The 66450-nt window shown below is 36.5% G+C and overlaps 1 protein-coding gene across 3 annotated transcripts; it reads left to right on the top strand.

Moving 5' to 3' along the window:
• The first annotated feature begins 2462 nt into the window (after positions 1-2462).
• ZFYVE16 (zinc finger FYVE-type containing 16) lies at positions 2463-56624 on the top strand. Of its 3 annotated transcripts, XM_019836033.3 has the most exons (19): positions 3168-3313; positions 7015-7143; positions 15895-16002; positions 17270-19515; positions 21196-21292; positions 24142-24303; positions 27155-27297; positions 29603-29978; positions 31202-31324; positions 32030-32185; positions 32756-32980; positions 36017-36099; positions 36863-36967; positions 37772-37919; positions 40928-41008; positions 48241-48403; positions 49244-49349; positions 50244-50411; positions 53859-56624. In XM_019836033.3, exons 3-19 carry the CDS (start codon positions 15933-15935, stop codon positions 54018-54020), a joined length of 4614 nt encoding a protein of 1537 aa, XP_019691592.2. In that variant the 5' UTR covers positions 3168-3313; positions 7015-7143; positions 15895-15932; the 3' UTR covers positions 54021-56624. The 3 variants fall into 3 exon arrangements, with proteins under 3 accessions (XP_006927878.2, XP_003981158.2, XP_019691592.2); XM_006927816.5 differs by lacking the exons at positions 3168-3313; positions 7015-7143 and adding an exon at positions 2463-2925; XM_003981109.6 differs by lacking the exon at positions 7015-7143 and having other exon boundaries at positions 3159-3313.
• Positions 56625-66450: the final 9826 nt, after the last annotated feature.

The following is a 66450-nucleotide window of genomic DNA, read 5'->3' on the forward strand; positions in this document are numbered from 1 at the left end:
GACTTCCTTGCTAAGAGCTCCTGGTCACTGTGTTGAAGCTGTATCATATGAGCCCTGCAAATAACTGTACCTTGTTGCCACCCCTAAGACAGTCTCCAGACAGAAGTGCTTATCCATCCTTTTGGGTTATTTCACTGTTAATGACCATAGTCATGGAATATATTGTATGCAGTATGCAATGTATTGATTGCATAAGGACTATAAAGTAACTGGTTGACTCAATTATGAATTTAGCAATACTTCTTAAAAGTGTTCTATTTTCCTTTTGGATTATTAAAGCAATACATTCTCATTGTAAAACACTTAGAAAACATAAAAAACTAGAAAGAGGGAAATCACCCATAATTTCACCTTCCAAAGATAATCACAGTTAATATTTTAGTGGATTTCCTTCCAAACTTTTTCTGTGCATTTTAAAAATTAGTTCTCATGGTCACCAAAACTATAGCCATTTCTTCATTAGTGGCATTGCTTCAGGTAGCTGATCTAAGTGGCCCTAAAGTAGATAATTTAAAACAAAATTAGCTCTTTTCCTTGTAACATGGGTGTCCTAACATGGTTAGATAGCATTAAATACTAATGATTAACAGTTCCATGTCACTTTCTGTGTTTGGGAGCAATGAAATCCTAGTTCTAAAATTGCTTGTTAGTATAACACCAGCCATGAAACAAATGAATAATTGTAATTGTTATCTTCATTTGCTTCTGGTATCTTCTCCACCCAGACTACTAATGAAAAGGGAACAGCTTTGCAAGTTCATGTTACTGTGGAATTTAAGCCTCTTAAGATAATCAAGATTCTGACAACCTTCAAAATAATGAAAACTGTTTATGGTCCAAGTAAGAACTAGTTCAAGTCTAAAGAATAAGTTGGCCACATATGTTACAATTGGGACGATTTTCTCAAGTCATAACTATTTAGTAATAAATTGGGATCTTTAGAGGTTAAATAATACATGGGAGTTTTTCAATAATTATTACTCAAACTTTGCAAGGTCTCTTTTTCATTAATATTTTACTTGACATTGCATTCAATGTGCAGATTTCTTCTTCATTTCTATCAGCAAAGGAAATCATAGGAAATTTAATTGACAGGCTCCACAAACATCTTGTTGTTTTATGATATTGCAGCAACCTCTCAACTATTAATGTTTGTAAGTAAAAGAATGACACAGTGGATTGTGAACTTCTTAGGGCAAATTTCATGAATTCCCCATCTTTGTAATCCTTACAACTCCAAACCAAGTATAACGAACCACACAGAGGAAATGCCCATAAACAAATAAATGTGATACAAAGTACAATTGCATTTGTATGAGAAAGGTATTCCAGTTTGGGGAGCTTTTTCCTTTCCTTATTGTTATTTCATATAAATGTTTGTATTCTGGAATATCTCCTTATAATTTCCAGAAAGGAGATTATTAATTTAGGTCATGCGAAAATTTCTTGTTATGATTTGACAAATAACTTTCCAAAATCTTTGTCCTAATTTAGATCCCCAACAGGATGAGTGTTCATTTCACTCTACCCTCACCAATGGAGTTAATTCGCATTTTAAACAAATTGGCTAATTAGATCCACTGGAAATAATATCTCATTTGTCTTCATTTCATTATTGAGTTTGAACATTAGTAAAACATGTACTAGGCACTTATGAATTTATTTTGTGAATTGACCATTCATGTATACAGTTTTCCTATTTATCTGTAAGGTCTTAGTGTTTCTATTTGTATTCTTTGTCCTCACGCTATATATAAAGATAGAGATAGAGATAGAGATAGAGATATATAGATATGTTATACTATATGAATATTTCTATATAAATATTTCTATCTCAAATACTTGTATCCACGAGTCTCTGCTATTAGATGGTGGTTCCATAAGGGTAATGACCCTTTTATCTGTAAACAACATTTAACGCATAGTAGAGAAATATGCATACAGTACTTTGTAGAACTACTTAGGATTAAGTGAGATAATGTAAGCAAAGCATTTAATGCAACGTTTGTCACATGGTAGATGCTCAATAAATTATCAAAATTATCAAGTATCAAAAAAAGTTTTACTGTTGGACTAAAACAACACAATTTCATTTCAGGTTTAGTAAAATCAGAGAAAGAAAATAGAGATTCAGTACTTTTGAAAGAGCACAACCTATTGTTTGTTGCAAACTGCAGATTTAGAATTTGAACCGATTCTCAAATCTTTCACCATAAATCACATCTGATTGAAATACCCCTAACGTACTACATACAACTCTTGAAATTTTTGAAAGACCAGTATGAATTACCGGTAAAACTTTTTGGCAACAGATGGGATTCTTCTCCCCATACCCATGATCTCCTTTTCCCTCACTTAAATTTATAGGAAACTTGTGGTAAAAATAGTAAAGCTCAACAAGCACAAACATACATCACATGAGGAGCATTTATTTCTCCAGTTGGTTAGCTTTTGTTCTTAGACGCGGGGAGGCAGCTGTTCTCGTGGTCACTGTTAGAAAAGCAGAACTAAAGCAATGAGAGGGAAGGCCAGCAGCCTTGGGAGCAGGCAGTCAGCTGGAGGGCTTGAAGCTGGGGGATAGGTGGGAGCTTTTCTGTTGCCGCCGAGAGAAAAACGGGGGTGGACAACACCAGCGTTAAGTCACAAGGCTTTCCGGGAGGACAGCGGAGCGGGGAGCAGGACTGGTTAGCTGCCTGGCAGGCGGGCGTGTCCAGTACAGGCCGGTGCACCGCGCCGGCTCCGCTGAGGCTGTAGGGTGGGGGCGGGGGAAGCTGCGTATAGGTCAACCAAGGGCAAAGGAAGCCTGACACTGACGCAGGTGGCCTCCCGATTCCGGCTCCCAGGCGTCTAGGGGGAAACTCAGTCCCCGTTTAATGCGGGTCTTCAAGCTGCCTCATCACCGCACAACCTTCTCAGGCACTTCCGGTAAGAATCCCGGCACCCTCGGCTCAGACCCCGCAGAGCCTCGCGCAGGCGCCTCGGGACCTGGCGGAGGCCGCGGACTCGGAGGGAGGGAGTGTGTGTATGTGTGTGAGTGTGTGTGTGTGTGCGCGCGCGTGTGTGTACGCGGACTCGGAGGAAGGGAGTGTGTGTGCGTGCGTGTGTGCGTGCGTGTGTCGACGGAAAACCTCTTCTGCGCCTGCGCTGTCTGCTCCTCCCCGCCCACCCCCTCCCCCCCCCCCAACAGGTCCGGGGGAAAACAAACCCTGAGCCGACGTAGCTCACCCCCGGGACTCCCGGCCGGGGTCGCTCTTCACTCCTCTGCGCCTCGTCGCATCGAGTCCTCAGAGAGCTCCTCAGGGTTGTGGGGGAGGTAAGAGCCCCCCAGTAACTGGCCTCTTGGCCCTCCCCTCACCCCTGCTGCACTCGCGGAGGGGGCGGGGTGCCCGCTGGATCGGCCGACCTGAGTGCCGGGTCTGGCCCTCCTTTTCCTCCAAGGGTCGAGTCTAGGCCCCCGGCTTGTTCTCTTTCCGAGCTCCTTGAGTTGGCCAGGGAATCACGACCCTCAAACCTCGTGTCCCTTCGGTAGAGCCTGGCCGGCTGGACCAGGCAGGGAGGGCAATCTCGGCGGCTTTTTGCCGGGTCCCACCCACCCGGGCCGTCCGGAGTACTCGGGGCTGCGGTGGGAGCGGCCCGGGGGGCCGCGGCTGGGGCTGGGAGAAGTGCCCCCCGGGCTGCCTGGCCCACCATGGGAGGGGCTGTGCCTGCTAGAGGGGACTGTGGTTCCCGCGGAGAAGTAGCCTGTGCGCTAGGAGGACTCCAGCAGAAGAATCTGTCATCGCCGCCTGTGCTCTTTCGCAAACCCCATTCTCGCACCGATGCATTTTCTCATCGTTTTAGATCTGAAGGATGCGATAGTGTTCCTTTCCTCTACCTTTTCTTTGGTACCTCTGAAAAATCCTAAAAGATGGCCTAACTTTGAAACTATTAACTTACTTGTTCTACCGTGATTACAAATTATTCTAGACTGAGTGTTCTTACTAGCTTGACTCGTGTGGAAACCATCCCATATATTTGATAAGTTCATCTTTTTCATTTAACAAAATAAGGCAATTTGTTGGTTGAATTAGGTTCCTTAATTTATTAGAACTTGTTCCTTCTGCATTGGCAAGAGTGCAATGGTTTGATCCAGTAAAACTGTAATTTTTCACCCACTTTCTCCCCTTTTTTTCTCCCATGGATGTTAAACTGCACACTTAGTGTCACAAAAAATCTTAACTAAAATAAAGATAAGAAAAAATAAGCCATAATTCAGCCATTTAAAGTGAATCAACCGCAGTTAATATTTTGACTTTTAATCTCCCAGGGTTTTTTCTCATGGCAGTTTCTTAATTAAGATGATGAGATGTTATATACAGTTGGATTGCCTGCTTTTTTTTTTTGCTTAAAATTTTTAAAGTATTTCCTCCAGTTTTTAAAAAGCTTCATGAGTATCTTTATGATGTTTGATTACACAAGTAATACATGAGTGAACTATCTTTTGAAATATTGCAGTTAAAGCTCAGTTCCCATTTAATTATCACCCAAATTGTAATATTGTTAGGTAATATGATGGTATCACAGTTTTTTTAACCCAGTGGGTTTCAGGATCCCTTTACAAACTTAAAGGTGACTGAGGACTAAAAGATTTTTTGTTCTTTAATGCAGTATTTTGCTATTTTAGAAATTAAAATTCAGAAAATATTTAAAAATTGTGCATTAAAAACCCTTTATATATTGAATTAAAGAGTATTTTTGAAAAATATATTTTTCTTAAAAAAATGTAGTGGGAAGGGTGGCATTGTTTTATATTTTTGTGGATCACTAATGTCTGGCTTTATAGAAGACAGCTGGATTCTCAGATTTGCTTGTCTCTTCACTCTTACGTGCTATCTTGTACACTAAAGCATATTAAGAAAGTCCAGACTTGCATAGATAGGTGTTTGGAAAAGGAAGGACCTCACAGATCCCCTGAAAAGTTCTAGAGTTTTCCAGGGGTCCTTAGACCAGTTTGAGAAAGGTGATTTGACTATTCTTATGTTGATGAGCTGTTAGGTTCTTTGAAATTTTGCACTATTACAAACATTGCAGCATTCAAATTTCTTTGTGATGTGTTCCTGCACACAAGTGCTAATGTTTTTCTAGAAGTAGAATTACTTTTGATGCCTGCATAATTTTCTAATGTTGGTGTTTAGATGGTTTCAATTAATGATTTGGTAGAATATCTTTGCATATTTTCAGTTGCTTTGGATTATTTTAAATTTTTAAAAAGAATTGTTACATCAATTCTTAGGAAATTTTATTTGTTAATTGTTAGGAAACTTTTTGAGGCTATTGATACATATTATCACATTGTTTTTCTGAGAGGGTATTCTGGTTTACTTCTTGTCATCAGTATTGGAGATGCTTGTTTTGTCACACCATTACCAACACTTTTATCATTATTATTATTTTAATAAGTTTTTTAAGTTTATTTTTTTTAGAGAGAGAGAGAGGGTGTGAGCAAGCATGGTGGAAGGGCAGAGAGAGAGAGAGAGAGAAAGGGAGAGGAAGAATCCCAAGCAAGCTCTGCACCATTAGCACAGAGCCTGACACAGAGCTGAGACTCACGAACTGCAAGAGCATGACCTAAGCTGAAATCAAGAGTGGGATGCTTAACCAACTGAACCACCCAGGCACCCCCGATCCCTTATATTATTAAAAGAAATTATGAGGCTCTGGATCTTGGGGTCGTGAGTTGGAGCCTCATGTTGGGTGTAGAGATCACTAAGAAAAAATTGTGTTCTGATTTAGTAGGCAACAAATGATATATGTTATAATTCAGATTATTTTGATAGTACAGATTGTGCTTTGAATATTTTTTCATAATCTTAGTAGGTCATATTATTTGCCCATTTATAATCCAGTGTCAATGTGTTGTTTTCTAAAGGTTTTTTAAAAAGTTTATTTATTTATTTTGAGAGAGAGAGCTGGGGAGGAGCAGAAAGAGAGGGAGAGAGAATCCCAAGCAGGCTCTGCACTGTCAGTGTGAGCCTGACCAGGGACTTGAACCCATGAACCTTGATATCATGATCTGAGCCAAAATCAAGAGTTGATGCTCAACTGATAGAGCCACCACATGCCCCCTAAAAGATTTTTAGAAATATATTTATTTATTTTTTCAGAGAGCGCAAGTGGGGGAGGGGCAGAGAGCAAGGGACAGAGGATCTGAAGCAGGCTCTGCTCTGACAGGCTGATAGCAGCAACAAGCCCCATGTGGGGCTCCCAACTCACAAACTGTGTGTGAGATAATGACCTGAGCTGAAGTTGGACCCTCAACTGACTGAACCACCCAGGTGCCCCGCCCCCTACCAGATTTTTATTATCTTTTTCTTTTTTAATTTTTAAAAATGTTTATTTAGTTTTGAGAGAGAGAGCACGAACAGGGAAGGGGCAGAGAGAGAGGAAGACACAGAAACCGAAGCAGCCTCCAGGGCACAGAGCCGGATGCAGGGCTTGACCTCATGAACTGCAAAATCATGACCTGAGCTGAAGTTGGATACTTAACTAACTGAACTACCCAGGCACCCCTTTATTATCTATTTTATATTGTAAGGATATGCACTATAAGTTTCTAGGAAAGGAAGAAAATTATCTTTTTTGTTATTTACAAAAGTAGTACATTTTTGTAAACAAAAAGTAAAATACAGATATGTATTATGCATTATCTATAGAATTACATAATGTAGATGTGAAAGGCATGCATTATCACAGATACCATTATTACCAGTTTGGTATTTGCCTCTCTATATTTTTTTCCTGTGCCTTTGCTAATACTTTTTTTTTTTAACAACTTACTTGTAAAAATGGGTTTGTACTGTACATGACATTTTGCTATTTGATTTTTAGTCATTTAGTACTCTATACCGGATATTTTCCTATCAAAGTGCATGTAACTCTGGGCAAAGTTTTATCCAGAGTGGCTTTAGAAACACTAATTGTGATCTGTAGTTATCTGATGTCAGGCTCCTGTCCTCTTCTATATTCTCTTCCTAGGTGATCTCATCCATTAACAGTTATGTGCTGCCAGTTCCCAAATCTTTTATCTATCTCAGACTTCTCTCCTGCATTCCAGATCCTTATATTCAACTGCCTATTGGACATCTCCCCCAGGATGTTCTCAAGGTACTTCAAACAACAGTCCAAACGTGAACTTATTTTTTCCCTTAGTCCTGCTCTTCTTTGTATTGCCTGTCATAGTCAGTGGTACCACTGTCTGCTCAGTCACCCGTGATGGAAACCTGGCAGTAATCCTAGCTTTCTCCCTTGTTTCACTCTCCAGAATTTCCCATTCTTTAGTCACTTTTCTATTGATCCCTTTTCCATCTGCTCCGCATTATGTCAGTTCAGGCCCTCATCTTGTCTCATCTTAACCATTTAGGAGTCTCCTTACTATTGGTTTTGTTGGTTTTCTGATTAATTTTCCATGTTGTTGCCAATTTTTTTTAAATCATGAAGAGATTTTTAAAAACCATTTTTGTAAAGGAAATATTGTAAATATTTTCTTGTAAATCTGGGAGTATATAAATGGTCAGGTAAGTAAAGATATTACCTAAAATAGGGGCGCCTGGGTGGCTCAGTCGGTTAAGCATCCGACTTCAGCTCAGGTCATGATCTCACGGTCCGTGAGTTCGAGCCCCACGTCAGGCTCTATGCTGACAGCTCAGAACCTGGAGCCTGCTTCTGATTCTGTGTTTGCCTCTCTCTCTGACCCTCCCCCATTCATGCTCTGTCTCTATCTGTCTCAAAAATAAATAAACATTAAAAAAATTTTTTTTAAAAAAGATACTACCTAAAACAGGTTGCTATATGTACACACAAATAAACTTCTTTAGAATAGTGAGTATATTTATATTCCATTTGTGTCTTTTACTGTACATCATAGATTTTTGGCACAGTAAGTACATCTTAGTTGATTGAAATGGGAATTATGTGCAGCTTCAAATGTCATGTTAAAAGGTTTCATTTACATGGGGCGCCTGGGTGGCTCAGTCGGTTAAGCGGACGACTTCGGCTCAGGTCATGATCTCGCGGTCTGTGAGCTCGAGCCCTGCGTCGGGCTCTGTGCTGACAGCTCAGAGCCTGGAGCCTGTTTCGGATTCTGTGTCTCCCTCTCTCTGACCCTCCCCCGTTCATGCTCTGTCTCTCTCTGTCTCAAAAATAAATAAACGTTAAAAAAAAAAAAGGTTTCATGTACAGTATTTGCATTATATCTTTTATAAATTATTGGATTCTATTATTTAATTATCTTTCCTTTTTTGCACCTTTGTAGGCACCTCAAATGACATAATACTTAGTAGTACACTGGTATACATAGAGATACTCTGTAAACATTTAATGAATTCCATAATTTTTTAGAAAAATGCTGGTTTTTTTCCTAATGAGAGACTATTTCTAGGCCTTCTAGTTCCTGTGCTTTAGTTTTTTAATATTTCTATATTCAGAATTCCTTCACTACTTAAACAAATTTTTTTAATGTTTATTTACTTTTGAGAGAGAGAGAGAGGGAGAGAGAGAGAGAGAGAGAGAGAGAGAGAGAGACTGAGGTGTGAGTGGGGGAGGGGCAGAGAGAGGGAGACCCAGAATGTGAAGCAGACTTCAGGCCCTGAACTGTCAGCACAGAGCCCAGTGAGGGGTTTGAACTCATGGACTGAGATCATGACCTGAGCTGAAGTCGGATGCTCAACTGACTGAGCCAACCAGGCACCGTCCCCCCCCCCCCCCGCCAAATTTTTTTTTTAATGTTTATTTTTGAGGGGGAGAGAGAGAGTGGGAGGCAGGGGCAGAGAGAGAGAGACAGAGAATCTGAAACAGACTCCAGGCTATGATCTCTCAGCACAGAGCCTGATGTGGGGCTCGAACTCACAAACGGTGAGATCATGACCTGAGCTGAAGTCCGATGCTTAACCAACTGAGCCACCCAAGTGCTCCTTAAATTTTTTTTTTTAATGTTTGTTTACTTTTGAGAGAGAGAGAGAGACAGAGCATGAGTGGGGAGGGGCAGAGAGAGGGAGACACAGAATCTGAAGCAGGCTGCAGGCTCTGAGCTGTCAGCACAGAGCCCGACATGGGGCTCGAACCCACGCACCATGAGATCATGACCTGAGCTGAAGTTAGACACTTAACTGACTGAGCCACCAAGGCACCCGATCACCTGACCTTCTAAATAATTTTTAAAAATTTGGAAATACTGAGGTTTATTCTTTGTGTCATAAAGTTCTGTAGATACTGACAAATGCTTAATGTCTTATATTCACCACTATAGTATCCTATAAAATAGTTTCACCACCCTAAAAAATCCACAGTGCTTTACTTTCAAGTTCAACTGCCCCCCCACCCAAACTACTAGCAATCACTGATGTGTTTATTCTCTTTGTAGTTTTACCTTTTCCAAAATGTCAATTAGAATCATACAGTATGTAGACTTTTTAAGACTGTTTTCTTTCACATACAGTACATATTTAAGGTACGTCCCATGTCTTTTTGTGGCTTGTTAGGTTATTTCTTTGTATCATTGAATACTATTCCATTGCATGGATGTATCACAGTTTATTTATCTGTTCATTTACTGAAGGTCATTTTGGATGTTTCCAAATTTTGTCAGTTGTAAAAGAAGCTGTTATAAATTTCACATCTAAATTCTTGTGTGGACATAAATCTTTAAGTCAATTGGGTAAAATACCTAATAGTATGATTGCTGGATCATATGGTAAGACTATGTTTAGTTTTATAAGAGGCAAACTATTTTTCAGAGTGGCTGTACCATTTTGTATTCCCATCAGGAATAAATAGAGTTCCTGCTGAATAGCATCCTTGCAGCATTTGGTATTGTCAGTTTTTTGGATTTTAGCCATTGTAATTGATGTAAAATGGTATCTCATTGTTTTAATCTGTAGTCCCTAAAAACAAATGACGTTGAGCATTTTATCATATATTTATTTGCTAACTGTGTGTCTTCTTTGGTGAGGTGTCTCTTTGTGGAACTTTTGCCCATTTAATTGGATTGTTTGTTTTCTAATTATTTAATTTTAGGAGTTTTTTGGAGATTTAGATGCAAGTCCTTTATCAGATACGTGTTTTGCAAATGTTATCTCCCAGGATATGGCTTGTCCTCTTATTCTCTTAAGTGTCTTTTTCAGGGCGTATGTTTTTTTTAATTTTAAAGTCTAACTTCATCAATTTTTTTAATGGATCATTCTATTGTTATGATCATAATCAAACTCATAACCAAACCCAAGGTTATGTAGATTTTTCTGTAATGTTTTCTTCAAGAAATATTATAATATATTTTACATTTAGTTCTTTATCCTTTTTAAGTACGTTCCTGTGTAAGGTGTAAGGTCCATATCTAGGTTCGTATTTTTGGCATGGGATGTCCCATTTTTGGGATGTCCAGTTTTCTCAGCACCACTTGTTGAAAAGACTAGCCTTTCTCCTTTGAATTGCCTTTGCGCCTTTGTCAAAGATAATTTGACTGTATTTATTTGTGTGGGTCTATTTCTAGGATCTCTATTCTTTTTATTTTTTATTTTTTTATTATTGTTTTTAATGTTTATTTTTTTTTTGAGACAGATGGAAACAAAGCGTGAGCAGGGGAGGGGCAGAGAGAGAGGGAGACACAGAATCTGAAACAGGCTCCAGGCTCTGGGCTGTCAGCACAGAACCCGATGTGGGGCTCAAGCCCATGAACCATGAGATCATGACCTGAGCTGAAGTCAGATGCTCAACCGACTGAGCCACCCAGGAGCCCCGCAGGCTCTCTATTCTTTTGCACTGGTTTATGTGTCTTTTTTTTTTTTTTTTTTTTTTTTGCCAGTACTACATTGCTTTAATTATTATAGCTTTATGAGTCTTAAAATTAGAGTGAGTTGTCCAAATTTGTTCTTCTTTTTCAGCGTTATGTTGGCTATTCTAGGTCCTCTTCCTTTCTGTATACACTTTAGAATTCTGAGTTTCCTGAGTCCTACAAAAAAGCTTGCTGGGATCTTGATTGGGATTGCATTGAATCCAGAGATCAAGTTGAGAGGAACTGACATCTTAACAATATGGAGTGTACCTATCCTTGAACGTGGAATATATCTTCATTTAATTAGGTCTTTGATTTTTTTCATTTGTATTTTGTAGTTTTCCACATATGGGTCCAGTATGTATTTTGTTAAATTTATACCTAAGTATTTACTCTTTTGATGTGCTATCGTAAATGGTATTTTTTAAAATTCCAAATTCCAGTTGTTCCTTGCTCATGTATAGGAATGCATTTGATTTTTGTATATTAACCCTGTATCCAACATCCTTGCTATATTCACTACTCTATTTTGGGGGGGCCAGTTTTTGGGGATGTTCTACATTGAAAATCATGTCATTACAAATAAAGACAGTTGTAGTTCTTCCTTTCCAAATGGTGTATCTTTTATTTCCTTTCTTACTGCAGTTTCAGTACTGTGTTGAATAGGAATTGTGAAAGAAGATATCCTTTCCTTGATCCCAATCTTTGATTGGAAAGCATCCAGTTTCTCATCATAATGTATATAATATTAGCTGTAGGCATTTTGTAGCTATTCTTCATCAAATTGAAGAAGTTTCTCTCTGCTCATAACTTGCTGAGGGTTTTTATCATAAGTAAGTGTTGAGTTTTGTCAAATGCTTTTTTTTTTTTGCATCCATTGATATGATTATATGATAATTCTTTAATCTGTTAATGTGATATTTTCAGAGGTTGAACCAGCCTTGCATACCTGGATAAATTTCACTTGGTTGTTGTGTTAATTTTTTTTATACATTGTTGGATTCTACTTGCTAATATTTTGCTGAGGATTTTTATGTCTGTGTTCATGAGCAATATTGGTGTGTAGTTTTCTTCTTGTAATGTCTGTATTTGGTTTTGGTATTAGATTAATACTGGTCTAATCAGATGAATTAGGAAGGATTCCCTCTGCTTCCTTTTTTCTGAAAGAGATTGTGGAGAATTGGTATTATTTCTTCCTTAAATATTTGGTAAAATTCACCAATGAAGCCATCTGGATCTGGTGATTTGTGGAAGGTTACTAATTATTGATTCAGTTTCATTAATAGATACAGGGCTGTTTGGGTTATCTGTTTCTCTTTGTGTGAGGTTTGGTAGCTTGTGTCTTCCAAGGAAATGGTTTATTTCATCTAAATTATCAAGTTTGGAGGCATAGAGTTGTTCATATTTCCTCATTTTCCTTTAAGTTCATATTATCATTAATTTTGTTCCCTCTTTCATTTCTGATATGGTAATTTGTTTCTCTCTCTTTTTTTTTCTTTTTTCTTTTTTTAATTTGAGACACAGAGAGCATGTGTGAGCAGGGGAGAGGGGCAGAGGGAGAGAGAAAGAATCTTAAGCTGGCACCATGCTCAGCATGAAGCCTGATGTAGGGCTCGATCCCATGACCCTGGGACCATGACCTGAGCCAAATCAAGAGTCGGATGCTCAAGCTACTGAGGCACCCAGGTGCTTCGCTCTTTTCTTGATTAGCCTAATTTATCAGTTTTACTGATTTTTTTTTCAAAGAAAGGAGTTGTTGGTTTCAGTGATTTTTTTTTTCCTATTTCTCTGTTGCTTTCCTGCTTTTAATCTCATTGTTTTCTGTTCTAATCTTTGTTATCTTTGTTTCTACTTGTTTTGCTCTTCTTACTCTCCTTTTTCTAGTTTCCCAAGGTGGAAGCTTAGATGATTGATTTTTAGATCTTTTTTTAAACATATGCACTTAAGTTATAAATGCCTCTCTATGCACTGCTTTAATTGCATCCAACAAGCTTCACTTGAATTTTTAAGATTTTTGCCATCAATTTTCATGATCGCTCCCTGCCCCCCCCCAACATATGTTCCTTATTTATGGCTTCCTGTTCCTGTGTCATATATGCATTGCTGTTTTTCTGAGAATATTCGTTTCTTTGAAGTTTTCTTCTGTTTCCTGCATTTTTCTCTTATTCCAAGTTCCTTTTGTTTGTTTTGGTGTGTATGTTTTTGTGTACTATTGTATATGTATGATATAACCACAATTTAAAAATGGAAAATGGGTTGACTGGGTGGCCCAGTTGGTTAAGCATCCGACTTTGGCCCAGGTGATGATTTCGTGGCTCATGCATTTGAGCCCTGTGTCAGGCTCTCTGCTGACAACTCGGAGCCTGGAGTGTGTTTTGGATTCTGTCTGCTCATCCCTTGCTCCCTCCCTCTCTCTCTCTTTCTCTGAAAAATAAAATAAAATATTAAAAAAATTTTTAAATGGAAATAAAAGAAGTAATGTGCTGTGTTAAATTAGGATGACATGCCATTTTTATTGAAAATTGTTCTGAAGTTTACCTGAATAATTATTGTTCTTTTAAAAAAATTTTTTTTTAATGTTTTTATTTATTTTTGAGACAGAGAGAGACAGAGCATGAGCAGGGGAGGGGCAGAGAGAGAGGAAGACACAGAATCCGAAGCAGGCTCCATGCTCTGAGCTGTCAGCACAGAGCCTGACGCAGGGCTCAAACCCATGGACTATGAGATCATGACCTGAGCTGAAGTCGGATGCTTAACTGACTGAGCCACCCAGGCGCCCCTAATTATTGTTCTTTTTTTTTTTTTAACGTTTATTTATTTTTGAGACAGAGAGAGACAGAGCATGAACAGGGGAGGGGCAGAGAGAGAGGGAGACACAGAATCTGAAACAGGCTCCAGGCTCTGAGCTGTCAGCACAGAGCCCGACGCGGGGCTCGAACTCACGGACCGTGAGATCATGACCTGAGCCGAAGTCGGACGCTTAACCGACCAAGCCACCCAGGCGCCCCTAATTATTGTTCTTTTAAGGTGACCTTTTCTGAAGGGTCCTCTACCTTTCTTGTTTAACCATCCTTGTTTCATGCTGTCTATCTTCCTTAGAGGTCTCCATTCTTATGATAGATGACTTCTGCCATCCATGTCTCTTACCCTTTCATATGTCCCTCTTGTCTTTCTGGGCTGCCTTTTAGGTGGTTTTTTCAGGTAGGTTTTCTAGTTCATTCATTTTTCTCTTAAGCTGTGTCTAAGCTTTTTAACTCATTTTTAAAGTGTCCTTATTTTTTTCTGGACCTCAAGTGTTCATTTCATGGCACTATCATAAATGGTTCTTGTAAAAAACTGTCTCATTTTTGTCTTTTATCCCTCATTTCCCACTCTTATTCTTCACCCCAGGGAACTGTTCAGATGTGCTTAATAATGTATATCTTTTTGTTATGTATTACTGCAAAATTTATATTGTTGATTATGTTTTACAAAAGTAGCAGTATGGAACAGATTGGAAATTTTTTTTAGAAAAGGTCATTTACCAAAGACAGTGTGAGGAACGTTGCTGTAGAGTGTTCCACCTTCTGGATTTAGTTGATTGCTTTGTTTTGATATCATCTAACTTGTCTCTCTATGCTTGGATTTCCTGTAAATACGTGGTTAGTTCTAAAAGCTTGATTAGATTGAGGTTCAGTTTTTTTGGGTAAGAATACATTATGTGGGATACTGTATCTTCCACATGAGGCACATAATATTTGGTTCTTCCACATTTATTTATTTTTTTAATGTTTATTTATTTTTGAGAAACAGAGACAGAGTGCGAGCAGGGGAGGGGCAGAGAGAGGGAGACACAGAATCTGAAACAGTCTCCAGGCTCTGAGCTGTCAGCTTAGAGTCCAACGCAGGGCTCAAACTCACGAACTGCGAGATCATGACCTGAGCTGAAGTCAGACGCTTAACCGACTGAGCCACCCAGGCACTCCCTTCCATATTTATTGATAGTGAAATTGATCACTGGAAGTCAGATGTGTTTGCCTGTTACCACCATTATAAAGTTCTCCTCCAATCTTTCGTCTAACACTTTAATTAACATCCATTGATAGCCATTGCCTAGTCTATTATTTGCATTAAGGATTGCCAAGAGATGATTTAAAAAATTTTAATATACATCTGCATTTATTACCTGAGATTCTTACCTAAAGAACTTTCCCTCAGCAACTACTTAAAGTACATTTTGTTAATAGAGGGAAGGATAAGTTATTGGCTCTTTTCCCTTAATGTATCACCTTTCAGAGCAATGGGTTTATGCCCTGGCAACCCTCTAATGAATGGTGGTATTTGTTTTTGTTTTTAGTATCATTAAGATCTCTGTTTTTTATCTATTTGATTTGTGTTCAGTCCTTTGCAGGCTTAGTTAATTTGATGTTTGGTTGTCCTATTTAAGACAGTAGGAACCCCTTCAACTAGGCTCCTGTGTCGTTTTGATTTTATCCCATTAGCCACTGATAGATTTCTTTAAGGTGTCTCCAGACTTACAGGGAGAAGTTCTTGACATAGATCAGAGGTTTATCTGCTTTATTCATAGAGCTAACTTTTAGTTTTTTTATATTTCTCTTAATATGTTCATTTTCTATTTCTTTAACTCCTGTTCTTAGCTTACTAATCTTCAGTCTTTCGCCTATTCTAACATAAGGATCTAAAGCTGTATTTGAAGTACTGCTTTTGCTGAATCCCATAAGTTTTTATATGCAGTATTTTTATTCGTAAGTGGTATATTTTATATTACCATATCATATATATTATTTGATATAAAGTTCTTATAACTGTTTTTAGCATTTACTTATGAATTCTTCTTTGATTATGTACCTTAAGTAACTCATGTCACTTAGATAAGTGTTCTAAAATTTACAATAGTATATGTATGTTATGTTGTTAGAGTTTTCTTGTCATTTTGTATATAGAGAGGCAATTGCTTCAACTAAATTGTAGATTCCTCAAAGGAATTTATTTGTGTCTATTTGTCGACTATGTTTCTTGGTATGCGGTAGATGGCATAATATTTATATGTTAGAGAATTAAATGAACTCTCATGACTTTTTATTTTCTAGGCATAGAGAATTAAATTCTGAATAAGTCTTTAAGTAGGATGGACAGTTATTTTAAAGCAGCAGTCAGTGACTTGGACAGACTCCTAGATGATTTTGAACAGAATCCAGGTGTGTTGGTTTTTAATTTTTGTTACTAATGGAATTTCTAAATGTCTGTGCATCAGTTATCTAAGATATAGAGTACTGTTAGCAAATTTGGTTTTAGTTCTGGTCACAAGGTTATATTCTGTAAGGAGTTCGTGTTTTATTATAACATGTTAGTTTATTCTTATACAGAATAGAACCAATAGCCAGAAATAGAAGTAAGGAAGTTAGTTTTCTCTACAGATACAAATTTAACTAAAAGACCTTTAAAATCAACATATGAGCCAGCTGAAAGCAACTTGAAAACTTTACATGAATTGGTATTTCATTACTATGAGAGATAGTGTTTTACTCACTTTATTATTTTTTTATAATGATATTTTATAAAGACCAACCCCATTTTTTTGAGTTTATTTGTTTGAGAGAGAGCACAAGTAGGGAAGGGACAGAGAGAGAGAGAGAGAAGGAACCCAGAGCAGGCTTTACACTGTCAGTGTGGAGGCTGATGCATGGCTTGAACACAAGAACCTTGAGATCATGACCTGAGCTGAGGTCAGACACTTAACTCACTGGGCCACTCAGGCACCCCTGTTTTACTCATTTTAGAATGAAGACTAGGAAACTGGAGCGAGAACCAAGAAGTTAAATTGTTTTTCAGCTCTTCCTCAGTCTGGTTTTTATAGTGCAGCTGAGTTATTTTGCGGTGTGTGTGTGTGTGTGTGTGTGTGTGTGTGTTTCTTTAAAGTTTACTTATTTCTTTTGAGAGAGAGCGTGCAAGTGTAGAGGGATGAGTGGGGGAGGGGCAGAGAGAAAGGAAGACACAGAATCCGAAGCAGGCTCCAGGTTCCGAGCCGTCAGCACAGAGCCTGATGTAGGGCTTGAACTCATGAACTGTAAGATCATGACCTAAGCTGAAGTCCAATGCTTAACTGACAGAGCCACTCAGTCTCCCCTATTTCAAATGCAACTTTTATCACATTGTGACATTTGCATTGAATAGTAAAAACTCCCAAGTAGTTTAAATAAAAATAATGGGGGGTGGAACGCCTGGCTGGCTCAGTCAGAGCGTGTGACTCTTAATCTCAGGGTTTGAGCCCCACATTGGGTATAGAGACTACTCAAAAATAAAAAAATTTTAAAAAAAATTTTTGGAGGTTGTTACCGTTTATAAGAAAGTAGTTTACCTCTGGTCTAAATAGAAGTTCAGTTTAGAAGTCTTAGAAAATGTAACATCTTTGTGATAATTTTAATTTGGCTCTCCTAAATAACATTGTATCTCTCTTTTAATTAGATGAACAAGATTATCTCCGAGATGTGCAAAATGTATATGATTCTAACCACTGTTCAGTTTCTTCAGAGTTGGCTTCCTCGCTACTACCAAAGGATCAACAATGCATTAATTGTTGTGCCTCATCAGAAACATGCTATGAAACAAATCAGATTTCTCTGAACAAAACACTTGAGGGACTAACTTCTATACAAAATGAAAAAAATGTAACAGGACTTGATCTGCTTTCTTCTGTGGATGGTGGCACTTCAGATGAAATCCAGCCTCTGTATATGGGACGATGTAGTAAACCTGTCTGTGACCTGATAAGTGACATGGGTAACTTAGTTCATGTAACAAATAGTGAAGAAGATATTAAACGATTATTGCCACATGATTTTAAGTCTAGTGCAGATTCTTTGATTGGATTGGATTTATCTTCAGTGTCAGAAACTCTTCATGCCTCTTCAACAGACCGTGATAATAATACTGTCAGAGAGGAACAGAATGATGTCCACTCTGAATTACAAAATAGAGAAATTAGTGGAGCTGAAGAATTGGGTATGAAAGTAGATACAACACCTTCAGATTCATGTAATTACAGCGGAAAAGAGAATTTAAAGGACAAAAAGATCTCTAATCAGTTAGAACCAGTTGTTGATGGTTTTAACATGCCATCTGCTTTGACTCAACAAAGTTCTAAAATGTTTGATACCAAAGACAACCTACAACACAAGAACCAGCCATGTGAATTACTAAAAGCTGATAGCTGTTTGGTGGAAGATGAAGTAGATGTGGCAGTCATAGCTGCCACAGAATGTTTAAAAGAAGGAGACTGCACAAGTGCTGTGCCCTGCAGTGTTCCAAAAAATGAAGATTTATACTTACATGACTCAAATTCAAAAGATGAAAATTTCAAATTACCTGACTTTTCCTTTCAGGAAGATAGGACTGCTGTATTTGTAAAACAATCTGCAAAAGAAGAGTCAAGAAATATAGGTCTTAAAGATAGTCAAGATACAATCCAAGATTCCTCTCCAGCTTTACAGGTTTCAGATGAAGACATCTATTCCTCATTGACCTGTCTTCCAGTACCTGGGTCTTTGTGTGGATCATTAATTGAAAGTAAAGCACATGGTGATTGTTTATCACAGAATGAACATAAAGATAACATACAAGACACAGTGACAGTCCATGAAGAAATACAGAAGAGTGTTATTCTGGGTGGGGAACCGTTGAAGGAGACTGATCATTTGAAACAGGAAAAATGTGAAAACATAATTGAAAAGGTGGGAGATAGAAAGGAAGAGTCCAACCAGATGGTAATCAGAGTTGAATCTTTGGATTACCCTGGTAACACAAATTCTTCTACAGCTACAGAATCTCAATTGGAGCTTTCTGGTGCTGATGCCCCAGAGTTTCCTGATGGTTGTGAAGGTCTCCCTTTTTTAAGCACTGATATCAATGGGCAAGACTTAGATTACTTTAATATTGATGAAGGTATGAAAAGTGGAACACTAATTAGTGATGCTGAACTTGATGCCTTTCTAACTGAACAGTATCTTCAGACTAGTAACATAAAAGCCTTTGAAGAAAATGTGAATGACTCAAAATCTGAAATGAATCAGATAGATGTGAAAGGCCTAGATGATGGAAATGTCAGTAATACATATTTCAATGCTGAAACAGGAGCTACTGGGGAAAGTCTTGGTATTAATATGATTTGTGAAACAGTTGATAAACAAAATACAACAGAAAATGGTGGCCTTTCTTTAGGGGAAAAAAGTACAATTGCAAATGAACAAGGGTTACCTAACAATAAATCTGAGATTATGAATGAATTATCAGTCTCTGATATTAATAGTCAGTCTGTTCATGTTGGAGGGGCTAGACCCAAGCAATTGTTTAGCATTCCATCAAGACCAGGGAGTTCAAAGGAACCAGGTAAACCAGATGTTCCAAATATCCCTGAAAGCGAACCCAGCACAACAAATACCATTGTTCCAACCACTTGTACTACTGATTCTACAGCTGATCCTCAGGTTAGCTTCAACTCTAATTACATTGATATAGAAAGTAATTTTGAAGGTGGATCCACTTTTATAACTGTGAGTCAAGAATCTCTACCTGTAAACACTTGCAAAGAAGGCCTGGTTTTGGGCCTAAAACAACCTACTTGGGTTCCTGATTCAGAAGCTCCAAACTGTATGAACTGCCAGGTCAAATTTACTTTTACGAAAAGGCGACACCACTGCCGAGCATGTGGGAAAGTAAGTTATAAAAATCTTTGTTTTTTATTCTTTTGAAACATTTATTTTTTTTAACATTTATTTATCTTGAGAGAGAGTGTGTGCACATGTATGAGTGAGTGGGTGGAGGGCAGAGAGAGAAGAGAGAGAGAAAATCCCAACCAGGCTCTGTGCTGACAGCACAGAGCCCGACTTGGGGCTGAATCCCACAAACTGGGAGATCATGACCTGAGCTAAAACCAAGAATCTGACACATAACGGACTGAGGTGCTCCTATTCTTTTGAGACATTTAAAATGAAATTTAATGTTATAAAACGGATTGATAGATGATTTAAAGTTTTAGTTTAAAATCACTATTTTTCACCTACATGGAAATAAATAAAACACTTTCATTTTATAGATTGCTTGAGAATGAATAAATGTCACATTGTCATTAGTATTACATACTGGGAAATAAGGAATACTAATTACTAGTTTTTATGAAATCTAAAGAATATGTGTCTTTATCTCTCTAACATTTACACTTGAGATGTCCCAAATTCATTATATCCCCCTGGGTCCTTGAAGTCTTAATTTCAAGACCATTTTGCAGTTAGTGTTAGAGAGTCTATCTAGGGAAACACTGGGAGAAAGAAAAACAAATTGGTTGCCACAAGGTTCAGAATGCTGAAGCTGGCGTTGTTTGCATTCTGACTGCATTGACTATAAACTCTAAGGGTTTCCTATAGAAATAACATTTAATTCTTTCAATTTTTTAATTTATATTCATTTATTTTCATTTTATTTATTTTAAAGAGAAAGAGAGTGAGTAGGGGAGGGGGCAGAGGGAGAGAGAGAGAGAGAGAGAGAGAGAACCCCAAATAGCTCCATGCTCAGCACAGACCCCAATGTGACCTGAGCTGAAATCAAAAGTTGGATGCTCAACCGACTAAGCCACCCAGGCACCCCAACATTGCATTTTTTATTCAGCACTGATTTTCGGTATTGGGTTGGTCTCAGATCACCCCTCTTTTCTTTTAGAAAAAAATGACATTCTACCTTTAAAAGTTGTAAATAAAGGACCACAGAAAACTTTAAATTGTAAAGTTACTCATTAAAGAAAAATTTTGTTCCTTTCCAATGAACAGAATTGACTTAAAGGAATTCCCCTTGTGAGAGATACAATTTTATTTTTATTTTTTTATTATTAAAAAATTTTTTTTAAAGTTTTATTTATTTTTGAGAGAGAGTGAGAGAGCAAGAGCCGGGGAGGAGCAGAGAGAGAGAGAGAGAGAGAGAGAGAGAGAGAATCCAAAGCAAATTCTAGGCTCTGAGCTGTCAGCCCAGAGAGAGAGAGAGAGAGAGAGAGAGAGAGAGAGAATCCAAAGCAAATTCTAGGCTCTGAGCTGTCAGCCCAGAGCCTGATGTGGGGCTCAAACTCATGAACCACAAGATCATGACATGAGCTGAATTCGATGCTTAACCAACTGAGCCACCTAGCCACTCCAGAGATATGATTTTAAGTTGCAGAAACCTCATTGAATTAAAACAAATAAAAAATAATTATTTTAATAACTATGATTATGGTGATTAGAAAAATTATTTATATCATCAAAAAAATGGTGTTTGGTTAATTAGATTTTGGGCCTCCTCTCTCCCTGCCTCCTGTAGGTATAAACATGCTTGACACAAAACCAAATTCGATATTTTATTCTTTATAGGTCTTTTGTGGTGTCTGTTGTAATAGGAAGTGTAAACTGCAATATCTAGAAAAGGAAGCAAGAGTATGTGTAGTCTGCTTTGAGTCTATAAGTAAAGGTGAGTATTAACTTGACATATTTTCTTCCAGTAATTGAATATATCTTAAAAACAATTGGATTGTGACAAAGAAAAACTTCTTTATTTTCTTAAGGCGAGGACCTAGTGTTGACTTATCTGGCTTAGGTGGGCCATCCCACGGCTTGGTTTCTCTTCTTTTTGTTCTACTCTCACAATTAATACTACCAATCCGGAAAGGAAGCAGTTTCTGGAGTGGCAGTTCATTAACTTTTAACAGGTACCAAGTCCCTAAATGCTGCATTTCATCTGCCTATTTGTTTTGTCAACATCATTGTCATCCTTATCATCTTAATCTAAACTTATAGAATAGTTACTGTTGAATAGTATTTAGTGTTACACACTAATAGCATAAGGCAAGATAATTGTTCCCACCCTTTAGAAAATTATAATCTAAGATGGGAATAAAAAATAAGGTAGTAATATTTATGATTTTATATATAAATTCATAGAACTGTCACAGTATTAGCACATTTTTGTCTCATATTTTTTTCCCTTCTCAATTTTAGAATTTTGTTTGTATGAATTTCCCATTGTTTCTGGCTCCCTAGCTTAGCTACCATTATCAGCAAGTCTTGGTAGTCTTATTTGTGTTCTCACAGTGTGTGTGTGTGTGTGTGTGTGTGTGTGTGTGTGTGTGTGTGTGTGTTGTATTGTGCTTTTTCCCTCAAATACACATTTGCTCTTTTGAGTACTTCTTGGCATTTTGAAAGATTTGTTGACAGTTTAATTCCCAGCAAATATGACTTGGGACTTTTCAATACCAGGCCTGTGCTTTTAGCTCAGGTACTGCTTCCCCTGTTAGCCAGGAGAATAAATAGCTGATAATAATTTGTTTTTCTCTTTTGAATGAAGATAAAATTTTTCATCAGTTTTCCAAAAAGCTCTGATGGGAGTCTATTAGCCTGAGGTAAGCTACTTTACTCCCTGTTGTTGCCCCTTGCTCTGGAAGATAACAGAGTGTGAACTTTTTATATTTCCATATTACCAACATCGTTTATGAAGAGGTTAGTGTAAGACTTTATAGTTGTTTTGGTTTTTTTCCCATGCTGTTTCAGTAGCCCCAGAAGACTGCTGGTGCTGGTGGCCAGACAGCCTGCTAGAATTCAGGAATAGAATTCAGGCTCCCACATAATTCTCTCTCCCTACTTGAAAAAAAATAAAATAGCCACTAATATTTGAAACATTATTTGAGTTGACATGTCAGAGTTTTAGGTGAACATTCAAACATTTTGACTGTAAGGTACCAGGAGAAAAGATGCAGTCATTAAAGAGACTCAGTAGGATTTTGGGATCATGCTTTAGTTTCTCAAAGAAAATATCTTGGAATAAATTTGGTTATTTAGTTATCTGTTTTATTTATTCTGTATGATACCTTCTAGAATATATTCTCACAGTTCTATTTAACATTAATTTATACACCACAAGAAAACAAACACAAGTTATTTTAATAATCAACTTTAGGGTTGAAGATGGTAGAAGTGACCATTTAAAATAATGTTATTAAATAAGATGAGAAAGATGGCTCAAGAAGGGTTGTTAGATTCCATAAAGGATTAAGAAGAAAAGATAGTTTAAATAGAGATTATGGATAATGAGGAAGCTGTGCTGAGACTGTGTAAGTTTCAAGGAAGCTCGCATGTGAGTGCCATTAGGTAGATTTGGGGCAAGTTGGACATTACTCAAAACTCAGAGTAAGATGTTTGGATTTTATTTGGTGAGGGGAAGCTGATTCATGAGAGTGCTGTCATTCAGTGGACTTTGAGGAAGATGACTGTAGCAGTGGCAACATATCTAGCAGATTGGTTTGGAGAAATGCTGAAGGGAGAGCTCTCAGTGCCTGTTCTATGTTATTTGGATAAAAAGTCATTCACCAACATTCAAGCAACATTTTGCATTTTGGAGCTCTAGCTGTGAAAGAATATATTTCCTGTTCTCATGGAACTTATGACCTCATGGAGCTTAGGAATGTGGGGAGAGATGGATAGTTAGGAAAGAGAATTATCAGATGGCGATAATATCCTAAATGAAAATAAAAGATTATAAGAGGGAAGGATAGTACCGGATTGGTAACAATGAAAATAAAAGATTATAAGAGGGATGGATAGTACCGGATTGGTAACAAGAAGTAGTGTTTTTTAATGTTGGGCAGAATAAGGCTTTATGATATGACATGAGAGCAGAGACTTAAAGTGAGAGAATAAAGCTGAGAATAAAGTGAGTATTTGTGGAAGAACATTCCAGGCAGAGAGAATAAAAGCCAAGACTCTAAGCTAGGAGAGTGCTTATTTGACTTGTTGAAGAACAAGGAGGCCTGGTGGCTGGATCATAATGAGCAAGTGGGATCGTAGTGAGAGATGAGGTCAGAGAGCTAAGTGGGAAGACAGAGGAGGTAGGGATGTAGACGGGGTAGGGTCTTGTGAGCCACTGTAACAACTGGGATTTTCACTCCAGTTGGGAACCAATTAAAGTATTTTAAACAGGAATGATGTGATAGGATTTATGTCTTAAAAGAATCACACTGAACTGTGTCAAAAACAGACTGTAGGGGTAACAAGGACAAAAACCAAGACAGTCATATTAAATAGCAGTTATTTCCTTTAGTAGATATCAAACATATGCTAAATAGAATATTGAGACAATTGGTAACTTATAGTGAAGTAGGGTGCTGCCAGCTGGAGTAAGGTCATTGTCTTTGCCAAGTGCCACTTCTTTTTCTTGCTTAGCCATTGAGTTCTTTCTCCTCACAACTTGAAAAAATAGATAATTTATCATAATTTACTTTGAAGTTCAAAAATATTTTAATATTTTAATATTTTTCCCCTTTATAGCTCAGGCATTCGAAAGGATGATGAGTCCAACTGGTTCTAATCTTAAATCTAATCATTCTGATGAATGTGCCAACATCCAGCCTCTTCAGGAGAGTCAAACATCCAGTATACCTTCACCTACAACTTTACCGATCTCAGCCCTTAAACAACCAAGTGTTGAAGGTAATTAGAAGAAAATGCTGTGTCTTAGACTAAAGATAATTTTAAATGGAATTTTTCTAGTTTGATAGAGTCTAGCGAGGACTAGACTAGATATCAGAAGAAATTTAGTACAGGGAACTGGTAGGTATATGTGTTAGAAGGCTGGAAGAGCAAAAATGGCATGCTCAAGTGACTCAGAGATTGCTAACTGCAGGAAACAACCACTACCCATAGGGTTGGGGTAATGAACAGTGAAAGGCAGTATTCTAGAACTCAGTGCAGGAGTACCAGGAGGTGTTTGGTTCTCAGAACTGGGATTCAGGGCTTGGGGTACTATGTGGCTGGTATTGTGATTTCTGGGGGAGCACCAAGTGGCAAATCCTGGAACCATCAAGGGCTCTCATACAATTGGTGTTCAGTTGAGCAAAGGAGTGATCCAGGCTTGATATTAGGAGTACTGAAAATTGCATGGCATGCCCGTGTATCTGGTGGTACTGCTGCTGTAAGGATCCTGGAAGGAATTGGAAACAGAATTCCTTCTCTTCCCACCTTCCAGTCTCCCACCAACACTATTGGCAGATCATGGTCAGAGCCAACCAGCAAGGGGGTCTGGGAGTTGCACTTTCCAGACGTTAGCCTGGCATCAAAGAGCACCTTATATAGAAGGGTGGGCTTGGGTTTGAGAGACAAGTAAGTAACTGGCACATCTCCCTTTCTTCAAAAATCTGTTTTTAAATGTATATTTTACTACAATAAAAATGTTTTTAAAACCTACTTAAAAATCTTTGGGTTCTCTGGTCTTTTTTTTACAGGTGTTGTAGTTTAGGGTCTTCAGTAAAGCCTGTGTACATTTTTTAAAAATGTTTATGAGAGAGAGAGAGAGAGAGAGAGAGAATGAGAGAGAATGAGTGGGGTAGGGGCAGAGAGAGAGGGAGACACAGAATCCGAAGTACCTCCAGGCTCTGAGCTGTCAGCACAGAGCCCAAAGCGGGGCTCAGACTCATGAACTGTGAGATCATGACCTGAGCCGAAGTTGGACGCTCAACGACTGAGACACCCAGGTGACCCAGTCTGTGTACATTTTTAAACTTAAACTATTAGCCTCTAACTTGCTAGAAGATAAGTGTAAATGTCAGTTAAAGGCAGATTCAGATACTTCTGATAATTATTTTGGATTTCAGTTTATCTTTTTAATTTTAAGTATACTTTTTAAAAAAAATTTTTTAAATGTCTTTATTTTGGAGAGAGAGAGAGAGAGAGAGAGGGACAGAGCGTGAGGAGGGGAGGGACAGAGAGAGAGAGGGAGGTACAGAATCTGAAGCAGGCGCCAGGCTCTGAGCTGTCAGCACAGAGCCCAATGCAGGGCTTGAACTCACTATGAGATCATGACCTGAGCCGTTGGATGCTTAGTTGGAGGTTTGGATGCTTAACCGACTGAGCCATCCAGGCGCCCCTCAGTTTCTCTCTTAATACAGCTGTTTTCCATTTGTCATTATAATTTAAATAAGATTCAGGATATATGGTTGTATGTTATAGCTCTAAAATGAATAAGTATACTTTAAAAATATTTACATATTCTAGGGGCGCCTGGGTGGCTCAGTCGGTTAAGCATCTGACTTTGGCTCAGGTCATGATCCCATGGTTCATGAGTTCGAGCCCTGCATCGGGCTCTGTGCTGACAGAGCCTGGAGCCTGCTTCAGATTCTGTGTCTCCCTCTCTCTCTGCCCCTCCCCCGCTCGCTCGCTCTCTCTCTCTCTCTCTCTCTCTCTCACAAATAAATAAACATTAAAAAATTTTTTTTAAAAATATTTACATATTGTCTTATCTTGACATCCTAAATTATTAAATTATAAAAGTATTGCAGATACATGAAAGATACCGTATTTAAGTTTTTTTTAACATTTATTTATTTCTGAGACAGAGACAGAGTGCAAGTGGGGAAAGGGCAAAGAGAGAAGGAGACAGAATCTGAAGCAGGCTTCAGGTTTTGAGCTGTCAACACAGAGCCTGGTGTGAGGCTCAAACTCACAAATCCTGAGATCATGACCTGAGCCGAAGTCAGATGCTTAACTGACTGAGCTCCCAGGCACCCCCGAAAGATACCTTATTTAGAATGTCTATCCATAATGCAAAAGTTATGTGTGATGCCAGTTTTCTCAGTGTTATCTGTATTATGTTCTAGAAGGTAGATGTCAATCTTTTGATTTTTATATTCTAAAACCATCTGGCAGCTTTTTTCATAACCTCCATCTGTGGATGCTTTGTAATAAAAGAACATATATTTATGCTGATAGCTAATTATTTTCTCCAAATTTGGGAGGGAAATATTAATAAAATCCAATATCCACATTGTAAGAACAAAAATTATTATGCTTCTTTCGTTAAGTAAATTAAAAATAAGAAATGACCTCTGATGCACAAGTGATCTTGTTGCCCTTTTTAGACTTTTTATACTTCTTTCTGTTTTTCCATGTTTTTCTTTGCTTATCTACCATCCTCCAGTCTACTCCATTTTTCCACCTTGTGCTGTGGTCTTTAAATTTTATTCAGTTTTCGCTCACTCCTCAGAAACGTATGCTTAGTAATACAGGCTTTAAATCTGCCCCCAGTGTCCTAAAGATATAACCTCTCCTGTCCACTTATTCTGAGTATGTAATTCCCAGTGTTACTCCTTCCTTTTTTATGAATTAGGAAAAGACTTCCATTCTGGGTAGATGAATCATAAAAGGTCATTTCTCTAGGCCTTTGCAATCCTGAGAAGGCACGTCTTGCCGATGGGTAGCAAGAAGCTTTTGAAATCACTTCCCAACCGATTTAGTATTAAATCATTGTAATATTACCAAATTCAAGTACTTTATAAACTGATCCTAGGATTATGCTCCAAAGAACAGAAGAGAGTATGGTTCGCAGATGGTATACTGCCCAATGGTGAGGTTGCAGATACAACAAAATTATCATCTGGAAGTAAAAGATGTCCTGAAGACGTTAGTCCTCTCTTGCCTGATATGCCCTTGGTAAGGAATCTAAAGAATGACTTGTTGATTTAATAAGATTTTATTTTATGTATATTCTGTAGCATGATTATTATAGTACTTATTTAAAAAAAATTTTTTTTCAACGTTTTTTATTTATTTTTGGGACAGAGAGAGACAGAGCATGAACGGGGGAGGGGCAGAGAGAGAGGGAGACACAGAATCGGAAACAGGCTCCAGGCTCCGAGCCATCAGCCCAGAGCCTGACGCGGGGCTCGAACTCAGGGACCGCGAGATCGTGACCTGGCTGAAGTCGGACGCTTAACCGACTGCGCCACCCAGGCGCCCCAGTACTTATTTTTTTAATACTGTGAGCTTCCTAAAGTGAGAAATATATGATGTAGTGAATATATTTTAGATTTTACCTTTTTTAAAAACATTTATTTTGAGAGAGAGAAAGAGAACATGCATGTGAGAGGGAAGGGCAGAGAGATAGGGAGAGAGAGAACCCTCAGCAAGTTCCACCCTGTCAGGGCAGAGCCCAACATGGGGCTCAGTCTCACAAGCTGTGAGATCATGACCTGAGCAGAAATCAAGAGCCAGGTGCTTAACTGACTGAGCCACCCAGGCACCCCAGATTTTACCTTTTTTAATGTCAGTTTAAGGTAATGATTCTCAGACTTTTTGCTCTCAGGATGCCTTTATGCTCTTAAAACTTACTTAGACCTTCAAAGAGCTACTATAGGTTATGTGGGTTATACCTAGTGATAATTCCTGTATTAAAATTGTGAAAAATATAAAAGTTAATTTAAAAATAAATTTGTTATATTAATAGAAGTAGTATTTTTATAGACATTTTAAAATAAAAGTTGAGTGAGAGGAATGACACTTTCATATTTTTGCAAAATTCTTTGATGTCTGTCTTAATACAAGATTCTCACATCTGCTTCCATATTCAGTCTGTTGTGTTATGTTGCTTTTGGTTAAATTATATGAAGAAAATCCTAGGACCTCACTGACTCCCTGAAAGGATCTTGAGGATCTCAGAGATCTCTGACTCACATTTGAAAAAAAAAATTTCCTAATCTTTATTTATTTTTGAGAGCTAGAGAGACAGAGTGCAAGCAGGGGAGGAACAGAGAGACGGTGGGGGACACAGAATCCAAAGCAGGCTCCAGGCTCTGAGCTGTCAGCAAAGAGCCTGACGCGGGGCTCGAACCCACAAACCATGAGATCATTACCTGAGCTGATGTCGGACGCTTAACCGACTGAGCCACCCAGGCACCCCCCTGACTTACGTTTTAAGAACCACTGGTGTAACAAAATAGAACTGAGATTTAGTAATTTAATTTAGACTAATATGTGTTTAGTGATTTTCATACATTCAATAAAGTATCTGATAGTGGTATTTATGTTTGCATTTAAACAAATATGCTAGGTGTTAAATAAAAGATAAGTAAGACGGAATCCCAGCCCACTAAGAACTCTTATTGTAAAGTAGCAAAATATTAATAGAAGTGAGTATTAATACATGAAATTGGAATGCTTTTACTCAGTAAACAAATTTATTGAGCATCTACTCTGTGCCAGTTACCTGATTTATCCTGGGTATAGACAAGATTGTCATGTATCCTACTCTGTTTAAATTCACATAGCATATAAACCTATGCTTTTTTGTCGGGGTTCATGAGCTAGAATTTACAAATAGCCATAATTACCCAAAGTATGTTTCTTAGCTAACACCTACCCTCAATTGATATTTTAACAAAATAAAAGTTCTAAACAGGCTGGTAAGTTTTACTTGAGTTCAAACTGGTTCTCATTTAATAATGACTCAGCTTTGGCCAGTTCAAAAAGAAAGGGGCTTTACTGAAGCTTGAAATGTTGTTTATTGGTGGTTACTATTGAGGAATATACCTACCACTCTGCTTCCTAACCACTCCCCTCCCTGCTTTACCTGCTGATCTCTCCCTTGGTCCCCTCCCCACACCAAAGGCTTTTTGGCTATTGCCAGGAGAGTTTAGTTGAACTAAATTTGCTTAGTGTGTGATATGGTACAGGATCCTGAAGTTCTTCTTGCCTCCTTTTTCTAGTCTATAAAATTAAAGTCATTAACACCTACTGAGTATATGATATAGTAAAGTTAAGTCTTACTCTTCAGAATTTAAAGAAGCAAAATGGTACTGTTTCTTGGCAAATTTGGCTTCTGAAGAATTTCCGAGCCCATTTTGGTTTTATTTATTCTTGTTAAAAAGGTTATCTTTGCTTATAGCGATTAACATTTCACAATTGAACAGAGAATATGAACTGATGTGTTTTGTTTTGTTTTTAATTCCATATTTTACAGACAGTAAACACAGTGGATCATGCCCATTCTACTGCAGTGGAGAAAGCAAACAATGAGATAGGAGAGATTACAAATGACATAATTCGGAGTCCTATTTCTCAGGTTCCATCTGTGGAAAAACTGCCTATAAACACAGGAACTGAGGGGTTACCTACTTCTTGTTCTTTTACACTAAATGATGATGTTTTTGCAGAAATTGAGGGACCACCTACTCCTACTGATGTCTTAGTTCACAGCAATTTACCTGTTGCTAGTACTTCGGATTATAGGTTACTGTGTGATATTGACAAGAATGTTTGCAATAAGATTAGTCTTCTACCTAATGATGAGGACGGTTTGCCCCCTCTTATGGTTGCATCTGGAGAAAAGGGATCAGGTAGGATAGCAGTTATTTAAATTTTAAAAGAGGGTTTTTTTGAAAGAATGTACTGGTGAATTCTGTGATGTATGAAATGTACTTTTTAGGCTTAGACAATTTGGTTGAAATATGCACTATGGCTTGGTATCTTAAGTTTACAAAAAGTCTTGTTATGTGAAAACAAATTCTAAAAAGATCTGAACTTTTGAGTTGAATGGATATGATTCGTTTATGACATCTTGAGTCCCTAATTTAGAATGAGGCAAAAGTCTAGTTCAACAGGGAAACTCATTGAATATTAGTCCTGAAAATATTTCCATTGTGTTAGGGTTTTGTTATTTTTCCCCTGCCCCCCTCCCCCCATATCATTTTTCTTTAAAGGAGCATAGCACCCAAAGAAGAGAGTATTGGATTGGACAACAAACTAGGAACTTTAGTTCCTCATTTGCTACTTAATACATCTATGACTTGAAGCATGTTATTTAATCTCTATGGGCTTCAGTTTCCTGTGTAAAAGAAGAGAACCTGTACGATCTCTAAGGTCCTTTTCAAGCTGCAGTTTCTGTGGCTAGCTCCCAACTCAGAGTAGTTCCCTAGGATACATCCTTGTCACCCCAGGCATTATGCTGCATCCTGCAACATGAAATGACTATGTTCTGTGCATCATAATATAGGGGAATAAAGCTTAGGATCTCTGTTCTGTCAGTAGGAGCTATTTCATGAACCTGCCTGTAGTGGCAGAAATACCTTAAGTCCTATACTTTGCTTGTTTTCCTGTTGATGATATCAAGATGTTTTTTGACACTTGGTCACTGACATAGGGCATATGGCAGCAAGCAGTATGTACAATTTGAGAGTTATAAAGTTGTACTTTCAAGAGTTGTAAATTTCAGAATTTATAAATAGAGTGGCTGGCAGTCTGGAATCCACTTTACAAAAATGTGTGTTTTAAAATTGCATAAATATGCTGTTTAATCAACATATTTGCATATATACTACATATATAATATACTATGTCAGGGCTTATATGTATTATAGCATTAATATCTTTATGTAAATAGAAAAGAATGAGTACATAATAGTTGTCCAGGGCATTGACTGATTTTTATGAAATGGGTTTGCTTTTGTTACTAAGTTTGATCAAGCTATTGAAGAATTTCTAAATGTGTTTTTTTGTTTTTATTGCAAGCATATTTAACAGGAAGTTATATTCTAACGAATATGTTACTTTCATGATTTAGTGCCTGTAATAGAAGAACACCCGTCTCATGAGCAAATCATTTTGCTTCTTGAAAGCAAAAGTTTTCGTCCTGTTACATTTGTCTTAAATGCTAATCTACTCGTGAATGTCAAGTTAGTATTTTGTAAGTAATGATTAATCTTTCTTTGCCTAATTGGTATGCAGAATTTCTGAAGTTAATTAATTGAATTTTGACTGGCAACTATAAAAAGTAAGCATTGGGTATTGAATTTTTAGCCACAAAGGAATATAGATTTTTTAGATTTATATTCAGCGGAACTTGAAATGAAAGCTTAAAGATTTCTACTAGTGTCTTTCAGTCAGTCCTAGGTTAAGCTTAATGGCTCCTAGCTGAGCTATATTTTGATATTAATGATATAATTGACTGTGTTTCATATAGCTTTTAGATGAATTGAAATTTGGTAATTAAATAAGAATCTTGATTGAGTAGCAATAAAGACAGTTTTAGAGTAAGTGACATGTGACCTAAGTAAAAATAAGGAAGTAAATAATCCTCAATACTTAACAATGCATCTCTCAGCTTTTCATTCTCTGAAACAAACTTAATTGATTCTTACCCACTACATTTCAGCATATTAGTGCATCTTTTATTTTATTTTTTATTTTAGTGTTATTTATTAATTGACTATAAGATAATCTTTCATCCTTTCTTTTACATTAATCTTACATAATTTAAAGAGTTTTTTGTGAGGAGAACTTTGGGAAAATAAGGAATTTGAAAAGTTGTGCTTCATGCAAAGGACAACTACATTAGTTTCTATGGTTAAAAGAAGTTGACATTTATAGTTGTATGCTTTTATCACTTAAGATTCCTCAGACAAATATTGGTACTTCTCAACCAATGGATTGCATGGCTTGGGACAGGCAGAAATAATTATTCTATTATTATGTTTGCCAAATGAAGATGCTATTCCGACCGACATCTTCAGACTATTCATCACCATCTATAAGGATGCTCTAAAAGGTATAGCATTTTATTTTGAACTGTTCAGACCAGGGGATGGATAAATTAATTAAAGGCCTTTATGCTTTTGGCTGTGCTAACTGTGCTGAAGATTTATTTTGTGAAGAGATTGCTGATGTCTTAAAAGATTTTCAGTCATTTTCAATTTTCATCATTTTCGGTCACCTTAAAACTAGCATTTTATGTAATTAGTGTCTTTAAACAGTTTTTTTTTTAAATTTTAAAAATAGAAATATATTTGCCTTTTTCATTTTTTTATATATGTCTATATTTTCTTACTATCTGTGTAGGATTGGGGGAGATAAGAATTTTCACTTGGTCATGCAGTGCAGAGAAAAATTTTAAACCACCTGTGGCTAGAAACATTTTCAAAATTTTGTTCACAATTCTCAGTCTCCAGGAATAACTGAGCTTTGTACACATAAGTTACTCAATTGATGATGCTTCAAGAGTGGAAATAAAAAAAAATCTACGTTGCTTTTATTTAAGAAAGTTTATACTGCAACATTCAAACTTAGAATGCCTCCCAGAACAATTTAAAAATCTTCTTATTAATGATTTTATTTCTAGGAAAATACATAGAAAACTTGGACAATATTACTTTTACTGAGAGTTTTCTCAGTAGCAAGGATCATGGAGGATTTCTGTTTATTACACCTACTTTTCAGAAACTTGATGATCTCCTATTACCAAGTAATCCTTTTCTTTGTGGAATTCTTATCCAGAAGCTAGAGATTCCCTGGGCAAAGGTTTTTCCTATGCGTTTAATGTTGAGACTGGGTGCAGAATATAAAGGTAAGTTTTAGAATAATAAGTTAAATTACATAGGTTCATATGTACTAAATGTAAAATAAGAATTTCAGTGATGTCATTAAAATCAATTTTTTAATGGATTTAAGGGGACTACTTTTGTTTTGATATATTTTTAAAATTCCAAAACAGCCTTTCTCTACTACCAAATGAACTGTCTAGACAACCTTGGTATATCATGAAGTTTTAGATGTTGATAGCTATATTAACTTACCTTAAAAAAATTTGTTTTTAAATTTTAGAACAAAACATAGAAAACATTGAAAAGTTTTCTTAAAAGCATATACCGTAGGGAGTATATTTTGTTACGTTTCCTACATTTTAAGAAGGTAAATGATTTCCCCTCTAAATTTGTGTACATCATAAAACCAAACATGAAAGATTATGAAATAATGGTCTGGGCTTATGTATATGGTTATTTCTAAGTTGAAATAATTTCTGGTGTTAAACTTTTTGAATTCCCACCCTTCATCCCTGACTTTTTTCAAGAAATTATTTATTGCATGTAAAGTATATCTAATGAAATTTTAGGTATTTGATTCTAATTTAATTAAAATAGGTATTTTCTTGGAGGAAAATTAAATGTAGGGGGTTTATAAAATTTTTAAAATATTTCAAGATGGGCAAATTCAGTGAGATATAAATCTCCCTCTTTGGCAAATTTATTATGCTGTTTGATTTTAGGGGGAGGTCTTTACCATTTAGGATTTAAACATGTGATGCTATTATGTAAAAAGTAACTAAATTTTATTTCAGGTTTTTTATTGTATAAAGTACAGAGCTTAAGAAATTTAATTCTGTGTCAGTTATTTCATACATTCAGCCTGACATTTTGTCTCTGATATAAATATTTGAATGCTATTTTTATGAGAAGTTAGGTCAATATATAACCTTAAGTCATTATGGAACATATAATATATAACTTTGGCCAGTGTTTTGGTTAGTTTGTTTTTCTCATGCTCAAAGAAGCAAAATCATGGAGCCACTTGTGGGACTTATCAAAAGATCACAGGGGTTGGAGCCCTAAAGCTATGATAGCTGTTTAGTGATGATGAGGATAAAAATCATGAGTTATACAGGTTTTTCCTACTACTTGAAAGTAGAACATTCCTATAAAACCTTTTTAAAGCCAAAATGGCATAAAGGAAAGAAGCTATCACAATTTCATAAGCACAAAAATCTGTTTCATAGTGAAAACAGGAAGTCACATAGGTCTTTTGTAAAAGCAAAGTGGTATTAAAGCAAACTTGGATGAGGGAGAAACCTGTACATACATAGAAGTTAATTAGTTTTAGCTGTTTTCTGAGTTCTTTATGTATTGCTGGATTTTAGATATAAAGAGGCATGGTGTCATTGCCTCTTTAGGCATGAACTTGGAAGTACTGTGTGTGTGTGTGTGTGTGTGTGTGTGTGTGTGTGTGTGTGTGTTAGAGAAAATGGATGTATGGAAAATTTAATGACAAAAGTTGGAGTTCCAAGATTAGAGGATAGAAATAATGGTCTGAAAGCAGTAATTATTAGAAATAGTAGTAGAAAGTGGGGATTATCTGCACATTTGCATTGAGACCGTTTGTTTGGATTATCATTCAGTGTTGGATTAGATGATTTAAGAGATCCCCTTGCAACTCTGACAGAACGTTGTCTTTCTAAATAAGCCATAACCTTTGAAAATACTGTTTCAAATAAAATTACTTCAAGTTGTAGGGGCGCCTGGGTGGCTCAGTCGGTTGAGCGTCTGACTTTGGCTCGGGTCGTGATCTCACAGTTCGTGGGTTCGAGCCACGCATCAGGCACTGTGCTGACCGCTTGCTCAGAGCCTGGAGCCTGCTTCAGATTCTGTGTCTCCTACTCTCTCTGCCCCTCCCCCATTTACGCTTTGTCTCACTCTGTTTCTAAAAAAAAAAATTAATATAAAAAAAAAATTAAAAAAAAATTACTCCAAGTTGTAAAGGATGCTCCCTCATTCATAAAAGATGGAGTGAAAAGTCATCATTTATCTTAATTAGATCACTTATCATTTTAATGTCTTTTACCACTAACGTCTGTGTCTTTTTCCATTCTGCACCCTCTGCCCTCTAAATAACATAGTTGTCCTTTTAAAAACTAAAAAATATGTTTGTAATAGCAAAGATGTGAGTTGCTCTGACTTAAATTTTAAAAATAGATAATGTCAGGTAATAATGTGTTTTCTTAGAATATTAAGAAAGAATATTTGTATGACAGGTATGAGAGAGGTTTGTTTAAGAACTAGGCTGAGAACTGAAAGTTAAAATGTTTTCTGCTTCTTATTATTATAGAAATGTCTTACCTTCCTTTTCTTCCAGAAGCGTGCTGCACTGCTAACCAAATACCTTTTTCTTTTGGTGAATAATATTTATAGTGCCTTAAAGAAAGAGAAAAGTAGTTAGGTGATAGACTCCACCTTTCTTCTGTTTCTTTGCATTGATTTTTTTGACTCTGTGTACCCCTTTTATCATGCTGACCCAAGAACTATAAAAGTTTACTACCATCTGTAAATTAGCACAATTGAATATTAATTTTAAATGTCTTAAAAATCCTGAATTATTCATTTCTGCTTAAATTGTCAGAACTTTATAGGGGTATATCAGATCACTAATTTTCCAGCCATTATCGTTTTGTGAAATCAACATGTATAATGAAAAGATTAAATACTTTGGAATGAAGCAAGCCTAATTTCAAATCTGTTTCACTGGTGATTAACTTAGTCACCACAATTTTATTAATTTCTGTGTCTCTCCTCTCCCATTTGTAAAGTATGGGTAGACATACTTGCCTCACTGGGTTGTTTTAGGGCTTAAATAAGATAATGTATATAAAGTTTGCAGTTCAGTGTAACCTCCAGTAAATACACACTATGGGTTAATGTATCTCTTACTTTCCCCAGAGAACTGATTGGGTGGTATCTATCCATAATCTTTGAAAAATGAGAATTAGAAGTAATAAATTCAAGACCTTTTGGGGGTTTATTGATGGTAACCAGTTTTCCTTTCTTACGTATAGTATATCCTGCTCCTCTAACAAGTATCAGAGGCCGAAAACCTCTTTTTGGAGAAATAGGACATACTATTATGAACTTACTTGTTGTGAGTAATCAAACAATTAAGTGTTCTTACATTGTTAACTTTAATATTTTATTTAGCATATTTTATATGTTTGTATTTTCCTCTATTAATTTGGCATATTTGGTATAATGAGAGTTTGTTTATAATATATCTTTATTTAGATAAATGGGCTCTGTTTCTAATGGATTGCTTTTTAGAATACATCTCTTAATTTATGTGTACCTGATTCTAATTGCCTTTTGATTCATTCTGCTGCATTGCTAACACATTTAGGTAATGTGAGATCTACACAGTTATTGAAGTGTTAGTAAAAGTAATTAGTAACAATGTTAGTAAAGTCAGTCAGTTTGGTGATTTTGAGCAAATTGTGGCCTGAGTTTCCTCATTTGTAATAGGAAGGATTGGATTAGATAATCTCAGGTTCCCTTCTACCTTTACTTTAAATAATTGTTTTATTTGTAACCATAAAAAAGTATTTGAGTGGACTTATTTTTAATTTATACATGTTTACTTTGAAGACTTATTTTGGAAGATTTGTAATTAGAAAGAGGACATCACCCCTAAATACTACAGAATTTTTCCTGAGAATGATATTCTTTATTACTATTGTGGAGTAGCTGGGAGAATTAGTTGGTTTTTCAAGTTGGTACTACTTTCTGTATGGCATTTTGATAGTTATATATCACAAGTCTTAAAATGATGGACATTCTTAAAAAAGTATTTAATGGGTAAAATGCTCATGGATAGTTTAAGGTTTATGGAAATGTCATTATTTTATATGTAGGACCTTCGAAATTACCAGTATACCTTGCATAACATAGACCAGCTATTGATTCATATGGAAATGGGGAAGAGCTGCATAAAAATACCTCGGAAAAAATACAATGATGTAAGTTTAATTTCTTCATGCAGATTTTGAAGATAATTATTGAACATTAGATTTCTTTAAAGGTGTGTTAAATTTGTTTTGAATCAGACTAATACATAATGGCAAAAAATAATATTTTTGAAATTAAAATTTTTTTTAACATTTATTTATTTTTGAGAGACAGAGGCAGAGTATGAGCAGGGGAGGGGCAGAGAGGGAGACACAGAATTCGAAGCAGGCTGCAGGCTCCAAGCTGTCAGCACACAGCCTGCTGTGGGGCCTGAACTCACAAATCGCGAGATCATGACCTGAGCCGAAGTCGGACACTCAACCAACTGAGCACCCAGGCACCCCAATATTTTTGAAATTTTAGATTTGTTTCCTAATAAGGGATTTGTTTTTTCTTTACTGTTTTTTTTTTAATGTTTATTTTGAGACAGAGAAAGGGAGTGCACACAAACAGGGGAGGGGTACAGAGAGAGGGAGAGAGAGAATCCCAAGCAGGGTGCACGCTTTCAGGGCAGAGCCCAATTTGGGGCTCAGTCTCACAGACAGTAGGATCATGACCTGAGCCAAAATCAAGAGTCAGAGGCTTAACTGACTAAGCCACCCAGGTGCCCCTTTACTGTTTTATCTGTTAATTGAGGTGATTTTATGTTAAAACATTGGTTTCTATCACATTCTCAGGGAGTTGTCTAGACCAAAGCTTGATAATAAAGAAGAAGCTTAGAAGCTGGTCGGAAATGTGGCCCTTTGAATGATTGTAACTAATAAGGACATAGCATGTTAATAGTGTTTCTAAATGGTGGTGTTTTTTTTCCTCAGGTGATGAAAGTTATAAATTCTTCCAATGAGCATGTCATTAGCATTGGAGCTAGTTTTAGTACTGAAGCAGATTCTCACCTAGTCTGTATACAGAATGATGGCATTTATCAAACACAGGCCAACAGTGCCACTGGCCATCCTAGAAAAGGTAAGTGTTGGTTCCTAGTATTGATCTATAAAAGGACCTCAATAAATGGAATTCCATCCAAAGGGGAAATATATATATTTTACTTATTTGCTGAATTGATGGTGATAATACAGTCTGCTTTAAAATTTTAGCTACACAGGGGCATCTGGGTGGCTCAGTCAGTTGAGTGTCTGAGTTTGGCTCAGGTCATGATCTAGCGGTTGATGAGTTCGAGCCCCACCTTGGGTTCTGTGCTGACAGCTTAGAGTCTGGAGCCTGCTTCGGATTGTGTGTCTCCCTCTGCCCCTCCCCTGCTCACACTCTCTGTCTCAAAAATAAAAAAAAACCACAAAATAAAAAATAAAATTTTAGCTACAGAGATTAAAAATTGCTTCTAATTTGTGTTTTTTTTCTTGGGCTACATTAGGTTTAAAGACTTAAACATTATATTTATTTTGATATCTTCAGGTTTAATTTATCCCATGTGGTATGAATCTTATTTTCAGTAATTTCTCTCTGGAACGAGGTGTTTGTCACCTTTGTTTGCTCTTTGCTTCAACTCTTCTTAGGGGAGTGGGGAGTACAGGGTAGATAAAGAATGAAGAATGATTTATAATTTTTTTTTTAATTTTTTTTTTCAACATTTATTTATTTTTGGGACAGAGAGAGACAGAGCATGAACGGGGGAGGGGCAGAGAGAGAGGGAGACACAGAATCGGAAACAGGCTCCAGGCTCTGAGCTATCAGCCCAGAGCCTGACGCGGGGCTCGAACTCACGGACCGCGAGATCGTGACCTGGCTGAAGTTGGACGCTTAACCGACTGCGCCACCCAGGCGCCCCTATAGTTTTTTTTTAATGTTTATTTATTTTTGAGAGACACACAGAGCGTGAGTTGGGGAGGGGCAGAGAGAGAGGGAGACACAGAATCCAAAGCAGGCACCAGGCTCTGAATTGTCAGCACAGAGCCTGATGCAGGTCTTGAACCCACGAACCATGAGGTCATGACCTGACCCAAAGTCGGAAGGTTAACTGACCACGCCACCCAGGCGCCCCAAGAATGATTTATAAAACTATAAGTGGCTGGGGATATAAAGATGGTAAAGGTGGTAGAGTAGCTTATGTGAGTGTCATTACTCTCACTTCTGGCTGAATGGCCTCAATGACTACTGTGATTGCCAAATCCTTGCAATAGAGGGCCTAACAAATTGAAAGTTAAGTGAAAGTGAGTATTTCATAAAAGTAATACATTTTTATAAAATACATATTTTTTTAAAAGTATTTTTAAAAAGGGGGGCACCAGGTGGCTCATCAGGTAACTGTCTGACTCTTGATTTTGGCTCAGGTCATGATCTCCCAGTTTGTAAGGTAGAGCCCCGTGTTGGACTCTATACTGACACTGCAGAGCCTCCTTTGGATTCTCTCTCTCACCCTCTCTCTCTGCCCCTCCCTTGCTCTCTCGCCGTCTCTCAAAATAAGTAAATAAACTTAAAAAATTTTTTTAAGTATTTTAAATAAAAAATAAACAGTTTTTAAAAGTCTGATATTCTAGCTGCTAATAAAATTTTTGCCTCTGATTATAAAGGTAATATATATTTACAGTAAGTTTAGAGAATATGTTTTAAAAAAATAGTAAAAGAAAAAATAATGCCAAGGTATGGCCATTGTTGACATTAACATTTCCTTCTTATATTAGTAGATATCTATTAAGTAGAAGATTTTACTGGATATTTATATTTTTAATTTAACATGTCATTAACACTTTTGTTAGTGAAACTCAACAACTATTTAATATTTGTTTGAATAGGTATATATTTTATAAAATTTTAAAGGTATAAATATCTACAGTGTAAAACCTCCTTTCTTCCCTTGACCGTGAAGCTCATCTCTTTTCCTCCCCACAGGCAACCAAACCAATGTTACCAATTTTTTGTACATTCTTTCAGAAAAATTTTTGCTTGCATGTATATTTAAGCAAATACACACACATCATCCTTACACTTAAAATTTTTTTAAAAATTTTTTATTTAGTTTTGAGAGAGAGACAGAGCGCAAGTGGGGAAGGGGCAGAGAGAGGGAGACAAAGAATCTGAAGCAGGCTCCAGGCTTTGAGCTGTCAGCACAGAGCCCGACACAGGGCTCAAACTCACAAACTGTGAGATCGTGACCTGAGCTGAAGTCAGACGCTTAACCAACTGAGCCACCCAGGCTCCCCACTTCCACTTTTTTAAACACGTCATAACATGTATTCCATTCTGCACCTTGCTTTTTCTTTTAGCACATCTTGGAGATGATTCTGTGTTAGTATAAAAAGAACTTTTGTATTCTACGTAACTTTACACTTTTTATGTGTTCATCATTCATTTATTTGTTCCTTATTAATGGACATAGTGAGTACCAATTCTTGGTTATTTATAAAAATGTACTATGAATAACCTTGTATATGTATATATTCTTGGTAGTGGAATTGCAATTTTAATAGGTAATTATCAAGTTGTCTTCCATAGAGGTTGCTCTGATTTATGGTCTTACCATTAGTGGATGTTTGATTTCCCATTCTCTGACATAGACACAAACATTTTAAGTAGTACAGTAGCCATCAATTATTAGATACAAATATTACCTAACCTTTATGCAGTATTTTTTATCTTAATTTGGTCTAGTTTTTTTTTATTAGCTTTCTAATATAAGTGGTATGGTATGGGCATGGCATTTATCGAGTGCTTAAATATGCCATGCTCCACATTATACATTTAACAAATATATAGTATTTCAAAAAAAGGTAACATTAGGGGCACCTACCTATTTGGCTTAGTTGGTTGAGTGTCAGACTCTTGATTTCGCTCAGGTCATGAACTCAGGGTTGTGGGATCGAGCCCTTTGGTGGGCTCTGTGTTGAATGTGGAGCCTGCTTGGGATTCTGTCTCTCTCTCCATCTGTCTCACTGTGTCCCTGGCCCCGCTCACACTCCTGCTCTCTCTCTAAAAAAAAAAAAAAAAAAGCAATATTAAGACTTTTTTTTTTTTATCAGTGACAGGTGCAAGTTTTGTGGTATTCAATGGAGCTCTCAAAACATCTTCAGGATTTCTTGCTAAGTCCAGCATAGTTGAAGGTATGAATTTCATTTTTAAGATTGTTTTAACGTAAAGATGTTTTCCATTTCCTTTTAAAATGTATTTGACACAAAAGAACATATGTAAGTTAGAAAGCACACTACCACAAATTTATATGAAATCATTACCCAACTCAAGAACCAGAATATGGCCAATATTTGGGTCTACCTTAAGCATAACAACTCTGCCATAGGCTGCACGTTCTGCCTGTACAGAGCCTAACGGTCAGTCTGAGGTGAGAACTTAGGGTGTTTCCTTAGCATGCACACACCCTGATCATGCACACAGTATTGTACATGTGTGTGGCCTTCTAAATTCCCAGAAATATGTTAGAGCTTTTCAAAACCTTATGGCCATCGCATTCTCCAGCTTTTCCTTTTTAGTGTTTGGTTGGCCTATTGTTTGCCTCTTCTGTTCATCTGCTGCACAGGTGGCTCCACTGTTAATCATTGGTCTCTAATTGTTTTTGACAAATGCTCCCTGAGAAAGGCCTTTTTGTACTGGGCAAAATACCCAAGTCAAAATTATCAATTCTCTGGTAATGAGACTTTGAAGGAGCTCTGATCTCCTTTTGCCCTTTCCTGTGGCTACCAGGCTTTTGGTTCTTACCATGATTGTAGGCTGTTGGTTTTTAAGGCTTCCACTCAGCTAGAGAGGGGAGGATGGGAATAGGAAAGTTAAAATGACAGAAAGCCCAAAGCTTGCTGTTTTTATGAAGATCCAGCCATTTTTCTTGAATAAATATCCCCCAGATTGCTGCAAGACTTTAGTTAATTTCCAGAGTTCTGAAAAAGTTTCTTGTGACATTAGTTCCCTTGTTCTTTTTATGGAGGAGAGTATTTTGGGAGATTCTTAAGTCTGCTTTTTCACTAATGTCCTCGTACTATCTCAAACATAGGTTTATAGGAAATTCTCCTATCTTTGGTGCCATGCACATACTTTATTCTTTTTTTTAGTAGTGCCTTGGCCACTTTAAGCCTTTCAGTTTTCCACATTAAATTTGGGACCAACTTGTCAGGTCCTAATGGTCCATTGGAATTTTTATTGGAATTGCGTTAAATCAATTAGTTTAATTTTGAGAAAAACTGACTTATTTTCCATTCTCAGTGTTCCTATCCATAAAAATGGGCTATCCTTAATTTAGGTAATGTTCAATGTCTTTTAGTGAAATTATATAGGGGCACCTGGGTGGCTCAGTCAGAAGACCATGCAACTCTTGATCTCAGGGTTGGGGGTTTGAGCCCCATATTGGGTGTAGAGATTATTTAAAAATAAAATCTTTTAAAAAATTAAAAACTTAAATTTTATAGTTTTTGTATAGGTCTTGCATGTCTTCTTTTGATTTATTTCTGTAACAGATTTTATTGCTGATGTAAATGTATCTTTTTAAAGTTTTTGTTTTGATGTATAGAAATTCATTTATTTCTGTATTTTTATCTTATAACCAGTAACACTGCTGAATTCTCATTGTTTACAATAATTTACCTATAGATCTTTTTAGAGTTTTCTGTATAGCTCAGTATATCATATTTTAATAATGGTAATTTTGCTTATTTCTTTACAGTCCATCTGGCTTTTATTTTTCTTGATTATTGGCTAGGTCTACCAGTTGAAGCAGTGAATGTAAATGCTCTTGTCTAGATCCATGTTTGTCAAATAATACCTTTTAAAAATAAGTGAGCTTTTATGATTCAATTTTGTGTGCCATCTCTGTCATTCTGATAATGGATGTGAGGTATCCAATTATATTTTTTCTTATTTCTTATCACATATCTTCAGGCTTTTTAAATGTTTTGGGGTTTTTTGTTTGTTTCATCATGGTAAGTGTACTGCTTAATCCCTGTCACCTATTACACCCATCCACCTCCTCTGTAGTAACTATCAGTTTGTTCTCTACACTTAAGAGTCTGTTTCTTGGTTTATCTCTTTTTTTTCTTTCCTTATTTGTTTTGTTTCTTTAATTCCACATATGAGTGAAATCATGTTGTATTTGTCTTTCTCTGATTGACTTACTTTGCGTAGCATTATACTCTCTACCTCTATCCACATTGTTGCAGAGGGCAAGATTTCATTTTTTTATGGCTGAGTAATATTCTGTGTGTGTGTGTGTGTGTGTGTGTGTGTGTGTGTGTGTGTGTGTGTGTATCACATCTTCTTTATCTGTTTGTCTGTCAGTGGACACTTGGGCTGCTTCCATAGTTTGGCTATTGTAAATAATGCTGCTTTAAACAAAGGGGTGCATGTATCCTTTGAATTAGTGTTTTTTATTTATTTTTTGGGTAAATATCTATTAGTGAGGTTATTGGATTATAGGGTAGTTCTATTTTTAATTTTTTGAGGAACCACCCTGCTACCTTCCACAGTGGCTGCACCACTTTGCCTTACTACCAGCAGTACACAAGGATTCCTTTTTCTCCACATCTTCACCAACCCCTCTTGTTACTTGTGTTGTGGATTTTAACCATTCTCACAGGTATGAGGTGATATCTCATTGTGGTTTTGATTTGCATTTGCCTGATGATGAGTGATGTTGAGCATCTTTTCATGTGTCTATTGGCCATCTGGATGTCTTCTTCAGAGAAATGTCTGCCCATGTCTTCTGCCCATTTTTAAATTGGAATATTTGTTTTTTGGGGTGTTGAGCTGTATATGTTCTTTATATATTTTGGATACTAACCCTTTATCAGAAATATCATTTGCAAATACATTCGGCCATTCAGGATGTTGCCTTTTAATTTCGTTGTGTTTACTGTGCAGAAACTTTTTGTTTTGATGTAGTCTCAATAGTTTATTTTTACTTAGATTTCTCTTGACTCAGGAGACATATCTAGAAAAATGTTGCTGTTGCCTATGTCAGAGAAATTACTGTCTGTGCTCTCTTCAAGGATTTTTATGGTTTCAGGTCTCACATTTAGGTCTTTAATCTGTTTTGAGTTTATTTTTGTGTATGGTATAAGAAAGTGGTCCAGTTTCATTCCTTTTTTTTTTTTTTTTTTTTTTTTAAGACAGAGCATGTGCATGCATGAGCAGGGAAGGGGGAGAGGGAGAGGGAGGGAGAGAATCATAAAGCAGGTTCCATGCCTAGCATGAAGCCCAAAGTGGGGCTTGATTATGCAACCGTAGATCATGACCTGAGCCAAAATCAAGAGTTGGATGCTTAACCAGCTGAGTCACCCGGGCACCCCCCCAGTTTCATTCTTTTGCATGTAGCTGTCCAGTTTCCCCAGTATCATTTATTGAAGAGACTGTCATTTTCGTTATTTATTCATCCCTCCTTTGTCAAGGATTAATTGACCATATAATTGTGGGCTTATTTCTGGGTTTTCTCTTCTATTCCACTGATCTATGTGTATATTTTTATGCTAGTACCATTCTGTTTTAATTACTACTGCTTTGTAATATAATTTGAAGTCTGAAATTGTGATACCTCCAGTTTTGTTTGTCTTCTTCAAGATTGCTTTGGCTACTCAGGGTCATTTCTGGTTCCATACAAATTATAGAATTGTTTGTTCTAGTTATGTGAAAAATGCTGTAGGTATCTTGATAGGGATTACATGAAATCTGTAGATTGCTTTGGGTAGTATAGACCTTTAAACAATGTTTGTTCTTCCACCCCATGGGCATGGAATGTCTTTCCATTTCTTTGTATCATCTTGAATTTCTTTTGTCAGTGTTTTGTAGTTTTAAGAGTACAGATCTTTCACTTCTTTGGTTAAGTTTATTCCTAGATATTTTATTGTTCTTGGTGCAATTGCCTTGTTTTCCTTTTTTTTAAATTTTTTTTGTTTATTTTTGAGAGAGAGCGAGCGAGCAGTAGCGGGGGAGGGGCAGAGAGGGAGACAGAATCCAAAAGCAGGCTTCAGTCCCTGAGCGGTCAGCACAGAGCCTGACATAGGGCTTGAACTCACAAGCTGTGAGATCATGACCTGAGCTGAAGTCAGACACTTAATTGACTGAACCACCCAGGTGCCCCTGTTTTTGGTGCAGTTGTAAATGGGATTGTTTCCTTAATTTTACTCTGTGTTTATTAGTGTATAGGAACACGACCAATTTCTGTACATTGGTTTTGTATCCTGAGACTTCACTGAAGTTACTTATCAGTTCTAGTTAAGTTTTTGGTGGAGTCTTTTAAGATTTAAAAAAAAAATTTTAATGTGTATTTATTTTTGAGAGAGGGAGAGAGATAGAGCATGAGTAGGGGAGGGGCAGCAGGAGAGGGAGACACAGAATCTGAAGCAGGCTCCAGGCTCTGAGCTGTCAGCACAGAGTCTGACACGGGACTTGAATTCAGGAACGAGATCATGACCTGAGGCAAAGTTGGACACTTAACCGACTGAGCCACCCAGGCACCCCTAAGATTTTTAATATATAGTATTATGTCATCTGCAAATAGTGAGAGTTTTACTTCTTCCTTACCAGTTTGGATGCCTTTAATTTCTTCATGTTCTTTAATTGCTGTGGCTAGGACTTCCATTACTATGTTGAATAAAAGTGGGGAGAATGAACATCCTTGTCTTATTCCAGACCTTAGGGGTAAAGCTCTCAGTTTTTCACCATGGAGTATGATACTGGCCTTTATTTCATATAAGGCCTTTATTAAGTTGAGGGATGTTCCCTCTAGACTTCCTTTAGAGAGGGTTTTTATCATAAATAGATGTTGTAATTTGCTGAGTGCTTTTTCTGAATCTATTGAAATTATTGTAGGCTTTTTCATGTTTTACTTTTTTGTGGTGGGTTTTGATTTTGCTCCATTTTTCAGGGCAGCATTTTGTCCTATGACCTCAGTCCTCTGACCTAAGAGTTGTTCATTTTCAGTTTGTTCAGTATTTTTCTTCTTGTAAGAATGGGAGTGACAACTTCAAGCTCTTTATATGTTGGAGTAGACACTAGATGTCAGTATCATTTTTTGTAATACCAGTTGGCTGGCTTTTGTTGATCTGAAGCTGTATTTATTTCTTATTTTTCAAGGATATTTTTGTTAGATTTAGAATTCTTTGAAAGTTTTAATCTTTTTTTTAAATTTTTTTTTTTAACATTTTATTTATTTTTGAGACAGGGAGAGACAGAGCATGAATGGGGGAGGGTCAGAGACAGAGGGAGACACAGACTGAAACAGGCTCCAGGCTCTGAGCTGTCAGCACAGAGCCCGACGCAGGGCTCGAACTCACGGACCGTGAGATCATGACCTGAGCCAAAGTGGGACGCTTAACCGACTGAGCCACCCAGGCGCCCCTGAAAGTTTTAATCTTCGTTAAAGATGTCATCTTGTCTATTGGCCTCCATTGCTTCTAATGAAAAGTCAGCATATTTTTTTACATTTGTTTCCCCATATTTAATGTGCCCTTTTCTCCAGATGTTTTCAAGATATCCTTTTTATCTTTGGTTTTCACCAGTTTTACTGTGATGTGCCTTTATGTGGTTTTCTTTATATTTTTCCTGCTTGGCATTTATGGAGCTTCTTGAATATGGGTCAATGTTTGTCATCAAATCTTGGGTACTTCCTACCATTTTTTTTTTAAATATTCCTATCTTTTCCTCCTGGGAGATATCTATATATTTTTATCTGTATATATGTATATGTATATTTATATCTGTATCTCTTTTATACCATCCCTTGGGTCCTTGATGTTCTGTTTATTTTTCTTTAATCATTTTTCTCTGGATAATTTTCATTGACCTTTCTTCATGTTCTCTGAGTCTTTTTTTTTTTTTTTTTTGCCATCTTCAATCTACTATTCAGCTTATCCATTGAGGTTTCAGTTTCAAGTTACACTTTTCAGTTCTAGAATTTCCCTTTGGTTTTTTTTTTTAGTCTCTATTTCTGTTAATATTTTTTTTAATGTTTATTCATTTAGCCCATATTTGCTTTTCATTCTTTGAAAGTTTTGCTTTAGGTCTTTAAATATATTTTAGAATAGATGTTTTCAAGTGTGTGTTTAATACAGCATCTTGGCTATCTATCTATCTCATGGTTGGTTTCAGTTGTTTAGAGGCTCATATTTTCTTGTAGTTCTCTCTGGTAATTTTTGATTATATACTTGTCACTGTTAATATGCTTAGAGACTTTAGATTCTATTAACTTTTTCTGAAGAAGGTTTATATTTAAGCAGGCATTTTCCTGGCAAATCATGTTGAGTTTGTGTAGTCTGTATTTTTCACTTTGTTAACAGATGGATCTGTGGAACTCCTAAGTTGTTTACAATCTGGCAGGACTCTTCTCCAAATCTGTTTTGCCTACAGATTTTGTAAGGGCTTTGGTTTTTGTTTGTTTGTTTTTGTTTTGCCACAGTGCAAGTTAATGAGATGTTAATAAGGTCTCTCTACTTTAGTTGGTCCAGAATGTCAGTATCTCCCAGCATTGCTTGGTTTCTAGTATCTCTGTTATGTTCCAAGCCTAATAGCTATTCTCTGTTAGGCTTCATCTAATCTAACTCGAATACTGTGTCCGCAATTCTTGTCCAAGGACTCAAAGGGATCCTTACACACAGTCATCTGGTGTCTCCCCCTTCAGTGCTTGACCCCAGATTCCAGGCTTCCCCAAACTTATCTCTGACTTCTCAGCCCAGTAATGGCCATTGTAGGTTTAATGGGTCACCATGCAGAAATTGTCTTGAAGCCTAGAACCTGGGCAATTGTGGGTGTACCTGTTGAGTTTTCCTCTAGGAATCACAGTATTACACTTCATGTTGTTCACTACCTGAAAACAATTACCTCATATATTTTGTCTAGTTTTATGACTGGTTGTTATGATAGGCAGTTTGGCATCAGTAATTTCATCATAGTAATGAAAATTCTTTCCATTGTTTGTTTTTTTTTTTTAAAAGAGGGGGGCGCTTGTGTGGCTCAGTTGGTTAAGCTTTGACTCTTAATTTTGGCTCAGGTCATGATCTCTTGGTTCATGAGACTGAGCCCCATGTCAAGGTATGTGCTAATAGCACGGAGCCCGCTTGGGATTCTCTCACTCTCCCTTTCTCTCTGCCCTTCCCCCACTTACACTCACTCTTTTTCTCTCTCAAAATAAATAAACATTACAAAAAGTTTAAAAAAGAATCCTTAACTTTGAAATACTTTTATTTCTTAGTAGAGAATCATTAAAATCATTTAACAGATGATACAAAGCTTGTATCTTGTGCAGAACATATTTTGATAGCAAATTTTATGGATTAGATATATAAATTGATATTTAATAAAAGGAATGAAACAACTCATGAGTGAAACAACTCATTTTTAGATGGCTTAATGGTACAAATAACACCAGAGACCATGGATGGCTTGCGACTAGCTCTACGAGAACAGAAAGACTTTAAAATTACGTGTGGGAAAGTTGATGCTGTAGACCTCAGAGAATATGTGGATATCTGCTGGGTAGATTCTGAAGAGAAAGGAAACAAAGGGTAGGAATTTTTGTTACTAAAATATAATTGATTTGATGGAAGGGGAAGGATAAAAATGCCCTGCTAACAAAATTAAGCATTTTATGAGTCAATATAGAATTATACCATTAATTTAAATGCCTATACTCTAATGAGTGGTCTTTTTTTTCAAACATGTGCTTAACCAGCCTCATGTATATTTTCTTGACTAGGATGCTATAAATTATTAAAGAGTGGTCACTTTGGGAGAGGGACAGTGATAAAATGTGCACTTTGTAGCAATGTGACCTTGATACCAAGGTTGAAAAAGGCAACATATTTTTTCTGTTGTTTGGTACCTATTTTTGTGAAGTAAGTAAAGGATACCCTTTGAGTGTTTATTCTTTTTTATGTTGATTCACCATAAATACAATAACTGAATTTAATAATATATACATTAGAAGCCGTATAGAATATTACTGCCACTCCTTCCTTTCAGTTATCCATTTTCTTGCTATTTTGGAGATTGGCTAAAGGGTCTATAGTACAGAAGGAAAAAGAGGGCTAATGCTGAAGGATTCCAAAACCAAGTTATTGAAATTCCTCAGACAGCTTTTCTTTTAGGAGACTAAGGCATTTTAAACCTCAGGTCTGTATTGGGCATATGAAAGAGTAGATATAATTTGCTACACAATCAAGAAATCTTGGTAAATGTTTTAATTATTTGTAAATATTATTTAAATATTTGTATGTAATGAGCTGTCTTACTGCTATAAATTTATAGTTTTCATGTATTTTTCTCCTTATTCAAATCTAATGACTCATTTCATAGAAAGCATTTTGGTACTAATAATACTACCATATTATGTTTTATTCTGTTAGTGTTATTAGTTCGGTGGATGGAATATCATTACAAGGATTTCCAAGTGAAAAAATAAAACTGGAAGCAGATTTTGAAACTGATGAGAAGACTGTAAAGTGTACTGAGGTAACTGAGAAAGAAGATTCCTTCCCTTTATATGTTGTGTTTGGATATGTTTTTTTTTTTTTTTTAACTTGGGAGATTTCTCATTGCAGCTTATTAACACTTTTTATATTACATGTTGAAACACACACATATTTTCATCCCAGACTGCCTTCTATATACCAGATTTGGATTTCCATAAGATTATTTCAGGCCTTGTATGGTACTGCCTGTACTCCCTGCCGGCTCATAGTTAAGTTTTGGCAGCATTGCCATCTTTGTATAGTAATATGTTATTTGACTGTATTATTTTCATTATTCTCTTATTTTATAAAAAATAAAATATTTTATAAATAGTTTATAATCAGCATTCACAATGGAAAATTATTTTTGCATGTTCCAACTTTAAATTAAGAGGATATGGAATTATAGATTCTCAACCCCTTAGTCTATGTCCATATTCTCCCTCACTCTACCTCCTGGGTCAGGCAATCAGTGTTACTCGTTTCTTAGGTATTCTCTGTGATTTTACAGAGAAACTATAGAGGACATAGAAACTATAGAATATTATTTCTTTGTATGATTTTTAACTTCATTAAGATCCTTACAGGAAGGTGATCTTATAGGGTGGACTCACGTGTACCTTTCTCTAAACTGAATTAACAGGGTTTTTGTTGCCACAGGTTAATTTTAGGTTAAAATAGCTAAGTCTTGCCATATTCCAGAATCTTTGGTTTTAAGCTCTTACTACTTACTAGTTACTAATGTGTGTATATATAGATAATGCTTTTAACTTGTGAATTCCATGGCACTAACACTGGAATTTTATTACTAAAGTTGAATTGAAAGTAGCAGTTGTATTTTTCAGGCTACCTTTAATCTTAATAATGACTTGTTTCCTAATTGTATACATTTCAGGTGTTCTACTTTCTAAAGGACCAGGATTTATCTATTTCAGCAACTCGTTATCAGTTTGCAAAAGAAATAGCCATGGCTTGTAGTGCTGCACTGTGTCCTCACCTGAAAACTCTGAAGAGTAATGGGATGAATAAAATTGGTCTCAGAGTTTCCACTGATACTGATATGGTGAGGCATTTTTTGGTAATGTATTTTTGAAATGAATGTATCATATATTAAATAATCAAAAGTTTTTTCTTTAACCTTTTATTTGGGACAAATGAGAACTAAAATTTGTTGAACATCAATGTGTACTACACATTGCATGTACATTATCATCTTTAACTCTCTACAACAGTGGTCAGCAAACTTTTATGTAAAAGGTGAGACAGTAAATATCTTGGGCATTGTGGGCTGACGGCTTTTACAACTAACTATTCAGTCCTGCCATTATAGTGCAAAAGCAGCCATAGACCGTATATAAACTAATGAGTTCACTGTGTTCCAATGAAAGTTTGTTTACAAAATAACTGGTGGGCCAGGTTGGCCCACGGGCCATAGTTCGCTGACCTCTGCACCATAGCAGTCCTACTTGATAAGTAGGTTTTTAATTTTTTAAATTCTGACTTTGTTCACATGATTTAAAATTACAGAAGTCTAAAAATGTTAAAAAAAAGGAAAACCTTAGTCTTTTCTTTCCTATGTTTTTCTCTAATGTGTCTTTCCTTCCTGTGAGTCTCCTTAACTACTCACACAAAATTCTTCATTTCTGACACTTCTGGTCACCAGATATGTAGAGAAACTACACCCACCAGCAAGTGGTTCTCAGACTCCAGCAGGATATCCAGAAATTCAACTCAATTTTGACACTATATACCCAGAGAGAGAGCATCAGATCCCATAGGTGAAGGGTTCATTCCTACAAGACTGTTCCCCCACACCCCTTCAGATGCTAATTATAAGCCCAGGTTGTCTGCTCTGTTTCTGAACAACCAGCTATAGATCAGAAATTCTAACAACCTCCTCCTTGGTTTTAATTAATTTCCTAGAGTGGCTCACAGAATTCAGGGAAACACTTACGTTTACCAGTTTATTAAAGGATATACACAGATGAAGACATAGGGTGAGGTCTGGGAGGTTCTCAAGCATAGGCACGTCTGTCCCAGTGAAGTTGGGGTATGTCACCCTCCTAGTGTGGCTGTATTAGCCAGCCTAAAGCTCTCTAAACTCCCCACTAGTGGGATTTTATGGAGGCTTTCTTATGTTGGTAGGATCAAATAGTAATGCCATTTTTAGCCCCTCTCCCTTCTCTGGACAGTTAAGGGTAGAGCTGAAAAATCTAAAGCTTCTAATTATGGCTTGGTCTTTCTGGTGACCAGTCCCCATTCAGGAACCCACCCAGAGTCACTTCCTTAGAGTAAAAGATACTCCTAGTGCTCTTATCACTTAGGAATGTATAAGGGTTTTAGGAGCCCTGTGTCACGGACAGTGTGAAATACAAATATGAGAACAAGAGACACTTAACAGTGTTCTTATCAATTAAGAAATTACAAGGGTAGAGGTGCCTGAGTGGCTCAGTCGGTTAAGTGTCCAACTTTTGATCCTGGAGCAGGTCATGATTTCATGGTGGGATGGAGTCCCGCCTTGGGCTCTGCATTGACAGCATGGAGCCTTCTTGGGATTCTCTCTCACCCTCTCTCTCTGCCCCTCCCCAGCTTGAGCTCTATCTCTCAAAACAAATTAAAAAAATGTGTGAATATATATATATATATATATATACCCACATATATATGTGTGTGTGTGCGTGTGTGTGTGTGTATATATATATTTATATATATATTATATATATATTATATATAATATATATATAATATATGTAAATATATATTTATATATATTTATTTATATATTATATATAAATATATATAAATATATATTTATTTATATTATATAAATATATATATTTAAATATATTTAAAAATATATATTTATATATATATAAAATTACTAGGGTGTCAGGAGCCCTATACCAGAAACCAGGTGTATATATATATATTATATATATATATATATATAATATATATTATATATATATAGTATATATAATATATATAATATATATATTTATATATATTTTTTATATATATTTTTATATATATATTTTTATATATATATTTAAATATATATATATAAAATTACTAGGGTGTCAGGAGCCCTATACCAGAAACCAGGGGGCAGAGAATGATATATATATTCTGTTGTCTCACAAGCGTGTATAATAGGACCATCTTTTCAAACATTTCCAGAGAGCAATATTCATGTTGTAGTCCATGTAATGGGTAGCCCCTAGAGATATTAACTCCAGGTTATAATGTAATGGTTCCCAGTAGAGTTGTATAAGATAATAGCCCTGGAAAGATCTCCTTCCCACTCTTGACTCCCAACCCCTATAGTCTATCTCCATACTCTTCTTCATCCTCCATTCCTGGTCATGCAGTCAATGTTAACCATTTCTATGTAGTCTTGATGAATTTTTGCATGTACAAGCAAATAAGTATATAAATCCTTTTTATTCCTCCTTTTACTCTTATTTTTTAACCTTGCTCTTTCAATTTATGTTTTAGAGATATTTCATATGACTACATACTCTTTTTAACAGTTGCATAGTAGTCATTTCTTATATAAATGTACCATAATTTATTTAACTAGTTTTTATGTACTGATTGACATTTAGGTTATCCACAATATTTTGCTTCTGCATAAGTGTGAGTATATAACATTCTTAGAGTAGAATTGCCAGGTGTAAGTTTGTACTCAATAGATATTACCATATTGTCTCAAACAGAGGTTACTACCACAATTTGTGTGAGAGAGTTCTTCCCCCAAATCTTTATCAAAGCAGTATGTAATCAAATTTTTGACTTTTACCAATTTTATAGGTAAAAAATGATACTCCAGTATTATTTTAATGTGCATTTCTGTTTCCAACATCCAGTATAATCAATTTTAAAGCAAGTTCTTCTAGAATGGTTAATCTAAACATGAATGAGTTCATATACTGAGGGTTTGCTTTTCTTCAGTCAGGATGTGTTATACTCATAGTTCTTTTGGAAAGAACTTCTACTTTGATCTTACTATTAAAAATTCCTTTTTCAAGTAAGCATCTGGTAATTATTTGTTTCAGTAGCCCAATTATTTTTTTTAGTCAAATGTATTAAAATGTAATTTTCACCAGCAACATTAAATTCAAATATTAAATATTTTTGCAACAACAAATTCAAAATAATTTTAAGTAGATTTTTTTTAATACCATAGGTTTTTATTTATAAGTCATGTTGGTAATTATTTAAAACCTTAGTTCTCTAGTGTGTTTACATGTGCGTTGAGAAGAAACCTAAAGTATGAAGTAGTGGTATTTAAACAATTTTCATGATGTCTATGGGAAAGACACTTACAACTTATGTAGCAGATAAAAGAATATATAGGAGATGTGAAACATTAGTTTATGAAGTATTTATCAAGTATTTTCTTAACACGCTTAAACTGATATTTTATAATAGTTTATATTCATCTGCTGAGTTAAGCAAGATTGCTTACTTTCTAGGGTTGACTTATCAAGATTTTTTTTTTTTCCAGGTTGAATTTCAGGCAGGATCTGATGGCCGACTTCTTCCTCAGCATTATTTAAATGATCTTGATAGTGCTCTAATCCCTGTACTCCATGGTGGGACCTCCAGCTCTACTAGTTTACCATTAGAAATAGAATTAGTATTTTTCATTATAGAAAATCTTTTTTAGTGAAAGATATGAGTAATATTATATATTGCAAACTAATTTGTTAAAACTAAATCCACTAAAACTGAAATGCCACAGACACTAAAAGTAAAGATTTGCTGTTTGAAACATGTAAGTTTTGCTTTTTAGGTAGGAAATGATCTTTTTAAATCATTAGCACAATATTTAAATCTCTAAAAATTTAAGAGACCCACAGTTTTTGAAGCTCTGACTTAATACAAGTTCTATAAAGACAAAGATTTTTTTCTGTCTTTAATAAATTTGTAGCATTTACTGTGTTATTTAAATGCAAAGCCAAAGTATCTGCACTTATGTATACCTCTTTATGCCAAGAATGATTTTAATGAAGGCTCTTTTCAGATGTAACCTTATGAGGGAAATAGCTGTTACATATGCCAGTTACATTGCTGGCTTCTAGAGTCTGTTAAAAATGAATTTCAATGGCACAGTTTCCAGATCTTAGTCTTATAATTCTTTGAATAAGGCAGATAACGTATTTGTATAATTGGAGTGGAGACCTACCTCCATGATTAGATAAACTCTGATTATTTGGATCAAAATCAGAATCTTGCCTTTTTTCTTCTCAAATTATTATATATATATATATATATATATATGGTTTTCTTTATTAAATGGGTATTCTTAAAATAATTGTGGGTGCTTCAGAATTTTGTGCTTATATATTTAAATACATTGTTTTTATAGCAAAAACGTGATTCAGTATATGTTTTATAAGTCTTTAATAATTTATAAATAGGTAATATTTTTGTATTGCAGTGCATTATGTTTTCTCCTTTCCTTCCAAAATATACCCCACTGTATTTACCACTTCTAAGAGTGATGGACAACAGGCCACATGACCCTTGAAGTAGTCATTATGTAGCAATAAATGAAGCCTGAAACAGGTTTTTTTTAACTTCTCCTTTAAACCTTAGAACTTTCTTGGCAAGTCTGCATATTTTCCGTGACACCAATGTACTAAATATACATTTTAATGAACTAATTACTTTTGCATATTTTATATTCTCTATATGGTAGTTATTTTTTATAACAGGATATTAACCTAAGTTAAATTCTGTGTGTTTGAAACTGTTACAGAACTTTCCTCTTCAAACAGCAAAATTGTAAGAAGTACTTTGTGTTAAAAAAAAAAAAAAGTAAAGGGGATATTTTAGTTAGTCCTATAATTTACATTATATAGAATATAATCATTATTTTCATGTTTCTTTTTTATTCTTATGTGGTATATGTTTTTGTATCAAAACACTCATTGTATATTTCAAGAAAAAAGAAAACTACACTAAATAACCCTGATGTAAGAAAAAAGACTTATGAAGCATCTCAACACTAAATAACCCTGATGTAAGAAAAATACTTATGAAGACCAAGTCAGGGTTATAACTCAGGATCTGAGTCTCAGGCTAGGAGAGACTGAGAATTTTATTCCATTGGTCATATGGTTCCTACTGAATCACATCTGTAGTACTAGCCAAAGACATCCTATGAAGGAGATTATCAGTCTCCTGGAAGTAGCTACTTCATAAGCAATGTAAAATGTTGCAGCTATTAAATAAAAAGGCAACACAAAGTAACCTGTGAAATTTATTGAAATGGTATAGGATAAAAACAATTGCATATCAAACTCAGTTTATGTTTTCTGTGTATACTGTGTGTTTATTTTGCAGTATAAATAGTTGCACAGTCTATGAATACTGAAATTACTTTAAAATAACAATTTGGTGCAGGGTGCTTCCCATGATATAGGATAGGATAGGATTTGGATTTGTTTTCATAAAGTCTCTACATTTAATAAAAATTGGAATAATGTGCCTTTGGAGGCACATTTTGAAGTGTTCTTTGTAGCTGTACAATATGTTTCTGAATGCCATTGTTACTTATTTGGTCATGTTCTTCACATTGGTACTTAATTTTGAAATTTTAATTTTTTTAAAGGTGAAGAAATAGAATGGTTCTTTGTATTCAGTCTGCACTGATCTGTTTTTGGTCTTACACCTTTTAGTATTGCTCTTTTTCTCTGAATTTTGAAGTATGAAGTAAAATCTAGCCCACTTGTTCTATGCAGCCACCAAGCAAACTTTGTGTCTATATACTTGCTATGTGTAGAGCACTTTATTAGGCTTCACTGGTTGACAGATGAATAAAATATTTCTGTCCCTAATGGAACTGAATATGTGAAGCAGATAATTAACAAAGTAAAAGTAATTGCTATAATAGAGATATGAGTCTTGACTACATGGTTGGAAAACAACCCAGGAGGATGGCTATACCAATAAGGAGAAGGTTACCTGAGAACTTGTTAGATAGTGGGCATTAAACTTGGCCAGGTAAGAGATAAAAATCTGAAAAGTAGGTAACATATAGAAAGACTAGACCTTCTCTTGTATGAATATCTCACCTTCTGATTTAATCATAAAAGCAGTAGCCTGACTATGGTATCTCAACTGCCTAAATTTGTAATAGCCTAGATTCAAATATTGTTTTATAAGAACAGAACTTTTCTTTTTTTAGTAGCAAGTATAACTTTGATAACTTGACTCCTATTTTAAAAGAAAATATCCTGAAATAAACCAGAAACCTACAAAACCATCTTAGGTTTTAATTTTTTTCTTTGTGATTAAAAAAATATATTTCAGGGGTGCCTGGTGGCTCAGTTGGTTGAATGTCCAACTTCTGATTTTGGCTCAGGTCATGATCTCATGGATTGTGAGTTCAAGCCTTACATCAGGCAGTGCAGAGCCTGCTTGGGATTCTCTCTCTTTCCCCTTCGCTGCCCCTCCCCCACTCATTCTCCCCCCCCCAAAAATAAACATTAAAAAATTTAAAAAGTTTCATAGATATTTATATATTATATATATATTTACACAGACACACATACATGATTCAAAAATCAGAATAATATACAAAACTTATCATTGTAGGGTCATCTGGGTGGTTCAGTCAGTTAAGCGTTCAATTTCAGCTCAGGTCATGATCTTGCAATTCATGGTTTGAGCCTCATGCTGGGCTGTGTGCTGACAACTCAGAGCCTGCACCCTGCTTCGGATCCTGTGTCTCCCTCTCTCTCTGCCCCCCCCCCCCCGCCCTCCGCCTTGCTCTCTGTCTCTGTGTCTCTCTCTCTCTGTCAAAAAGAAAAATAAACATTAAAAAGAAACATCAATGTAAAATTCACCTTCCACGTGTCTACCTTGTTCTTCTTACCCTCCAATCTCAACAAGTAATCATTTTTATTAGTTTCTTTTTTAAAAATTTTTTTAATGTTTTATTTATTTTTGAGAGAGAGCATGAGTGGGGGAGGGGCAGAGAGAGGGGGAGACACAGAATCCGAAGCAGGCTCTAGGCTCCGAGCTGTCAGCACAGAGCCTGACGCAGAGCTTGAACCCATGAACTGTGAGATCATGACCTGAGCCGAAGTCTGCCGCTTAACCAACTGAGCCACCCAGGAGTCCCATTTCATATGTATTTTCCCACAGTTTAGGTGTAGTAGCAGCAAATACAAATAGATACAGGTATTTTTTTTCCTCTTTTCATTTTTTATACAAAAAAAAAAAAAATGTACCATGGTGTTTATCCTGAAGAACACATTCACTTCCTCAATTACTTTGAGTTATGAGGTTCATATTTAGAATTTTAAAGGTTTTGTTCCTTCTCAAACCACTATTGATAAAAGCTTATTAATTGCAGAAAGACAAAATCCTGTTACTGGAATTATGACCATATGTTTCAGTGGGAGGACTATTTTTCTCATAACAACTTTTTTATTACTAAAACACTTGCAAGGTTATTTTTATTTGAGCTATATTTAAAATTTTTATTTTTTTTATTTTTATTTTTTAATTTTTTTTTCAACATTTATTTATTTTTGGGACAGAGAGAGACAGAGCATGAACGGGGGAGGGGCAGAGAGAGAGGGAGACACAGAATCGGAAACAGGCTCCAGGCTCTGAGCCATCAGCCCAGAGCCCGACGCGGGGCTCGAACTCACGGACCGCGAGATCGTGACCTGGCTGAAGTCGGACACTTAACCGGCTGCGCCACCCAGGCGCCCCAAAATTTTTATTTTTTTTAAGACACGAAGCCTTGCCATCTAAATTTATCTTCTGCTATATAATTGACATTTTCTTTTCACATCAGATTTTTGTAGTTTCAAATCTTTTATTCTTTTGTATTAAGCTTGGAACAATTTAATATTTAACACTTTTTAGGAAATACTTTGTGCATCTGCACTGATAAAATTACAACCATATTTTTCATGCTTTATACAAATGAAGAAGTAGGTCTAACTCAAGTGCTTTATTATGAACCTCTGAATATAATAAAGGTTTTCTTTTTCTTTTGGTAAAATACAGTGCTTCCCAGCCTCCAATATAACCCCCAGTGATCCCTACCTCCTGATATTCATACCCTTGTGTAGTCCCTCCCACATAACATTGTTGGTCTTTGCGACCAATAGAATATGGCAGAAGGGTTGGGATGTTATTTCTAAGACTGTTGTGAAAAACTATCCCTTCTATCTTTGGTGCATTTCTTCCCACTCTTCCTTTCCTCCTTTTTTTTTTTTTTCTATCCTTTCTTCTTTGCTCTGTGCCTCCCTTCCTGTCTGTTAGATCACTCATTCTTGGGGAAGCCAGGTGCCAGGCATGGGCAGCACCATGGGGAGGCCCATTTGACAAAGAACTGAAGCCAACAGCCAAATGAGTGGAAGTGGATCCTACAACTCCAGTCAAGCCCTCAAATTGCAGTCACAGCCAAAAGGTTGTGACCTCACGATAACCATCAAAATAAGCCATTCTCTGATTCCTGAACCTCAGAAACTGTAAGATTATAAATTTTTCTGGTGCTAAATTTTCTGGTGATTTGTTATATGCAGCAAGTACTATTAGATAACTAATATAATATTTTTGAGCAGCTATACACAAAAATTGCTAAAAGTGATTAACTGTTGATAGAATAAAGCATATTTCCTAGCAACATTTATGGATTACATGCCACAAGTAGGATGTGCTATGTGCAGAGAATACCAATAGAATAGGGTTTGGCCATATAGGAACAAAGATGGAGTTGTGGGAAACTTCCTGTTTCTGGGAATTGCATGCTGGGATACTTAGATCCATTCTTCTGCTGAAAACCTAAGGTGATTAAAATACAAAACTCTTCTTAAAGCATCAAGAGATTAGACAGGAATGTTTAAGAGGAAAGAGAAAAAGAGAAGTTGGCATGTGGTCCTATTTGAGACAAACTTACGGGGTGAGGGGGGGTAAATACCAAAGTTCAAGAGCCACACAGGGCTGTGCATCTAATCAGAATCATGAACCTAATGGGAATTTCCCCACAAGGCTGAGACACACCAACCCCAAAGGGTTTTAGCCTTGGGATGAGGATGAACCAGAAGTACAAAGTATTATAAAACTGTAGCCAAATTTAGAATTGCCTACATCATCCAAACTCTTAAGCATTTAACTTGCTTTAAGGTGTTCCACTCTGCAGAAGGAATAAAAATGTAAATCTTCTCCATAGCAAAGTAACTTCATTGCAGGCCTCAAATTACTTTTCAAGTATAATATTTACTAACACACAGTTAAATAAGTAGTCATGTAAGGAAATGACTCCAGAGCCAAGAACTAGTAGAAATAATGAAAAACTCCTTTAGGTATTAGATTCCTGATTTCTGTGTTTAAAAAATAGGTGTGAGGTACCTGTAGGGAATGGGACACCATAAAAAGTGATGGAGCTAATTTGGGAAAACACTGACTACACATGTTGCAAGAATATATAAAAACTCTAAAGCTCTAAGTAGGTTTAATGGTAGGATAGAATACAGCCACTGGGGAAAATTTATAAATAAGGGTATAAATCAGGAAAAATTCTCCAGAGGTGCAGCCTGGAAAGACAACAAGTGGGAAAGATGGAAAGAAACATATACAGCAGGTACTGAGAAGTCATAATATATGCTTAACTAGCTTCAGGAGACAGGAGAATAGGACACAACAAATACTTAAAAACATTTTTTTTTAGGGGCACCTGGGTGGCTAAGTGGGTTAAGTGGCCGACTTCAGCTCAGGTCATGATCTCGTGGTCTGTGAGTTAGAGCCCTGCATCAGGCTCAGTGCTGACCACTTGGAGCCTGGAGCCTGCTTCAGATTCTGTGTCTCCCTCTCTCTCTAGCCCTCCCCCGTTTGCGCTCTGTCTCTCTCTTTCAAAAATGAATAAATGTTAAAAAAAGTTTTTAATGTTTCATTTTGAGAGAGAACACAAGCAGGGGAGGGGCAGAGAGATGGAGACATAGAATCTGAAGCTGTTAGCACAGAGCCCAATGGCTGAGCTCAAACCCATTAGCTGTAAGATCATGACTTGAGCCAAAGTTGGACGCTTAACTGATTGAGCCACCCAGGCACCCCTCAACAAATATTTTTAAATATAAACTTTTGAAAACCGATGAGAGACATTACTCCACAGATTTAGGAAGCTAGACAACTCCCAAACAAAAAGGAATCATAGACATAGTAAAACAGGAACTGCCAGCTGGCACAGAGTCCAAGTAACAGTTTTGCTCTCTCTAGTCAAAAAAACAGGAAAAAGGGAGTTGGGGCCATGAGACAGACTTTTGAATTTACTTGCCTTATTCCTGGAGAGCTACAGAAAAGCAGCATGCGCACACACACACCCTCCTCACCATGTGTAAACCCTGTGAGGGAACCTTGCCCTACACCAAGCTAGAGACACCAAAACAGCATCACCCCTCTCTACCCACTGGTGCAGTGGTGGCAGACAATCAGACTGCTGGGTGGAATACTGGGAATGGTTAAGGGAGGCCGAAAGCCCTGACCTTCTACCAGAAGACCAAGGAGGAGGATCTTGGAACCAGAGAATGTGGGTAAAGATCATAGGAAGTGAACCTCCAAATTTGTGTATAAAATCCTGGGACCAGTCCCAAGCTGTGCATGTGTGAAACTGACCAGAAGCAGCTGAGCAAGGGTTTTAAACACTGAACTACAATGCATATCACTATAGCCATTAACTCAGAGATAATGTGGCATAAAGCAAATATCACAATAAAGCAAGTCAAATTTGAATTTTTTGACTTCCCAGTGCACATAAAAGTTATGGTCATACTATACTGTTTTCTATTAAGCTGTGATAGCATTATGTCTAAAAAACAACTTACATACCTTAATTTTAAAATTCTTTATTGCTAAAAAAATGTTAACCATCATTTGAGCTTTCAGCACATCATAATCTTTTTGCTGGTGGAGGGTCTTTATCAACTAAGTTTATGTAATATTCTAAATCTTTGGTGTCATTGCAGTAATCTTCACAGCATCTTCAACGGGAGTAGATATCATCTCAAGGAACCACTTTCTTTGCTCATCCATAAGAAGCAAGTGCTCATCTGTTCAAGTTTTATCATGAGATGGTAGCAATTCAGTTACATCTCCAGCTCCACTTCTAATTCTAGTTATCTTGCTATCTGCATCACATCTGTAGTTATGTCCTGCACTGAAGCCCTGAACCCCTCAAAATTATCCATGAGGGCTGGAATTAACTTCTCCCAAACTGGGTAATGTTGATACTTTGACCTCTTCCCATGAGTCACAAATGTTCATAACAGCATCTACACTGGTGAATCCTTTCGAGAAGGTTTTCAGATGACTGCCCAGATCCATCACAGGAATCAATACACAGCTCTAGCCTTACAAAATATTTTTTTCTTTTTCTTTTTCTTTGAAAAATAATGTGGGGGGGGGGTGGGGAGCAGGGAGAGACAGAATCTTAAGCAGGCTCCACGTTCAGTACAGAGTCCAATGCAGGGGTCAATCCCACGACCTTGGGATCATGACCTGAGCCAAAATCAAGAGTCACATGCTCAACTGACTCAGCCACCCAGGTGCCCCACAAAATGTATTTCTTAAATAAGGCCTGAAAATAGAAATGACTCCTTACTTAATCAATGGGCTGGAGAATGGATACAGTGCTAGCAGGCATGAAAGTAACATTAATCTCATTGTACATCTCCATTAGAGCTCTTGGGTGGCCAGGGGAATTGTCAATGAGCTGTCATATTTTGAAAGAAATCTTTTTTGAGCAGTAGGTCTCAACAGTGGGCTTAAAATATTCAGTAAACCGGGGCGCCTGGGTGGCTTAGTCGGTTAAGCGTCCGACTTCGGCTCAGGTCATGATCTCACGGTCCGTGAGTTCGAGCCCTGCATCGGGCTCTGTACTGACAGCTCAGAGCCTGGAGCCTGCTTCGGATTCTGTGTCTTCCTGTCTCTCTGACCCTCCCCCATTCACGCTCTGTCTCTCTCTGTCTCAAAAATAAATAATAAAAAAATTAAAGAAATTAAAAAATATATTCAGTAAACCATAGTGAGCAAATGCTGTTGGAAAAATGGCACTGATAGACTTGTTTGACACAGGGTTGCCACAAACCTTCAATTTGTGGAAAACACAATTATCTGTGAAGTGCAATATAATGAGGTATGCCTGGATGCAGGTTTCAGACTGGCCACTGGGTGGAGCACGATCAGGGCAGATTAGAACCGCACCATAATGGTATTGAAAACTAAATTATCATTGGAACCACAACCCACATACAGCTGTCCAGGATATGTGGCCTGAACTAACAGGATGGGCTACAAGCTAAAACAAACCAAACAAAAACAAAAACATTCTTCTGAAGACTTGAACAGGACTGAGAGTTTCATAATATTCAATATATGTAGAAAATAATCCAAAGAACATGTAAAACATTAGGGAGATCTAAACAACTCTAAAGGGAAAAGACAATGAACAATAGCCAATTCTGGGGTTAGTCTAATTTTGGAATTATCAGAAAAAGACAACATGTTATTTTAATCATGTTCCACAAAGCAAGGGCAAACACTATTGAAATTAATGGAAAGGTAGAAGTCTTCACCAAAGAAAGAGAAGCTATAAAAAGAACCAAATTGAAATTTTATAAGTGAAAAATACAAATAACAAAAAATTTACTAGGGGGTTTTAATAGAATAGAGACAACCAAGGGAAGCATCAGCAAATTTAAAGATACATCAGTAGAAATTATCCAGCCTAAATGACAAAGGGAAAAAAAGGCTTTGAGACTTATGAGAAAATATCAAAAGGCCTAATATTCATGTTATAGGAGTTGCAAAAGAAGAAGAGAAAAGACTGGAAGAAAAAACATTTGAAGAAATAATGGCTGGGGTGCCTGGGTGGCTCAGTCAGTTAAGCGTCTGACTCTTGGTTTCAGCTCAGGTCATGATCTCATGGTTCATGAGTTTGAGTCCAGCATCAGGCTCTGTGCTGAAAGTGTGGAGCCTGCTTGGGATTCTCTCTCCCTCTCTCTCTGCCCCTCCCCACCTCTCAAAAATAAATAAACATTAAAAAAAAAAAAAGGATGACTGAAAATTTCCAAAATGTGGTGAAAGACATAAATTTATATACATTTACCTAAAATTATATTTACAGCAGTTCTACTGGCATAGAAAATGCTAAAAAGTTAAAAACCACACCCAGGCACATCATAACCAAACTGATGAAGTAAACATAAAGATCTTGGAAAGAGCCAGAGGAAAAGGACACTGCACATTTTTTGGAGAACAAAGATTTGAATTATGTTGTATTTCTTACCAGAAACCAGAGAAAGTGGAACATCACTTGTAGAGTGCTTTAAAAAAACAAAGCAAAAACAATTATCAACCCAGAATCCTTTAGCTAGTAAATATATCCTTCAGGAATCAGAGTGAAATAAAGACATTTTCAGAAAGAGAAAAATGTAAGATAATTCACTACCAGAACTTCTGTAAAAGAAATGGTAATGAAAATTTATAGGGAAGGGAAATGATAGAAAAGGGAACTCTGGAATGCCATGAAAGAAGGAAAAACAACAGAAATGGTAATATTTAATAAATAGAAAGGACTATTTCTTCACCTTTTAAGTTTGCTAAAATATGTATAACTGCTGAAATAAAAAATATATAACACTGTCTGACAAGATGTTCACCATATATAGATCTAATACATAAGAGAACTACATCCCAATAGGGGGATAGTAAAGGGACCTATATGGTAGCAAGGTTTCTATATTTTACTTGAAGTGACAAAAATTCAAAGTAGATTGCAAAAAGTTTGGGATGCAATAATCTCTAGAGTAATCACTAAACAATATATGCATGGAGATTTACTTTTTAAAAGTCAATATATAAATTAAAATGAAATTGTGTAAAATAAAAAATAAGTGGGACACTTGGATGGCTCAGTCGGTTAAGCATCTGACTCTTGATTTCGACTCAGGTCATGATCTCATGGTTTGTGAGTAGGAGCCCCACACTGGGATCCATGCTGACAATGTGGAGCCTGCTTGGGATCCTCTCTCTCTGAGCATCTCCCACTCATGCTTGTGTGAGCACTGTCTCTTTCTCAAAATATCAAAATATGGGGACAAAGACAAACTGAACACATTCTGTCAAAATAAGTGTGGTTCCAGAAGCTCTCACTGGGGCTATAGCAGTCAGTCATAGAGAAAGAGAGACACTGAAGCTTTTGCATTCCCAAATCACTGGGAATAAAAGGTAATGTTCTGAATTGTAAGTGGTTTTAAAAGCTTAGTTCCCATCCTTTGCAATTTAAGTTGAAAACAACTGTAACTATAAACTAAAAGGAGGACTTTGTGGACAAGTCAAACTAAGAGCCTGATATTCAGGATAAATTCTAGAAACAAAGTAGAAGTACTCAAAGTTTAGTCTCACAATAGTTGACTTAAAGACTAAGAGTCACAGTTAAAATAAATCTGGATATATCCTATCATTATGAATCCGCTTTTCTAAAAGTTTCAGTTTTATTATCCCCGATTAATATGCTCACTGTTCTTCTATTATTAAATGGTGGCAACTGTGTAAAAATTAAAACAGATTATTCTGTCTTGAAAGTTCTGTACCACATTGACCTTAACCTTCTCTATAATAGTAAAATTTGGTAGATTCTTATTCAGAATCTCTGTACTGTAAGTATATAGTATTTTTCTAATTGTTTTAGGTCATGAAGAAACTAAACTCCTTCCCCAAGGAAAAAACACATTTAAACATAAAATTCTGCATAGAATTTAAGGAGATACCATATTTAAAAAACAAACAAAAAAAAAAAAAAACAACCCTGACTTCTAAGAGAAATCTGGAAAACAAACTAAAATTAAAGTCTTACCGAAAATAAGATACTACTCTAAGCCACAATTCCTGCCTCATCTCACACTTTAAAACAAATCTCCTCAGGATATTCACATACCCCATCAAAAGCTATTTTCTTTAAAAACAACACTTTGGCAGCCTTCAGACTCAAAATTATTAATGTTGCCAGGAGGATGAGCTTGGGTAAAAAAGTAAAAATTTGTAAGTTATTGAAGTATCTGTCTTATAAATTTTTTTTAACATTTATTTTTGAGACAGAGAGAGACAGAGTATGAACGGAGGAGGGTCCGAGAGAGAGACAGACAGACAGACAGACAGACACAGAATCCGAAACAGGCTCCAGGCTCTGAGCTGTCAGCACAGAGCCCGACGCGGGGCTCGAACCCACGGACCGCGAGATCATGACCTGAACCGAAGTCAGACACCCAACCGACTGAGCCACCCAGGTGCCCCGAAGTATCTGTCTTATAAAAGAAGTCCTTCTCACAGGCAGAAGAGCTTTTGGAAACCACTGCCAGGGTGATCATGAGAATCTTTAACACTCCTCTGTGACAATCTGCAGTTGTCCGTGTCAATTTGACTTGCAAATGATGCCAATCATTTGTATATTTATGTATATATATATATATGTATATTTGTGTATATATATATATATATGTATATATACACACACACACATTTACACACACACACACACACACACACACACACACAGTGCTGAGTGGGAAATAACCAAATTCTAAGGCCAGCTACACTCTTACCCAAGAGTGAGTTATGTATACTCAATCAAAGGTCATGCTCCCCTGATGGCCTCATCTTATTCCGCTCCTCTACTATGTACAACGTCACCACTTCTACCCAGACTGGGTTACTCAGAACTAACAATACACTATTTATTCCTATTTATTTTTATCATCAAAAGCATCTCTAAACTCTCAGATCAATGCCCATTTGTTACTTTCTAATCTCATAAGTTTCTATGTATCTGCTATCCTTTCCTCAATGTATCATATACCCTTAACTCGTGAAACCTTTCCTTTGTGCCAAAAAAAGCAATTAGATACATATTTGGTATAAAAATTCCCATTCAAAAGTAGAGAAAATAGTATGATGATGCTCCAGGTACTGGTCCTATAACTCAGATTCAACAATTTTCAAGATTTTCCACTTTTGCTTCATCTATCCCTTTATTTCCTTGTGGGAGTGTCTTCAACCAAATCTCAGACATCATCATT

Source organism: Felis catus, chromosome A1, assembly GCF_018350175.1.
Source record: "Felis catus isolate Fca126 chromosome A1, F.catus_Fca126_mat1.0, whole genome shotgun sequence".
Lineage (NCBI taxonomy): Eukaryota > Metazoa > Chordata > Mammalia > Carnivora > Felidae > Felis > Felis catus.

Coding starts and splice junctions, on each gene's coding strand:
- ZFYVE16 (XM_006927816.5), top strand. CDS start 15,933: ATGGACAGTTATTTTAAAGCAGCAGTCAGTGACTTGGACAGACTCCTA. Junction 16,003..17,269: donor TGATTTTGAACAGAATCCAG/GTGTGTTGGTTT, acceptor TCTTTTAATTAG/ATGAACAAGATTATCTCCGA. Junction 31,325..32,029: donor GAATGTCAAGTTAGTATTTT/GTAAGTAATGAT, acceptor TTATCACTTAAG/ATTCCTCAGACAAATATTGG.